The sequence below is a fragment of the Carassius auratus genome, chromosome 33, assembly GCF_003368295.1.
Source record: "Carassius auratus strain Wakin chromosome 33, ASM336829v1, whole genome shotgun sequence".
In the NCBI taxonomy this organism is placed as follows: Eukaryota; Metazoa; Chordata; class Actinopteri; order Cypriniformes; family Cyprinidae; genus Carassius; species Carassius auratus.
Genome location: NC_039275.1, coordinates 3570933 through 3643021, shown reverse-complemented (window position 1 = coordinate 3643021; position 72089 = coordinate 3570933). Strand labels below are relative to the sequence as shown.

Sequence of the window (72089 nt, the reverse complement as noted above, 5' to 3'; positions counted from 1 at the left end):
CGTTTTGGTGGCGGACAGAACAAGAGCGTTGCAGTCGTCTACTCCTTTAAGCATGACTCCATCTGCACACAATCACGTTACACAATAACACACACACTTAAACTGCTGATAACAACACACACGTGTGAAAGAGTGCGGACATCCTTACACAAAACAAGCTCTCCAGCGGTTATCTGATACTTCTACAGTATTGTACCATAAAAAACCTTCATCTAGATGATTCAGTGGACATTAGAATAATTAATGATGCATCTAATAGAAAAATCGAAGCCTTAAAATTCAACTGAAATTAGTTTGCAATTAGTTTACATTACACTCATGGGCAGAAAAAAAGGAGCAAGCCAAAAAAAAAGGCCTAAACTCTAAACTTCTAATGGTCTTAACCATTAAATTATTGGTAAGGAAATAACTAAGAATTAAGCAAATGCACTCCTGTTTTAGAAAATGTGCACAATTAAAAGCTAAATATTTAGCCATTTGTTGGCTTGGCCCCCTTTTTTTTTAATTGGCCTACAAGTGTATATATTAATATTATAGTATTTTTTTTAAATATCACATTTGCTCTTGCATCTATATTTCTGTTAATATATAATAATAATAATAATAATAACAATAATAGAATTATGCTTTGTTTTGTGGCCATTTGAAATTAATTAAACATATATGTTTTTAACGAATCGTAAGAAATAAAAAGAAACTGCCATATAAATGAATAACAAAAAACAAACATACACGTTCACCTGGGAATATATGCTCAAAATAAATTAATGTCATTCATTGTGAGCAGTGGACTAAGACTTTACAAAATAGGGTAATTTTACAGGGACAAGTACAAAATAATTTTACCGATCCTCAGGGTAATTTACAGTAAATACAACATTTGCCTTAATTAACTGTGTTGCATTTAAGTAATTTTACATGCACAATATTTTTTCCCAATGCTTTTTATTGACTTTTAAAAATGAATGGTTTCTGCTTCTTATTGCATCCCTAATGACAACGACTTGTATTGCAGAGGTTATAATGATCTTGCATCTTACCTTGTATCTCCACCTGCACATCTGTCTTTCTGTCTGCAGCAGCTGTCTGTTCAGATGTGCTCTGCTGTCTGCCTTTCCAGTTGTGTTTCTTTCTCAATCTGCCCATGGCAGGAGTTTACAGCTCCAAACACAAACCCTCAGAGATGTGAAGCCCTGCTGAGAACGTGATGAGAATCTGTCAAGAGCACAAGAAAATCACAGTGCAAAAATATTAAATATGCTCTATTCATGCGAATATTTCACCCGTTTTTACTTTTGGGTTGAAATGTGACATTTATATATGGCTGGACATATTTTGGTGATTTTCTCCCCTGCTACTGCTGACCAACATATCTTTTACCACTCGTTTTGGCAAATTGGAGTATGTTCAATGTTATAATGTGAGATCTACACATCATCTTATAATTCAACCACTAAATCACTGACGCTGGAAAGCTTCTATGCATCAAACATTGACTACAAAAATAAATAGCAACCGATTCATCTAAACGTCGCATAAAGTAAGATATTCGAAAAGACTCACGTGTTGATCCTGTGCGGTGATGTTATGCAACCTCTAAATGAGACCGATGCGCTACAGCAGCGATAAAAGGTTCCGGGCTTGATGTTTCCACCCGGTCAAAACATGCATAAAACAGCTTTTACAATCCCACCGCATATGTTTTATTGAAAGTATAATACAGTAAATGCAATTAAAATAATCAAATACCATTAAATGTGAAGTGTTTGTATAATATGTTTTCAGTGATTATTCATTTGCAGGGCTTATTTGTTTTAAGGAGAGCTTGTCTAAACCGGAATAAATGTCTCTTAAAAATGTCTAAAAATGTATCAAACTGATCCGAGATCAGGTAAAAACCACAAACACAATATCGCGAATTATAAATTTCAAATGTATTAATATTAATATTAATAAATGCATGTTATATATTATATTATATTATATTATATTATTTAAAAAAACATTTGTAAAGTATAACAAAAACAATCATAATCATACTAATAATAGGCATAATAATGATGATGGTGATGATGAAATATGTGCTTTGTTTTTGCAACCCTAAAAAAAAAAAATAATAAAAAGAAATAAAAAAAGGTTATTGAAGCTACAGTATAAAAAAAAGGATATAATAGTGAATAACAAACTTTTACAAAGAAACCATTTCAAATGTATTATTAATATTAATATATGCCTTTTATATTATATTATGCTGTTTTATGTTTTATATTATCTGAAACAAACATAATTTGCAAAGCATAACAACGATAATAATAATGAAATATTGCATTTTGTTTTTGCAACCTTAAATTATTTCATTGAAAAAAAGGATATAATAGTGAATAACACGTACACAGCATATACACACCTGTAAATATATTTATGCACCGAAATTGCCTAATTTTATTGTGACCAATGGATCAAGTTTACAAAAGAAAGTACAAAAGAAATGTCACTGTCAATTTTATTTATATAGCACTTATAAAACAACACGTTGACCAATTTGCTTTACACAATCTCAGTATAAAACCAGAATAAGAAATAATTTAAAAAACATCACCTATGATTTTTATTATCAACAAGAAGAATACACAATGACAAACAAGTGTGTCTTAATCTGTATTTTAAAAACATGGAGTCATGTAATAAGCTATTACAACGTTTTTGGTGCAACTTGGATCTTGGAATTTTAAGTAAATTTTGAGTTGTTGATCTCAATTTTCTTCCAATCTGCTTCTCAATTAGCAGATCTGATAATAAGCCATGCAAAGATTTATACACTATACAATGATCTTAAAATCAGTCATATACTGTACAGGAAGCCAGTGTAGAGAGACCAAGGACCAGTGCAACACAGTACTTTTTAATGTACAAGAGAATATCTGAGTTACTTTTTCAAAAAAATAACGCCAGTTACTTTGTTTTCCTGTTTATTGACTGTCCCCATATTAGGAGAAATCAATGTATATGGTGTAGTTCTAGACTAAATGTGAATGTGCATGAATTCATCCCTTGCAAAAAAAAAAAAAAAAAAAAATGTTTTTAGTATTTATCAAAATGAATTAAAACTTAGAATATGATGCAAACCTGCAACAATTAAATATGTTAAATAACACAAATGTATCTAATCCCATTTTGCAAACTAATGTCTTTGCTACTGACATTTGTAATCCAGTTCAACCAAACTAATAGCTAAGCAAAAATAATTTTAGATGAACTAACAATTTTTTTGCTGAAGAGTTAAACGTTCTTCTCCAGCTTTTTTACTGTACAGACGTGAATTTACTTTTCCTTCAGTCTGAGGTTTATTCATTACACGTTTTGGTGTGAAAGGGCTCTTACATTTGCTATCAATAGAGCTTCTTATATTAAAAAAATCTATATTTTTATATTTTTATATAAAAAATATCAAGCCCTGCTCATATTTAGAAAGTAACGCAAAAGTAACGTAACGCATTACTTTACATAAAAAGTAACTAAGTAACTACTTTTTTAGGGAGTAATGCAATATTGTAATACATTACTTTTAAAAGTAGCCTAACTTTCCCCAACACTGCCAAGGACAGAGTGACGTGATCACGTTTTTTAATATATATATATATTTTTTCATTTATTTATTTATTTTTTATACAGTAAATAGCTATTTGTTTGTATAAACTAAATTCAGCTGGGTTTTTTTTTTTTTTTTGCCTGATTGTATGCAAATAAAATATATATTTTTAAAGCAATACAAAGAAATTCTTATATGACAAATAAAAATTAACTGTGCAAAATTATTACAATGAAATGAACACAGTCGTTCGTTTTGGTCTGGTTTAAGACCGTCTCGTCCTACAATCTCCTGTCTTTTAATATCGCGTATTCATCGCTGCGCGTCGCGTCATCCTCCGCCGTGAAGCTCTCCGCGGCCGTGCGTCGCGCCTCCTGCGTGAGCAGCTCAAACCTCCGGAGGAAGAGGATGACAGAGGCCAGCAGGAGCACCTGCACCGCGATGAAGATGAAGAGGCTGATCTGAGAGGCCAGAGCCAGGTTACACAGCCAGTAACGACAGGACTCCAGCAGCTCGTGCTCGGACAGATAGGCGAGCACGCGCCCCCGCAGGTGAGCAGGAGAACTGCAGCTGACGTTCCTGAAAAACAAGTGTCAATTCTGTTTATGATGTTTCTCCTGAAGCTCTGAGCTCAGAATAAACACATGAGAAGCAGGAGACTTTGATTGTATTGCTGTCTAGAAATTGAGATATTAAGGCAGGTGAAACAAATACCTATTGTACCTTCTGATGTCATGACTGAGCAATTATATCGATATTGTGAACATACTCCAATTTACAACTGTGAAAAATCATTAATAACTAACAGATATCACCACATTTCACCAGTTAATTAGTCAAAGTACATTGAGACATTCAATTTTTTTTAATTACGATTTGTGTTTGCATATTTCCATTTAAGTTGAAGTTTTGGTCATTCCAGTTTAGGTTTATTTTATTTCAAGTAACATTTTTTAATCGTTTAAATTTTAGTTTTAATTAATTAATAACCCAGGCCGACAAATGAGAGTTAAATGTTAAATTAAATAACAAAGGGGATTTTGTATATCTATTTTTATCAGTCCATAAGCCAGAAATAACATTTATTTTATTTTATTTTATTTTAAATAAAAGGCATTTATATATATTTTTAACATTTGACAACTGGTAGAAACCAGCTTATGAACGTGGTCTTATTTTATTTTAACCAACAGGGGGGAAAAATGAATTATTTTATAAATATTAAACAATTAAGGGTAACACTTTAGAATAAGGTTCCATTAGTTAATGTTAGTTAACTACTTTCGTTAACATGAACTAAGCAAGAACAATCCTTCTACAGCATTTATAAGTCTTAGTTCATGTTAATTTCAACATTTACTAATGCATTATTTAAATCAAAAGTTGTGCTTGTTAACATTAGTTAATGCACTGTGAATATGTATTATTCATTGTTTGTTCATGTTAATTAATACATTAACTAACATTAACTAATGGAACCTTATTCTAAAGTGTTACCCAATTAATAATATAGATAGGAATAAAGATGGAAAGATTGAAAGATCATGAAGAGATTTCTGGGTCATGCAGGGAAAAAAATAATCTAATTTTGAGAAAACATCCTTCAAAATAGGATGTGTGTTCTATTTACAATCTAAAGATGCAAATAGATAAAAGATAATAAAATAAATAACTTTTAATTGTTGATGTATTTCCTCTAATCTGAAAAAAGACCTGTTATGGAAGCAAAATAAACCATAATCTCAAAACTGCCTAGTGCATGAATGAATAACAACAGAAAGGACTTTGATAACAATAATAATAAGAAGAAAAATCAATGTTTAGTATTTCATCTAGACACTCACCGTATGGAGTTGTTGTCTCTCTGTTTGAGCAGCCAGCCTCTCAGATAAAGGATGCCGCAGTCACATGACCATGGGTTCCCGTGGAGGGCGGCCAGGCGCAGGGCGGGCAGTGAGTCCAGCAGGCCGTTGGGCAGAGCTGTCAGATGGTTGTCGTTCAGGTGGAGTTCGGTGGTGTATGGAGGGAAGGAGGAGGGCAGGCTGGCCGTGGTGAGGCCGCGTTTACTGCAGTCCACCACACCGGCCGCACAGGAGCACACCTCAGGACACGAGAGCTGAGCCACGGTCATCTCACTGCCCAGCAATGACAGCACCACCTTCAACACGAGCGCAAAACACCACATGCCAGCACACACACACTGCACAGAGACACAGAACCACCGTCACAATCCTGATACATGTTCCTGCTCTTACCGTGTGATCGATTCATCAGTGTGTGCAAAATAAATTGCAGTGACATCCAGATATTTTTAGTGTTCAAATATTGGTTGGTTTCCATGTATGGAGTGCTAAACTGAATAGACAACGATGTTTAAGCTTATCTGGAAATTTAGGAGGAAGCAAAGGAAGCAGGGAAGACAAAGATAAAGGACCAGGATGATACAAACATTTCATGGTCTCAATGTAGAGGACAAATCCAATCCACATTTTAAGCTTGAAATAGAATTAGAAAATTACAGCAACATTTGAATTAATAAAAATATGAATTTATTATTAAATATAATTAAATAATGCTGACAAACAAGTACTAAAATGTTACTGGATATTGCAAAACCAATGCAATATCATGTTTTTGGCATCTACAGTGGTGTTGTCATGGTGTTTTTAAACATTATATATTATATAAATGCAATTGTACATAAAAATATAAATGCCATAAATATAATGTCACAGTCAAAGTGTCAGAGCATTCTATTTATTTTCTTATATTTCTATTATTTATAAATCTTATATTTCATTATTTTATTTTGCTGTTTATTCACACAAAAGTACACATCACATCTCATCGGCACACTGCATTATTAGCATTCTGTTTTATTTATTTATTATAGTAGTAGTTTATTGACTCTTAACCTATGGTGAATTTATACAATTGTATATTTTTTTTATTTTATTATTATGCTTCTTCTTGTTGTATTTGAATATGTAGACTGGTAGCTATATTTACAAAGGAAAATTCCTTGTGTGTGTAAGCAGACTTTGCATTAAAGATTTATTTTATTTTATATATAGCTCTATTTTTCATATACTTTATGTTATTTTATTAAACATAAAAAAAGTTATAAATTACTCAACATTTGACACTTGGTACAAAACAGCTTATGGACCTTGTCTTCTGTTCTTATTTTATTTAAATATCAAATTTTAACCAAAAACATATTATTCATTAAATACAAGTATGCGTTTACCAGCCCTTTAGTTCATTAAGGTTCCCAATACAATGGGTGGTGAGCAGAACAAATTAACAATATTGTTGAATAATATTACATTTCCAGCTAAATAAATCAAGAATAAGTCATATTTAAGCTACAGAACTAATGCATATATTGAGTAAATTATTTTAAAGTGAAGTTCTTACCAGCGTCACCAGCGTGTCTGTGTGTCAGTATCAGTCTGAAGAAGTGTGAAGACTGCACCATCAAACCCAGCTGGGTCACACTGATAAAACCTCCTTAAAGCCGCCCCCTCAGAGGAATATGTGACAGGAAGTGGGCCGCACTTTCACTCTCTGATGCTGCAGGGACACCATAACCGCTTTTCCTTTGAGCTCAGTTAAATTCCCAGTATTGGCCAGTGAATAAAGAGCGCAGGAATCATCCAGCATCTGAAACAGACTGGACAGCTACAACACAGTTCACATTCAGTCAAAAAAGCCTAATATTACTGTCACAGCCAGGACTGTTTGTTGTGTTTTCATTCCTCATGTGCGCTGTGTGACCCAGTTTTCCATCTATATGTATGATTGTCATTTGGCAGGTGTTTTTTGTTAATTATCCTTGTGTTCAGTTGTGTTCCCTTGTGCTGTCTACTACATCCCTCATGTGTGCTCCTGCCTGTTCTATCCTTGATTTACCCTTGTGTGGATTTATTAAAGACTATTTGCATTTATCTTCTTCGTGGGTTTATGTCACCGTAGAATGACGATAACCTAATTTGATAATGATAAAACCTTACAAATGTCAAAACGGGATATTCAAAATGCATAATTTAACTTACAATCAGGAAAGGAGTGGGGGAAAAAATGGCAATTAGGATTAGGCATAAAATAATGCTTTAGAATCATTCATACATGTGCAAATCAGCTGAGAACTGAACAAACACTTGCACCCATATTGAACTGAATTGAATTGAACGCCTTCATTGTCATGTTATTTTCTGCATACAACGAAATTAGGAGCACTGCATGCTCCTGATTGGTGTTAGAGAAACAAACATATAACCACAGACAATAAATAAGACTATAAGACTGTACAGTACAATTTTTACAAGTCCTGATATTCACACTGAGTGATCTGAGTAAAGTGACTATTTATAGTAATGCATGTTAGGCTCCACATTGATATTCCCATATGTTTATACAAAAGTACAATTTAAATGGCATGAGTAGCTGTGTTGATTAAGTGACTAGAGATGGCATTGCACATTGACATATAGTGTATATTATTGCACATGTATTATTATACATATATATAGTGTTCACATTTTGTAACCAGATATAGTATTTAACCCTGACATACTATTTAGTGACATACTGTTCAATATCAAGAGTGATTCTTCCTTAAAGATATATGTTAGGCAATATATATTTTTCACAAATGTACATTTTAAGTTCATAACATAAATAAAATCCCCATAGTAAAATTTGTATATGTACATAAAATATCTACATGATCATTTTTTTAGATGTTATTATATGTAGCGATCATGTGTGTCAACAATAAATATTTTATATAAATGCAAGTTTATGTGTTTTCTAGTTTAAATATGTCTATCTTTTATATTTTCTTAATATCAACACGTACTGACAGGTTTCATGATGGACATATATATTCCCAAAAATGTATTACACATACATAAACGTTCATATTTAGGTATGTAAATATATGTGCACATATATCAAACTGTTCTGATTTCAGATTGGGTTTATGTTTTTACTTCATATGACAATATTTCATATATGGATATTTAATATCTGTACATGTATTTGCATATGGCTAATCAGAAGGAGATGCGAGTCATATCTTAGTGGCAGATTTTCAGCTGATTAAAGGATACTATAAAACTTCTTCACCTTAAAAATGTTTGATGAAAGCAAAAATACCATATTTCATGAGAAAGTGGGACATACTCGAGCAGAACAGCCACTATTTTTGGAATCAGCACCTCAAAACTAGTAAGAAACAAGTGTTCGATTTCATTCAGCAAATATGATGCAAGGTGGTGTTACATTTAAAATATTTTTATAAATTATATATATTCTGACATTAGTCATATGGATATGAAACTAGTAAACACACAACAGCAAATGTTAAACTATTCAAATTTATTAGCAAGCTTTACTTCGAGATTTACATAAACAATTGACATTATAATATAAATTATTAAATTATCGAAGGCCATTAACATTCATAATAACACAAGGATTTATTCTGATTATTATTGTTATAAAACAAGCAAAATCCAGCCATCTGTAAGTTTGTTTTTTGGTAACAGTTATTGGAGTCGTACTCTATGTTCACATTCACTGAGTTCAAGCACTATAAAAAAATCAAACCCAACAAATTCATAGCAAAGGGACGTCACTGTCTCTCCGAACACACACACACACACACACACACACATGCATGCATGAACCCCTGCATGCATGCATGTTTCAGAAAACAACTCACACACAAAAAGTCAATATAAATGAGATACCTTCAGAAGTGAATTGAAGTCAGACTGGTTTATGTCCGTTCATGACATGACACACTGTATTTGATGCAAGCAGACAGAAGCACAGAGCAGATGGACAGAGTGGATCTGAGGGTCATGCTTGTAAATATGACATTTGTACAGTATCATTTAAATGCATTCACATCTGAGGGCTGCTGTGAGGGCTGTAGTGTGTGTGTGTGTGTGTGTGTGTGTGTGTGTGTCAGCATCACTGGTCTTTCTCATGCATCTGTTGTTGCATCTTTTCCAGCATCTCCTGCATTCTCTTCAGCTGCACAGACAAAACAACACACAGTCAGGAACATGTCATTGAAACTTTCCTGTAGTTTACATTGGTGAAAAAACTGAAATGAACAATAACAATATCAGCATGCTTTTTTATTATCCCAATATCTCATTTTCTCTGGCTAAAATAAATCATTTTTCTATTCAAGTTGTCTGTCTTTTCTACTGTACGTTATAGTTTTATAGCAAGATTTTACATAAAATATACTACTGTTCCAAAGTTTGGGGTCAAATATTATATATACTGTATACTGTATATATTCTTTTTTATTTTTAAAGAAATGAATAGTTTTAGTCAGCAAGAATTTTTATAAACTGATCAAATGTGATATTAAAGCCATTTAAAATGTTCCAAAAGATTCCATTACAAAAAATATTCTATTTTTTTTAAACTTTCTATTCATCAAAGAATCCTGAAAAATAAAATGTGTCATAGTTTCCACAAAAATACTGTATAAAGCAGGACAACTGTTTTCAACATTGATAATAACCAGAAATGTTTCTTGAGCAGCAAATTAGTATATTATAATAATTTCTGAAAGATCATGTGACACTGAAGACTGGAGGAATGATGCTGAAAAAACAGCTGAATAAATTAAATTTTAACACTGACAGAAAATAAAGTAAATTGCAATAATATTTCACAATGTTCACAGTATTGTTTTTATATTTTTCTAACCACACATGTTTTAACAGTTTAGTAATTTCATCTAAATTTGACGTAGCAGCATGTCTTCTTTCCAATAAAATGCTTGTGTATATGAAGCAAAAATTATATATATATATATATTAAAAAAATTACAAGAACAAACAACCACTAAAAGTTGAACAAATTTAAATAGAAAACAGAAAATATCAAAATAAACACTAATTCAAACTATGAAGAAAAGCTATAATAGTATCTCAATAACACCAGTGTCGTAATAACTGCAGCACATTTCTCAGTGCTGGTTTAATATCAGTGATGATTGTTCTGTACCTCTTCATCCTTCATCTTGATGAGTTTCTCTGTCTCCACGTCTGGTGTTGGCAGAGGCAGGATGGGTAGTGGACTGTCTGTACGGTTATCCTGCGCAAGTTTACTGAAACACACAAACACAAACATGCATTTTATGCACATCTATGCAGGACAGTTCAATAAACAAGCGTTAATCACTCTGTGCGTGTCCCACACCTGGTCATCTCCTGGATGCAGTTGGCTCTGTAGTTTTCATAGTGCACGTCACACGTCACGTCCTTCAGGTCGTGCATGTGAGAGCGAATCAGCATGTTCCTCAGTTTCACAAAGTCACAGTGAGACTGATTCTCCACTGAACAACACACACATAGAAATGCAATAGAGTTCACTGTCACTAACACACAAACAGCTTTTCCTCTACATTTACACTGCGGTGGATGAAGTACACAAATCTTGAGTAAAAGTACAAAAGTATATACTTAAGAATTAAAAGTACAAATATGATCGTTAAACCATGTTAATTATTTATTCTAGCCAGCACTCGACAGACTAGTCATAGTCAGCACTAACATAAAAGATTAGTGCACACATTTAATATGCATTGATTTGCAAATAAGCAACTTTTGAATTTTTTTTGTACACTATCAACATTTTAAGTTAATACCAATACTAATATTTCAGTTTAAGATATTGATTATTCAAGTCTACTAAAAAGGGAAATAGTATAGCATTTAAAAAAATAGCAAATACATAGATAACAAATTGTATAAAAACAAAATGTACAGATAACATGTGTTAACATTTTAATAGGAATGGTATGCAAATATACTAGTTTTCAAATTACAGCTCGCAGATTTAGTTGACAAATTCCTGACAGTCATGGCTTAAAAATTATTTTCATTTACAATAATCAATATTAAAATGTGATATTAGTAACTCACTTTTTTTTTTTTTTTTTACTTAATCAGTCCCACTTGCATTCATTGAGCAGGTTCTTGGCTCATTTAGACTTGATCTTTGAATCAGTGAGTAGCTGACCTGCTAACATTATGCTGTTCTTTGAGCTGAACTACTATATACTACATTTGATCAAGTACTGTATGCACTGTGTTAATGATGATTAAGTGCATTCTTCTGAGTTTGTAGTGGTATTACGCTAATAATGTCTAGTGTGTTAGTATAGGGACAAACTACATCATAATACTGAAACAGTGTACCAGTGAAAAGCTTGTGAAATGAACTATCAGAGTGAAAATGTCCATGCATGATATTGTTTATCACCCAGCCTTATCATCATGACACCTTTGACTTTCTGTAGTAATTTCAACATACTAAAAGTATGCATAAATGTGTGTGTGTATGTGCAAAGACCTCTAACTAGCTTGCTCTATTATTTTTTTATTATTTCTTTTTATTCTATCTGTTTTCTTTTTATTTATTATATGATTTAAAATCCCATGCTACGTGTACTGTGTTAACTTAACTGAGACTTGTTATAGCACTTATATATCATTGCTTTTTGTTGTTGTTTTTGATTGCTTCCACTGTCTTCATCTGTAAGTCGCTTTGGATAAAAGCGTCTGCTAAATGTATAAATGTAATGTAACGTAAATGCATAAATCCATTTGCCAAGTGTTAATGTCTGTTTAGAGCGCTTCTGGCTTGAGGATACTGACCTTCCACGATGCCCCAGGGGTAGAGACGACCTCTGACTCTCTGACCTCTGGCCTCCACCACTGTATTACTGCCAATGACCGCGAACGGAGTGCACTCCTACAGTACACACACACATAAGACACATAAATCATTCAGTATTCAATATACACACCGCCTCCTCATCATATTTATGAACAGTAACACATCTGCACCATAACAACAGTTTATCAGCTTCACTCATCCAGCTCCTCCAAAAAGTTATATTCATTCAAATTCATTGGGATATTTAGAAGAGTTCAACCTTCAGCTCTTTGTCCATCTGTTTGAACTCCTCCTCTTCATCAGAGTCACACTCAGGGAACTGATAAACTTTAATCCCGAAGTGTTCGATTTCATCTCGCACCTGCAGGAAAACAGACCCAAGCTTTAACAAGACAATCATGCTGCACAGCCTGCAAAAGAGCAGCAAACCACCGGCTTGAATCGGATGCATTTGGCCTGGTATACAATAAAGAGCACCACTTTTATAAAAGAATCAGATTAACTGTTGATATGCGATCAGATAGTGTCCACTCACCCTTCCCTTGAGCTTTTTAACCTCACTAGGAGTGAGACAGTCTGCTTTAGAGATCAGAGGAATGATGTTCACTTTCTCATGCAGCGCTTTCATGAACTCCACATCTACCGGCCGCAATCTGCACAGAAGAAATTTCAGTCTGAACATCTGATGCTTATGATATTCATATGAAGATCATGGACCTTTCACCACCAACCATCTCTACATTCCATTTCTATCGACTTCTTTTGTATTTATGAAAACTGTATAATTTTTATTAGGAAGACAAAGTATTCGTCCAGGATGAGAAAGTCAAATATATTTACTTTTAACACATTCATACTAGAGAATTATATGAAGTCATGAATTCACAGCTGAGAGTCAGTGTCTGGTTTTCTAAAGGAATAAATCTGCTGAAAATGTACACATCCTCAGGTCATCCAAGATGTAGATGAGTTTCTTCATCAGATTTGGAGAAATGTAGCATTACATCACCTTGCTCAGTCACCAATGAGTGCTCTGCAGTGAATGGGTGCCGTCAGATTGAGAGTCCAAACAGTTGATAAAAACATCACAATAATCCACAGCCCTCCAGTCCATCAGTTAACATCTGGAGAAGTGAAATTCTGCGTGTTTTTATTAACAAATCCGTCATTAAGACTTTTTTTTACTTCAAACCCTTGCTTCTTGCCATTTATGACATGAACCCATAATCAATAATAACACTTCCTCCAGTGAAAAAGTCAATCCTCTGCTGTTCTCTCACATCAAAATCCATTTACATATGAGTTTTCTGGCTTCTAAACTGTGCTTGATCTGTGCAGATTTCACTCCTGAATCAGACAAGACCAACTTTTAACTTGATAGACCAATATTATGGATCATGGATTCGGAAACAACTAGCAGCAACAGTTTGAAGTTAAAAACATGGATCTGATTCTTACCAACATGCAGCTTTTCTTCACAAGATGTTAATTGATGGACTGGAGTGCTGTGGATTACATGTGTGGATTATTGTGACCTTTATTCTGACGGCACCCATTCACCGCAGAGCATCCATTGGTGACTGAGTAAGTGATGTAATGCTACATTTCTCCAAATCTGATGAAGAAACAAACTCATCAACATTTGGATGGCCTGAGGCTGATTATGCAAATATGAAGATGATGCATATGAACCTGACCTATGCAAGATAGACCTGTTAACCCTTCATACCCGTGTCCAAACGGTGGAATGAAGTACAGACAGCAGTGCACTCTGTTGTCTAATATGTTCTTTCTGTTCAGTCCACTCTCGTCTCTGAAGTACTGCTCAAACTGCTGGTCAATGTAGTCTGTGATGGGCTTCCAACTGCAAACACACACAAACACACACTCTTCAGAGTAACAGAATCATGCATAATAACACACTAAGGCTTTTTTTTGTCAGCTAATCTACTTTGTCTTAAAAATAATTACTATAGTCAACCTGAGAACTTAACACATTTGCTCGTGCACAACTGTCTTATTGATTAATAATGGTCACATGTCATTCAGGCAATGTTTTTTTTTTTTTTTTTATGATTTATTTATTTATTAGATTTGCATCAACTCATGAAACCCCAGTCTGGGAAACCACTCTACTATATTATGAATACAGATATGACTAAAGGGCTTTCTGCTTTCATAAAATGCTGTATTGAGCATTCAGCATCTACGACCGTAAGCATCTGTTTCCTAATTGTGCTCATGGGATGCTAGGAGCAGCTGAGTTCTCACCATTCGTTGTTATTGACCGCGTCTCCAAACCCCGGTGTGTCCACAATGGTGAGTTTGAGTTTGACTCCTTTCTCCTCGATGTCGACCGTGTGTTTGGTGATCTCAACCGTCTGATTAATACGCTCTGTTACAGAAAAACGCACAATATAGCATTCAAACTAACAAACCTGTTGAAGAGATGTAAACTAATGTGTATGCTACACTACTGGTAGAAAGCTTTGGGTTGGTAAGACATTTGAATGTTTTGTTGTTGTTGTTTTGTCTCTTCTTCTCATCAACTCATAATATTGTGAAATATTATGACAATTTATAATAACTGTTTTCTATTTGAATATATCTTAAAATGTAATTTATTGCTGTGATCAAAACTGTATTTTCAGCATCTTTACTCCGGTCTTCAGTGTCACATGATCTTAACAAATCATCTAATATGATGATTTGCTGCTCAATATACATTTATGATTATTATTAATGTTGAATACAGTTGTGCCACTTCATATTTTTGTAGATGCAATGATACATTTTAGTTTTTTTAATGATTCTTTGATGAATAGAATTTATTTGATATAGAAATATTTAGTAACGTTAGAAATGGTTTTACTCTAACCTTTGATCAATTTAATGAATTCTTGCTGAATAAAATAATTATTTTCTTTAAGAAAAAAAAAACAAGTAGCAGTATATCCTATATTCATATAAAATAAAAATAAAATTTTTGGTGTACTGTTCCTTTAAGACAATTCTTACCTTCTGCATTTAGCAATTTTCTGTCCTTATAGAGATCTGTGAGGAAGAGGCTGTTAACTATAGTAGACTTTCCCAATCCAGATTCACCTAAAACACATACAGTGAAATTGTTCTTGACAAAGATGGACATGAAGTCAGCGTCACATGTTATTGATTGGGATCTCATCCGTACCTGCCACCATCAGAGTGAAGTCAAAGCCCTTCTTCACTGACTTCCTGTGGACCTGATTAGGAAGTGTAGCAAAGCCAACATACTGTTTGTCCTGAAAGACACAAATCAAACCATTTACATTCTGTATCATTTATTATTTTGCATTATATGAAAGAAAGACAGTAAGTTATATATGTTTTGAAGGATTATTGGGTGCACTGTCCCTTTAAGACCAAACTTCTGTGAATGGTCAGACTGGCGCAAAAATAGCACAGAATAAAAAGCTCAGTAGTGTTGAGCCTCCTGCAGATCTACCAACTGTGCCGGAAACCGCTCAGCAGTCATAACCGCTCAAACTGACACAGAGAACACAGAAATTACTGACGGGAAGCAACATCACCATTAAACCAGACAGCAGAACCAGCTCAGTGTGCAGGCCAAACTGACTGACCACAGACACACAGACAGAAGCCATATTTACATGAGCTGAAAAGGCCTTTTTATCACACTCAAACTTGGGCCAAACTCAACTCATCTGACTGCCAGAGCATCTCACAACCCGTCATGTGTGTTTCCCCTGTCCATCATCCTAGAAAAGAGAAACCCTGCCTTATCTCAACCCACAAGTACAGTCTGTGTGAGAGAGGAGGAATACAGATGCATGTGTGCTCAACTGGATTTTTACATTTTATGAAGAAAAAGCGGTAACACTTGTAACCTTTATGAGCAATGCATTATAAAGGTATTTACAGTATAATGCACATTGTAATGCATTATATGGTTTTATTAATCAAATATAAAAAATATTACAGTGCATTTTAGTTTATTAAGTTTATTTAGTTTATTTTAGTAAGTAAAAATGCATTAGAATATTTTCAGATTCCTTGTTTCAATTGCTTTATCATGCAGAAGAAAAAATAAATAAAAAAAGAAATTGCCTCTAAAATCTAGAGTATACATCACACAATTCTGTTTACATTTTGCAATTCTGTGTTTATATCTCACAATTTTGAGATTATATCTCGCAATTTAAAAAAAAATGCTCCAAATAGTAAGAAAAAAAATTGTGATATAAAAAATTACCTTTATTTATTTATTTTTTATTCTGTGGTGGAAACAGCCTTCCACGCACCATGCATAATATTCTAAAGGTGTACAAATTTAATTATTACACATAATCATGGTTACAATTACAATGAGATCATGCAATGCATTAAATGGTGCAGTGCAAGACATCAATAATGCATTAAAAATACTTTCATAATATATATTATTTAAAGGCTTCATGTGGTTGCTAATGTATACTGAATGATTTAATCATGTTGCTATGAGGCTGCAAGGGTGTTGCTAAGCAGTTGCTATAGATATATATATTACAAGACATAAACAGCGAACCTTCTGTCGTGTGGTTCTGGTTCGGGGACACAGAAGTTTCTCCACCAGTTTCTCCTGTAGCATCATGGTGTCCATCCTAAACGAGACGTCTCAGAAATGTGTGCCGTCCCTCTTTATACCTTCGTTACCCTCAGTCTATCACTCTCTGTCTCTATAAACTCTCTCTGGTTTCCTTCTCCCTGTTTTCTGTCTGTCTCTGGCCCACAGCACATCTCAGCGCAAAGAGGAATCCCCACATGACTGAATGAAAGACTGACAAAAGAAGGTAATGGCTGAAAGAGAGAGAGAGAGAGAGAGAGAGAGAGAGAGAGAAACGTAAAGACGTAAAGAAAAAAAAAGAAGCATGGAAGCAATTTTAGACAGGGAGGGGGTGGGGCAACTGAAAACAGGAATAAAAACTGTCAGAAATAAAAACACTCATTCATTTAGTCATTCATTCCTCCCCCACTTTTTTCCACAGATGGCTCTGAGGTGCAGGGATTTCTGTGTGTGTGTATTTTTAGGGAGCAACATTCAGTAAGACGGCAGCCACACCCTTCCCAACAGACCTTGTCAGACTGGCCCAGCTTTTCTACAGACTTCAGCACAGCAGCCTGACCTTTACAAGAGCATTATCTGCAAATGCTGTGATGATGCATGGGATCAGTAAGATTTTTTTAAATTAAATGAATAATTTTATTTAGCATGGATGGAATAAATTCATCAAAAGTAACAGTAAGACATCTATAATGTTACAAATATTTCTACTGAGCTTTCAATTAATCAAAAAATCCTGAAAGAAAAAAGTGAAGTAGCAGAACTGTTTTCAACTTTAATACTATTTAGAAATATTTTTTAGCAGAAAATCAGCATATTAAAATGATATCTGAAGAATCATGTGCTTAAAAAAAAGAAGAAAAAAATATTTCAGACTCTGAACATACATATATTGAAACATTCCACCAGGGGGCGCTAGTTTAATGAAAGACAAACACTCGAGGATTTTCTCTCCATGCACAGCATCAGTAAAATCATTCACATATACACAGATTCATAATGTAATTGTTTCATCCTGACTCCTGATATCACAGGTAATGACACAATTCAGTGACTCACTTATATAGCATAAAAAAGGAATCAACTGATATTAAGAGATAATCAGACTGTAACGAACCACAAAAATTAATGGATGTAAGCTTAAATGCATTAAAAGCCGAATTACTTAATGTTTCATAAAATTCCCGCCTATTGTGTAATTGTTGTATTGCGCAAATGCCACCCTATAAGAAAGCCTTGCCACCCCAGTTGGCAGCAACGAATTAAAGGTTATGGCCAATTTGAAAATTTACGAGCGCCAATCTTTCATGATTCGTGATCCCGCTCCGAACTCCCGAACTGACTCAAATGATTCGCGATCCCCAAACTGACTCAAATGATTCGCGATCCCGCTCCGAACCATAGACAGTAAAAGAAAGCTCCGAACTCCCGAACTGACTCAAATGATTCGCGATCCCCATAACTTACTCAAATGATTCTCGATTCCGCTACGAACTCCCGAAATGATTCAAATGATTCGCGATCCACGAACTGACTCAAATGATTCGCGATCCCGCTCCGAACTCCCTAACTGACTCAAATTATTCGCGAACCCGCAACGAACTCTGACATATATTCAGATATAAATGTAATTTAAAAAATAAATTAATAATTTTCGATTTTCAAGTATTACACCCGTCAAACATAGTCTATTTTGCTGTCAATACTGTTGACGGTGTCCTTCAGTAGGCTTTATATTTATGCTCAAAATGAAGTATAGATTTTGTTGTCATGCAGACAAGACCCTGGTCTGTCGGCGGCCTCCTTCTATTTCACCTACTACAGCAGCAGCAGCGCACGATTCTGGTGTGTAAAGACCATAGACTGTATAAAAACACAGCAGCAGAACCGCCACGCTCACGACACTCAGCCAGTGTGTCACCGGCCTGAGACTCAGGAGGAAAAGTTGGGTAAAAATCGATTATCTATCAATAAATGAAGCTTTAATGAAAGCACAGACTTTAAGATGATAAATAACTAACGTTACAGTGGGGATCGCAAATCATTTGAAGCAGTTTGGGAGTTGGAGCGGGATCGCGAATCATTTGAGTCAGTTCGGGAGTTCGTAGCGGGATCGTGAATCATTTGAGGATCGCGAATCATTTGAATCAGTTTGGGGTTCACGAATCATAGCAGTATATGGAAAGGCATTTTTAACTAATTTAGTAGCTAGTTATAATTACGTTTTCCACGATTGTTTAGGTGTGAAATGTGAACTCGTATTTTTTTTATTTAATGATGTGCCTTTTAACAGTAGGCTATCAAGTATATTCAAAAACTAAACAAATCAGTCTGTGTCTGTGTGTGTCCTAAAGACTTTGCTGCGCAACCCTTAACTGTTAGATGTTCAAAATGTAACGTTAAATCAGACACAATTTAAAACCGAAAAAGAAATATAATACTATGATTAAAAGTTACAGATACCTGAAGCTGTTGTATCTTGGCGTTCAAGTGTTTTGGCTGGGAGGGGGGTTTACTTCCTTTTTTTTTTTTTTTTTTTTTTTTTTAAGAAGAAGAAGAAGAATTTTGAAATATCCATTTTAATTTTCAAATAAAATGATCTAGTAAAATACTACATGCCAACAAACCGCCTGCCTCCAAAAGATCTCATTTCATTGGCTGGATCTTACAGACGCTCATCGAGGTTGGCCAGTTTACATGTCAGTCAGAAGCACTAGACTCAGACCTATACTTGGGTAAATTTACAGACACTGTGGGCGTAAGAGTCGAACGATATTTATTTATTTAAATTCTAATATAAATTACTTTATTGGGCATGAAAACCCATTGATGGCATGGTGGTAATAAAAACATTTGGGGCTTTACTGAAAACATTCGGGGCCAGTCCCCTTAGCCCACCCCTAACGCCGCCCCTGGTGTTCAGTACCGTCGCTGCCTAAACGCAGATTCCCTATCATAGGTCACTTCGATGCTGCGGTGACGTCACCACGTATGGGAACACCTCCGGTGTGACGAATGTCTGAAGCCCTATACCATCCCGCCAATCCTATTGGCCAAATGGCGCATAGCACCACCCTACGCATGCGCACGCATGATATACCTGGGTGCAGCGCGCCATTTCGCTCAGATTTCATTCCTTCAGGAATAGCGAATCTTCTGTGCCCTATCATCTCGCGTTCTCCAGCGATTTTCTTCGAGCAGTGTTAACTCCTCTTTCGCGGACGCGATGAGTCAACGAAAGGTAAGAGCCGTATTGGGTTTATCACAGGGAGGCACTCATGAGAGATTCGTTTGCAGCCTCTCTCATGTTCTCTCTGTGATAGCCTACGGCTATGGTAAAATAAGAAAAGTATCCGCGCTCTGGAGTCTATTTCTTCAGTCGCCTCGCGTCTAACCCCCACCGTTCGCTTCTGCGGTCGCCGAGGCCCCGCACGAGGTGTTGGTTAGGGGCGATATGTGCGGCTTGACTATGAGTACAGTGATGCACTGGAGTTTTCCACTTGCTCGCTCTCCCCTACTCGAGCGCGTTGATCAGAGCAGTTTTGCTTTATACTATGTTGTCTAACCGCAGCTTCTACTCAGAGTAGGCTCTGACCTGCATAAGCGGTTCTCTCCCTCCGAGCGGACAGGAGAAACGCGCTTCCCCTTCCTCAGTGTGCTACATGGCGGACTGCTATTATATAGCGATACCGTTTGACTACCTCTCTAGCCGAACGGATCGCGCCAAACTCCGCCGCGACCTAGTCTCGTCTAGACGTATCGAGTCGTGTCTATTTCGGCAAATTTTATTCTCTTATTACGGTTCTTTACGAGAAGCCTCTCGTTCTTTCCCCACACTCTAACATTGACCGTTTCGCAGCACAAGCACTTCGAGCGTCACTGAACTGAGCTGTTATTTGAGCGCCCCTCAGACACTGCACAATTCAGTCTTCAGAGTTTGAGGAACGGCATAGAGACTGGCGAATTTGGCCAGTTTATGACGGCTCACACAGCTGCCGCGTTCTCGCTAGCGGCGTGGCCCTATGTTTATCTTGTTGGATTAAATCCTGCCGTGGACACGCTTCAGGATTATACACAACGAAACACAGCGAGTTTGACGCATGCATTTCCTTCTATGTTTGCTGGGGTCTGTGCCCTCCACTGAAGAGTGCTGTTGGACTGCTAATGCACATCCAACCCTCTCACTGCAGTCCCCACGCTCTAACATTGACTGTCTCGCAGCACAAGCACTTCGAGCGTCACTGAACTGAGCTGTTATTTGAGCGCCCCCTCAGACACTCTGCACTATTCAGCCTTCAGAGTCTGAGGGACGCCACAAGAGGCTGGCAAATATGGCCAGTTTATGACGGCTCACACGGCTGCCGCGTTCGCGCTAGCGGCATGGCCTAATGTTTTCTTGTTGGATTAAATCCTGCCGTGAACACGCTTCAGGATTATATACAACGAAACGCAGCGAGTTTGACGCATGCGCTTTACTTCATGTTTGCCAGGGTCTGTGCCCTCCACTAGAGAGTGCTGTTGGACTGCTAATGCACATCCAACCCTTTCACTGCAGTCCCCACGCTCTAACATTGACTGTCTCGCAGCAAAGGCACCTCGAGCATCATTGGATTGAGCTATCATTTGAGCGCCCCCTCAGACACTCTGCACAATCCAGCCTTCAGAGTCTGAGGGACGCCACGAGAGACTGGCGAATATGGCCAGTTATGACGGCTCACACAGCTGCCGCGTTCTCGCCAGCGGCGTGGCCTAATGTTATCTTGTTGGATTAAATCCTGCCGTGAACACGCTTCAGGATTATACACAACGAAACGCGGCGAGTTTGACGCTTGCGCTTTCCTTCTATGTTTGCCAGGGTCTGTGCCCTCCACTAGAGAGTGCTGTTGGACTGCTAATGCACATCCAACCCTCTCACTGCAGTCCCCACGCTCTAACATTGACTGTCTCGCAGCAAAGCCACCTCGAGCATCATTGGATTGAGCTATCATTTGAGCGCCCCCTCAGACACTCTGCACAATCCAGCCTTCAGAGTTTGAGGGACGGCACAAAAGGCTGGCAGAGATGGCCAGTTTATGACTGCTCATACAGCCGCCACGTTCTCGCAATGGCGACGTGGCCCGATTTTTATCTTGGTGAATTTAATCCTGCCGTGGATACGCTTCAGGATTATACACAACGAAACGCAGCGAGTTTACGCATGCGCTTTACTTCATGTTCGCCAGGGACTGTGCCCTCCACTAGAGAGTGCTGTTGGACCGCTAATGCGCATCCAACACTCTCACTGCAGTCCCTACGCTCTCACATTGACTGTCTCGCAGCAAACAGCGCTTCGAGCAGCATTGGATCGGGCTGTAACGCCAGGCGTAAATAATAAATAATAATCCCTCAGACACTGCGCAATCCAGCTTTCAGATCTTGAGGGGCGATTCAAGGGTCTTACACAGACGACCCGTTTATGACGACTCGCACAGCCGCCGTTTAGTTAGCGGCAGAGCCTGATGTTCAATTCGTTGGTCTAATTCCTGCCGTGGACACGTTCAGGAATATACACAACGGGACGCAATAGCTCTTATGCATACACTTCCCCTGTGCACGAATGCCGCAGGCTTTTCCGTGCACGGACATTATGTGTATGACAGCGTTGCAGAAAGCGGAAATTTGAGACTGCTAGTATCGTTTTGGGTCGCGTGGAACGCTTGCCCGGCATTTCTCAATGGGTGTTACGCACAATTGTCACGGATACACCAATTCGTTTTTTAGAGGCCCGCCTCTTTCCGCTGAATTCTTTCCACGGTGGTAGACTGATGGTAATAGCAGTGTTGTGACAGGAGATGTCAACTCTGCTGAGCAAAGGGGCTATAGAAGTCGTAGACCCCGTACTTCTCAATGCATGGATGTAGCTCTGGCCCCGTTGCGGCTCCAGGGCGTCCGTCTGTTAACCACTTGGACGATTGGCAGCGGCATTCCCCGTAATTTGTCTGGGGTTACTTCACATGCGCCCTTTTCAGTGGAAAAGTGGGCGGAAAGACGAAATATTCCACCCCGTTGTCTTCCGCATCCGACGATTTCGGTGACACGGAGTTGTGTGATGTCATTAAAGCTATGGATGCCAACCGAGTTTCTCCTACCGGGGTTCGGCTGGGGATTTGAGCTTTCCCAGAGACCGTCACGACGGATGCGTCTTTGACCGGTTTGGGAGCTGTTTGTCAAGGGCTACCAGCCCATGGAGTGTGGACAGCTGCACAACGCAGTTGGTATATAAACCGGTTGGAATTACTGGCAGTTTTCTGGCTCTCCAGTAATTCGCGAATCTGCTGATCGGCCGTCTTGTGCTGCTCAGATCAGACAACACAGCGTTTGTCTCATACCTGAATCATTAGGAAGGATTACGCTCTCGCCCCCTGTGCAGGCTGGCGAGACATGTTCTTCTCTGGTCTCAGAGAAAATTTCTGTCGATCCGAGTTGTTCATGTCCCCGGACGTTTGAACTTCGGAGCAGATATGCTATCCAGACGGGCTCTGGAACAGGGAGAATGGAGATTACACCTCTAGACGGTGAATCTTTTATGGCGGATATTCAGCAAGCGAAAGTGGATTTATTCGCGTCAAACATGACTACGCATTGCCCGCTATGGTTCTCCCTATGCCCCCATCGCCCCTGGGCGTGGATGCATTAGCTCACAGCTGGCCCACGACCAGTCTGTATGCTTTTCCTCCGATTCGTTTGATCCCAGCGGTATTATGCAGAATACGGTGGGACAGAGTGGATCAGCTGCTGCTGGTGGCTCCGCGATGGCACACGCAGCCGTGGTTTGCGGATCTGATCAGTCTGCTAGCGGGCTCTCCTTGGAGATTCCCCTCAGACAGGATTTATTATCACAAGCACAGGGGCTGATTTGGCACCCGAGGCCGGATCTGTGGAAACTGTGGGCGTGGCCACTGAGCGGAGTGCATTAGTATGTCCCAGTCTTTCTGTTGAAACCACTGAGACTATATTGAATTCTAGAGCAGCTTCTACGAGACGCTTATATGCTTTCAAGTGGAGACTGATTACAGCCTAGTGTGGCAATCGTAATGTGGATCCAGTTTACTGCCCAGTGGCTTCAGTGCTGGAGTTCCTCCAGGATTGTTTTTCGAATGGCATAACACCAGCCACTTTTAGGTTTACGTGGCAGCCATTTCAGCTTACCACGAATACATAGGCGGTGCCTCTATGAGGCGTCATCCACTAGTTTCTCGTTTCGTACAGCGTGCGCGACGGCTGAGGCCTTTCCGCCCTGTGCGAGTTCCTTCATGGGGTTTATCCATTGTGTTGCTAGGTTTATCAGGGCATCCGTTTGAGCCCTTGGAGACCGTATCGGATAAATTCTTGACACTGAAGACACTTCTTCTCATGGCTTTATCCTCCCTCAAGAGAGTTGGGGATTTACAGGCTCTTTCTGTTTCACCCTCATGCATGGATTTTGCACCGGGCTCTGTGAAGGTGCTGCTGCGGCCCAGGCCTAACTATGTTCCTAGGTCGCATCTAACCTCTTTCGCTTTCAGCAAGTGTTCCTGGAAGCTTTTTCACCTGCTGAGGCTGGGTCAGGAGATCTAAGTCTTTGCCCTGTGAGAGCTTTAAAGACTTATGTGGATCGTACAGCCCCTTGGCGTGAATCTGACCAGCTGTTGTCTGTCTTGGACATAAAAGTAAGGGCCATGCGGTTCCAAAACAGCGCATGTCCCATTGGCTGGTGGAGGCAATTTCTTTGGCCTATGAGGCGCGCGGACTCGCTTCGCCCTTAGGAATTAAGGCTCATTCCACTTGAGCTGTGGCTTCTTCTCAAGCTTTTCTCAGTGGATCTTCTATGGATGATATCTGTGCTGCGGCAGGATGGTCCTCACCGAGCACTTTTATCAAGTCCTACAGTCTGGATGTGAGGATGGCTCCTGGCTCCCGGGTTCTCTCCGCTTGAGCAGATGCTTCCTCGGATCTCAGTTATCAGGTACGTCAGGCGTTTTGGTATATCGTTCCCATACGTGGTGACGTCACCGCAGCATCGAAGTGACCTATGATAGGGAACATCTCGGTTACGTATGTAACCTTGGTTCCCTGAATAGGGAACGAGATGCTGCGGTTCTGGCCGTTCCGTACCTTGATAACTTCTTCATCTTCAGTCATGAAATCTGAGCGAAATGGCGCGCTGCACCCAGGTATATCATGCGTGCGCATGCGTAGGGTGGTGCTATGCGCCATTTGGCCAATAGGATTGGCGGGATGGTATAGGGCTTCAGACATTCGTCACACCGGAGGTGTTCCCATACGTGGTGACGTCACCGCAGCATCTCGTTCCCTATTCAGGGAACCAAGGTTACATACGTAACCGAGATGGTAGGCAGTCTGCGTAGAGCACCAACTCCCAGAGGGCACACCATCTAATGTCTATGGGCACCATCCCAGTTGCTCCAAAAAAAAAAAAAAAAAAAAAACTTCCTCCCTTCTCCTATCCGCGATCGCGACCGCTCGCACCTCATGTTTGCGGCTGAATCTTCAGAACTGATGGATGAACATCTATGCCCGGGTAGAGTACATCAGCAAACCAGCGATGAGAAAAAAAAAAAAACCCGCATAAAGTTGGCTTTACGTTGGATGTTGGACGAGTCTCAAATTTAGGGACCGTAAATGTAAAGTTACATGCGATATTGGTATACACTTTTTCTAACGGGACTCAAAAATTCCTGCACCCTTCTCGCCACCCCATGAATATTTTTCTAGATCCGCCCCTGCATGCATCTGCTCATACTGATGACATTCAAAGCCTGCCGGACAAGATTCTGTGAATATATGTGACTGAACGTCTTCAAACCAGATTTTCACATTTTCTGAATGAATTGCTTGCCTATGCAATTCTGTTAGGGTTAGAGTTTAAGTTTCAGGGGTTAATTTAGATCACTAACCCTTACATGAGCAATAGAAATAGTGATGTCTGAGCAAACAGCACTAATAAAAATCTTAGTATGAAGCATGATTCGACCCATTATGGGGGTCTGGACATGCATTTAGATGATGAATGTGCTGGTGGGGGGTAGGGGGGGTCTAGAGGGGGTCTGTTGAATGGAGAAGAACAGATGTCCTTCAGTGTTACAATAGTCCTGATCCCCAGCTAACAGAAGATAAAAAAAAAAACTCTCAAGGTCCAGCTGCCATCCATGATTGCTCACCAGACACAGACCAATTTCTGAATTGTGTTTAATCAGGACTGTTTGAGGAACTCTAATACGATCAGTGTATTAAAGAAACACATCTTTGAACGTGTCAAAAGAGATAGAAGAAACAGCTTTTATGTAACTCAGTTTGATCACAAACTCAAAACACTTCTGCAACTGCAAAACAACACTCTGACAACCACCCAGAACACCCAAGCAATCATATAGCAAAGCAAAAAAAGTCATTCAGAATATCTTAGCCACTGCATAAGCAGAACCCTTGTTGTGTACGAGAAAATTTTTCTTTGTATTTTCAGAAATGTACCTATCCATTATTTAACCAGAAAGGTACACTGAAATAAAACAATCTCTCCGTCCAGCAAATCTTGGTCAGATAATCTCAGACAGTGGTCTTCTTTCAGTGAGGTGGGACCAATGATGTCATCCATTAATGCCCCATGTGTGTCTCACATTACACCGAGCGAGTGACCATGGGCGGGGACACCCTGATGATGTCATGATGATGGACGGGTGGATAGACGTCTGACGATGAGAAGTGAATGAATGTGCCCACTAAACATCCTCAGGCCTCTATGGCAGTACAAACAGTGCAGGCATGTGTTTGCATGGTTCGCTGTACCTGTACTGAGTACAGAGTAACTTGCAATACACTTATTACAGGGCCAGTTTTCTCTGGAGTTACATGAGGTTAAGAGCTCAGGGACCATCTCTGGTGGGGTTTAAACTGACAACCTGTCACAGCACTTCACAATTCAGGAATAATATCTAAAGAAAACTGTATTGTATATATGCTACAAGTCTCTTCTGCTCATCAAGGCTGTGTTTATTTGACCAAAAATACTTTTAAAAAATACAATTGTGAAATGTTGTTACAATTTAAAATAGCTGTTGTGAATGTATTTTAAGATGTAATTTATTCCTGCGATGCAAAGCTGAAAGTCCAGCATCGTTACTCCAGTCTTCAGTGTCACATGATCCTTCAGCAATCAATCTCATTTGAAACATTTTTATGTTGAAAACCATTGTGGCACTTCATATTTCGTGGAAACTGTGATGCACGATGAATAGAAAGAACAGCATTTATTCGAAATAGAAATATGTTGTAAATGTTTTACTGACACTTTTGATCAATTTTATGTGTGCTTGCTGAATAAAAATAATAATTTCTTTCCAAAAGAAAAAAATCAATCATGCTGACCCAAGCAAAACAGGCTCACATGTAAAGGGAAAGTTCGACCAAATATAACATTTCTGTCTAGAGCAATTACAGCACACTCTCTCAGACTGTAGATACTGAGATGGATGTTTATTGCTGTGGCATTTGAGCAACTGCACAGGCTATTTGACTTCACGATCAAAAGTCATGCTGTATGCAGCTGCGCACTAAGCTGACAGCACACTGCAGACAGATAAACACACACACACAAACACACACACAGTCTTATTTCAATGCATCGACCTTTTCAGAGATAAATAAGACATGTCTGAAATGGCAGCCAGAATTCCACACCATTGAGTTATTAAGCCTCAATGCAGAGAGACAGAATGAGAACAGAAAATGACAAAGGGAGAAGGAAGGAACACGACAATGAGTGTGTGTGTATGTATGAGAGAGAAAGAGCTTGTAACACTGCCAGTGTGTTTGTGTCTGTGTGTGGGTGTGAACTGTTGCATTTCTGCTTTTGCGTAGGATGATGAGCTTTTTAGTTACTACATGTCTGTGTGTGTGTGTGTGTGTGGGTCAAGTGCTGGAAGATGTGTAAAAACCTTCTGAACAGCTTCAGTCTGTATGTTCATGTCGCATTAAAGCATTTCTGTATCATTTAGCAGATTATTTTATGGTGTTAAAAAAAGATTTTTTAAAAGTTGTAAATAAAACAAAGATTATTGGAGTATGTTTTATAACAAAATACTTCAGTTTTTCTATTACAAAGTTTAAAAGTTTTGTTTAATTCCAATGTGTTTATTGCCATTTCTTTGTAATTGTTTGTAAAACTGAATTAGCCATTTATATTTGCATACATGCATTTATACTTCTGAATGATGAAAAACCTTTAGCAGATAAACATTGTTGCTCAAAAGCTTGAGGTCTGTAAGTTTTCAATGCATGTTTTTTTAAATAAGTCTTCTGCTCACTAAGGCTGCATTTATTTGATAAAAAAATACAGTAAAAACAGTACAATTGTGAAATATTGTTACAATTAAAAACAACTGTTTTCTATTTTTTATATATTTTAAACTGTAATTTATATCTGTGATGCACAGCTGTATTCTCAGCATCATCGGTGTCACATGATCTTCAGAAATCATTTTTAATAGACTGATTTGCTGCTCAAGAAACATTGATTTCCAAATGTGTATATGACAATACCACATATACTGGATTGTAAAATGAACTAAAGTCTTCTAGCTAGAAAAATGCATCAAAACACACATAAATAAAAATGATTGCCAGACCATTTTACGAGTGATACTAGAATGTGTGAAACAACATTTAGGTGCAAACCACCAACACATCTGATTGCTTGAAGAGTTAACACTCAAATATTCACCAGATACTATAGACATGTATTTGCACACACACACACACACACACACACACACACACAGCTCAGGGTTCACACTTCAGGCATCTGCGCTGGTCTCTTGCCTCTCACACACTCCTGTAACCATGACAACACCTCCAGAGAGAAACAGCACTATCATCATCTGCCAGAGCTCAGAACCTCATCAGATTTCCTCAAGGCTAGACTGAGTGACAGCGCACATTATAACCATGACGGCTGAGATGATGAGAAATAACAATCTGCCGAAACGATTTCAAACCTCGTAAACACCGAGCACGAACGCACAAAAATGATTTGCAATCACAAAATGCTTAAAACGCCCTGTCAGACTTAAAACAGAGGGTCGTGAAATTTTATGTCGCGCGGTTTATCTGTGTGGAAATGGTGGTTTGTCAACCGAATTCGAGGAAGCTCTATAACTGAAGTTTAACTGCGAAATGTGGAGAAGTTTGTCGTTCCTCACCTCACTGTCCTCTGAATGCGGGCATCGACAGCAGCATCAGCAGCGGAGGGTCGGATGCGGGAAGCAGGTGCGGGATGCGGGAGGAAGAGAGAAATCATCAGCATTTCATCCAGTCAAACAGATTAAACAGTTACAGCGTTTGTGTCATTACCGGATTTCATCGTTCTGCTCTTATATCGGATGTTGGTTGTCATGTTTCAGGCCGTCTCTGCTCTTCTCGGGTTCCGTCTGTCTCACGCTCAGCCCCGCTGGGAACCCCAGGCGTAGAGGGGCGGGGCCATCGCAGACGAAACCACGCCCAACGATACGTCATTCATTGAAACCGCAACACTGCTGCTTAATGTTATTTTAGTAAATAAAAACGTGTTAATTGTGAATAGATAAAATAGATTCGAATAGATACAATAATCATTACAAACAAATATACATAAGTGTAATGTAAACAAATATGCATAAATGGCTGCCCACTGCTCCGGGTGTGTGTGTCTGTGTGTGTGTGCACTTTGGATGGGTTAAATGCAGAGCATGAATTCTGAGTATGGGTCACACATATATATATATATATATATACATACATACATACATACATACATACATATATATATATATATATATATATATATATATAGAAAAAGAAGAAGAAAGAAATAACAAATAAAAATAACATGAATCTCACGTCACTTTTCTTTCTTCTTCTTTTTCTATATATATATATATATATATATATATATCCAGCTGTATTTACTCAATGCAACTTATAACATCCAAGTGAAAGATGAAAGCAATATATCTGAAAAACAAAAAAACAAAACAAAACAGAATCAGTGAGTTGGAAAAAGGCTCTCCCTTGTGTCTGTATTTACATTAAACTCCCTTTTACTTTAATTCCAGCCTTTAGTCTGTCGGGATTTGTCTCCACTAACTTTGTACATCTAGACTTTGCAATAATTATCTACTCTTCTGTGCAGAGCTGCTCAAGTTCAGCTTTCTGGCAGAGGGCAGCAGATTTTCCTCAAGAATTTGATGATATTTTGCCCCATCCATTTTTCCTTCTATCCTGACAAATGCTCCATTCGCTGCTGCAGATAATAACAGGACATCTCCACCTCCATGCTTTACTGCAGGAACACTGTTATTTGGATGCTGAGCTGTAGTGGATTTATGCCAGACATGTTTGGTGTCGAGGCCAAATAATTCATCTGTCTCAGAATCTACACTGTGAATTTGTTCAAAGTGCAGTCAGTCTGACTGCATGTGGCCTTTCTAGTGGAGTGGCTTTTTTCTTGCAACCACATTTGTTGATACTTGTGATATTATGATCACATGCACACAATGACCACTCTTCGTCATGCATTCCTGCAGCTGCTTTAGAGTTGCTGTCAGCCTCTCGGTCGCCTCTCTGACCAGTTTCCTCCACACTTTCATCCAGTTTGGAGCCACATCCTGATCCAAGGATGGTCCCTTTCTTTTCTACACACACTGTATTAAATCTATTGTGTTATAGTACTTATAGTACTTGAATTATATTAAAGGCTTTTATTAAAGAATTTAAAGAAGTATCATATTTATCTAAAATGTTTTTAATTTCTAAATCTAAAATTACATAAAAAAATAAAACACATCTAATAATAAAAAAAGCTGTTATTTGGTGTTCATTACGCATTATTTAATAAAAAATGTAGTAAAAAAAAAAAATTTTTATTTATTTAATGGCAATTAATTTGAGTCTTTAATAAAACACACATTTTAAATTCACCTAATTTTAAAATGTTCTAAAAATGCAGCCTTATTAACAAAAGTTTACATTAAGTAAAGACAACTGGAAAAAAGCTACATTTGATGTCAATCAGTTTTACAGTCTTTGATTCCAGGATCAATTAAACAAGTCAAAAGTGATTTATCAAAAAAGCATAATAAAATTTCACCGTTGAGCAAAATATTATTTATGGTGTACAAACAGAAATGGATGATATTTACACAAATCCACAAACTATTTCAGAGACTTAATGCTTGCAGGAAACTAAAGCGTACAAAACAAGTGATTCAGAAAGTTATTTATTTCTCAACATGAGCAAATACAAAAAGGACCATGTGAAACAGGGAAGTAAGCATTAATACTGTACCGCACAACGACTTAAAAAAAGGCCTAAACAGGAGATAACCGAGACAAAATAACTGGGCTGTACCACAAATACAACAAAACAAAATCAGTGTGTTTACAGCAGACATTAAAAATGAGCAAATAACTCATTATAATGCTGTAAAAGGTCTCGGACATTGATGTGCAGGCAGTGATGGTGCGTTTCAGTCCATTTCTTAGACCTTGTACCGTTTAGATTAACTTCTAAAACATACAGTTATAAAGACTCCAGCTATTATAAAGATCACTGCGGTAGAAGTAAATTGTTAAGTAGTAAATAAAGTGAAATTAATGCAATAAAAATTACAGAAAAAAAAAAACATAATAAGTATAAAAAGGAGAAAATGTGTGCATTGTCTCTTAAAGGCATTTTTAAGGCATTTCTGTGAATCAAAAAAATGAACTTACATACATTTGCTGAGTCGCTCTATTAACCGAATCCTTTTTCAAAAAGATATTGTATTATTGACAAAATGCAAACATGATGTCACTAGATTGTCCAATTGTGGTCTTAGTTTTTTCATGATGCAGGCAAATTGTCACTTTATGTGCCTTCTATTGTACTTCAGGTTGTTTTTCTGTAGTCCACCAGAGGGAAGTGCTGCCCAGTGCAGCTCAAATCAACACTATGCATTTCAAACGCATTTCAAAGAAATATGATCAGAGCATCTGTTTTGATTTGTATGGGCTAAACACAATGCTTTTTCAAACACACTTACATAAACCAGTCCATCAAACTGATATTAATCCACGTCTGTGAATGCATGACGATTATGAACCCGTGCATTTGATAAAACTGTAAACTTGACCGGGTTCATTTACCAGTGAAAGTGAAAGTGAAGTGACATTCAGCCAAGTATGGTGACCCATACTCAGAATTTGTGCTCTGCATTTAACCCATCCGAAATGCACACACACAGAGCAGTGAACACACACACTGTGAGCACACACCCGGAGCAGTGGGCAGCCATTTATGCTGCGGCGCCCGGGGAGCAGTTGGGGGTTCAATGCCTTGCTCAAGGGCACCTAAGTCATGGTATTGAAGGTGGAGAGAGAGCTGTTCATGCACTCCCCCCACCCACAATTCCGTCCGGCCCGAGACTAGAACTCACAACCCTTCGATTGGGAGTCCAACCCTCTAACCATTAGGCCACGACTTCCCCTTCCCCACGACTTCCCCCAGTGCATTGTCCTCTAATTTTAACCCATGTATCTACAGTCAAAGGAATATATATATACTGTATATGCTTAATAAAGTACTGACAAGGAGATCTGATAAACATATGCCAGCCTGATGCATGACTGGTTCAATCCCAGCATCTTAAAAAGAGTGTTTGGCACAGAAAAACATCTAGTCTCCGGTGGACCACAAACCCTAATCAATCTACAGATGAACATAAGCTGAACATTGTCGATGAAACCATGACTGACTACAGGTTATATAAATTATTAACAGTGTTTAACCCAATTGATTAAATGTCATGATAATGGACTGTTTGTTTCAGTGTTGCAGTTATTCGTATGGGCGGAGCTGTGATCATGAGTGATTGGTTACATCAATTAGACGACATTAACATTACGTTCCGTTAATCTGATAAACATGAGGGATTCAACAAGCAAATAGTGTTTAGAAATGGGTAGGATAAAGTAACCTCCAGTCAGATGGCACTTCCTGTTCCCACAACACACACACACACACACACACTTAGTCGTCTCCTGGTTTCATCTTCATCTGAGCTTGCATCTGAGCGATCATCTGCTGCATGCGTCTCAGCTGCGAGAGAGGAAAAACAGATCGACTGTGTCTCTATGTTTCAAGACATTTATAATGTTACAAAATATTTCTATTACAGATAAATGCTGTTCTTTTGAACTCTCTATTCATCAAAGAATCCTAAAAAAGTAACATGGTTTCCACAAAAAATATGAAGCAGCAACACTGAGAACAATTATTGATTGTTTGAACACCATTAATCATTTATAACATTTATAACTTAGCATCAAATCAGCATATTAGAATGATTTCTGAAGATCATGTGAGACTGTATATTGGAGGAATGATGCTGGAAATACAGCTGTGCTTCACAGGAATAAATTAATACATTGCAAGTGCAACCATATTTCACAATATCACTGTTCTTTCTGTATTTTTACAACAATGATGATAATTAGAGTACATATTGTATACAATTTCTCCTCTGAATACATCACTGATGATGATGACAATGTTGCTTATGTTTGTTAGTGTATATTTGTGACCCTGGAGCACAAAACCAGTCTTAAGTCACTGCAGTATATTTGTAGCAATAGCCAAAAAACATTGCATGGGTCAAAATTATCGATTTTTCTTTTATGTAAAAAATCATTAGGATATTAAGTAAAGTTCATGTTCCATGAAGATATTTTGTAAATTTCCTACAATAAATATAACAAAACTTCATTTTTGATTAGTAATATGCATTGCTAAGAATTCATTTGGACAAATTCAAAGGTGATTTTTTTTTTGCACCCTCAGATTCCAGATTTTCAAACAGTTGTATCTCGGCCAAATATTGTCAGAAAATTGAAACTTAAGACTGGTTTTGTGGTCCAGGGTCACATTTTTGGTCTTATGATATTGTATATCCCCTAAATACCCTTAAACCTAAACCCCTCCCCTTTTGCAATTTTAAATATTAAGAGATTGTTTATTGTTTATATTAACACCCTGTATGTTGTGTGTCATTTCCTGCGCAGACATGGATGTTTACAAACTGCTCTGATTGCGTCCACACCTGACTGCGATATACGTTCCCATAGGCCAGAATACCACTCTAATTAAACACAATATATTCATAAAGATAGGTAGAACAGAAGGAAACTTCTAGTCGACTGTCAAAAACACAAATTCAACTGCATATATGTAAGTGACCAACCTCAGCTTCCTTCTCCAGGAGGATCTGGTCTTTGTCCATCACATCTTCTTCAGCCGCCCTGTGGGAACACAGAGTTTCAGTACAGATACACAGCGAACAGATATACAGTTCATGCACAGGCTGATGATCTGAGGCTGTGCTCGTTGATTTGTCTTACCTGCCAGTTCGCTTTAGTCTCTCTGAACGGAAGTTCTCATAGTGGAGATCTTGAGTGACTTCCTGCAGGTCCTGCATGTGAGTTCTACACACACACACACACACACACACACACACATGTCAGCAGAGGACACTAAGAAACAAACGAACACTTAAGATCGATATATAGTTAATATATGAAATCAAGTTCATTTCAAGCCAAAATATTTTTTTTTTTAGATTTTTGCATAAAGAAATTAAAGCATATTTTACCACAGTTACAGTTTTTTCTTCGATACATTATATTCATGATAAATTAAGCACATTTCCTTTACTTGATCTGTAAAGTATTCCCAAAAAACCCTACACTAATTCATATTATTTCAAATATGAAAATTTTACATTTATATAAAATAAATTATTAAAGCCTATTTACCACCAATAGAGTTTTATTTTAATTGAAACAATATATTCATTAAAATGTAAAATGAATGTTAAAAGTACATTTTATTAAATATATCATTAAAGTAGCACAAAAACATTTATTTAAATATATAAATAAATATAAAATAAGAAATCATATTTTTGAATAAAGAAATTAAAGCCTATTTTACATTATACATAAAACATTATATTCATTATAAATCAAGCACATTTTACTCAAATTTCTCAATGTTGTGCAAAACAAAAAAACTTACAATAATTCATTATTTAAATGCATGCTAAATAAGAAATTATATTTTTGAATAAATAAATTAAAAAGCTATTTTACCACCAATAGAGTTTTTTCTTTGAGACATCACATTCATGATAATTAAGAACATTTACTTAAATTTCTCAATGTCGTGCAAAAAAACCTAAACTAATTCATTGGGCTTTCAAATAAACATTACATGATTTAAAACATTATTATGAAAGTATTTACACACCATGGTGGTCTGTTGTAAAATATTTAACATTTTTATGCTGATTTAAATGTATTTCACTTTTCACTGAAATACACCACAGAGACTCTCGACTTATGAGAAACACCAAATAAATCATAGATTTTCATTAAATTAATAAGAATTTGGGGTGAAAATGTGCATCAAAAATGCATAAGTTTTTATGGTCATATTATTATTTTGGAACTGAATATTTTTGTACAATTTACAAACGGTTTTTGCAAACCGACAATTGTTAGGTCAGCCTTGCTACTCGTTTCACATATCAGGTTATTTCTATCTAATAGTCTTGAATGTACAGCAGCCAAATCATCGTGTTGACCTCTAAGGGTCAGAGGGGGGAAAAGGTCATTTAAAGAGTTTAACTTTTTCTGCCTTTGCTCTCACATCTCTCATATTCAGGAGGTTAAGACACCTCAACATGTGTGTGTGTGTGTGTGTGTGTGTACTCACACTAGCATAGTGCGCAGTTTGAGGAAGTCGTTGTGCTCGGGGTTTTCCACCTCCACTACGCCCCAGGGGTACAGCCGTCCACGAATCTTCTTCCCCTTCACCTCTATCAGCTGGTTGGAGCCGATCACGGCGAACGGGATGCTGGCCTGCTCACAAACACACTCCAACTTCAGTCAAAGCCTTCAGGAGGTCAGCCAGTGCTACAGGACCGATAATGAACAAACACTTTGACCTCTGACCTTTAGGACACGCGTCTGTTCCTTGAATTCTTCATCCTCGTCCGAATCAGCGTCTGGAAGCTGGTAGATCCGGATCCCGTGTTCACTGATCTCATCCAAAATCTGACGAAAGAAAAACCTTTTTTAAAAACCATAAACCTTAACATATAGAGTTGTGTGGTCCTGGTGTGACTGAATTAGAATTACGAATGCAAAAATATATGAATTAAACTCAAATTTAAATTCATATAATTATACATTATATTACTTACACTTAAAAATTAAAATATTAATGAATATATATATATATATATATATATATATATATATATATATATATATATATATATATATATATATATATATATATATATATATATTATTAATATTAAATCATGATGAATACATTTATGGCTTGGCTTATTCATATAAATGTGTGTATTAATAAAAAAAAAGTATATAATAGGTTAATGAAGTCAATTATACAAAACAATTTTTTTATTATTATTGAAATACAACATTAAAAACTTTAAATTACTATTAATTCAAATAAATGAATTGAACAAATATTCTAACAATATGTGTGTGTGTGTTTGGTGTATGTTTACACACACACTGCTCTAATTTAAAAAAAAAAAAAAAAAAACAAGGCAATTGTAGAATATTTTATGATGCCAGTACCATTTCACAGTTTTGAAATTGCACTAAATGTTCTTCCAAAACATTCCTGTTCAAACAGTTTATGTTTTGAACTTCCGAAGCTCTCTCAGCACGCTGTCATTTGGAACGTTCTCAGAGAGCTCTGAGGAAACTCTTTGATGCTAACAGGAATCGTATGAATCACGCAATGTAAACCATCTACTGGATCCACACTTGGTTTGTTTGGTGTCAGTCAGCGGCAGATAACAGATTCGATCAGGCCCGAGACAGATCTTGAGCAGAGAGCTGAAAAACTCATCCCACTTACCCCACGTGATTTCCAGCAAACACTGAACTCAACCTCAACCTGTGCAGACCGTGATGCAAAGCGGTGTGGGAGATATTTCCAGTTCAGTGTGTCAAAACAAACTGATTAAGTGAATATGAGGTTGAAAAGTAGCATTGTTTCTGTCAAACTAGATAAGAAAAACACATTTCCCAAGCACCTGTGGCGGATCAGACATTAGGATTTATTTTTCTAACTTCAAAGCTGTTTTTTTAAGAAGCACCTTCACAATGCCATTACATAGTGACGCCCAGAACGCCACCAGCAACCTCTTCCTGACATTCTCAGCGCTTTCATGTAATCTCAGCGGGGAAGCGTTGCTTTACAGAAACCCCCTCCTGTTATGACTAGCCCTGTTTTCATAGCAAGACTGGGCCGCACAGGACAGTGTGTGTGTTATTGTTTGTGTGGGTGTCATTGTTGGGTGTTCTGAGTACAAATAAACATGTACAGTTGGTGCATGACCGTAAACGTGCATCACCTGATCAAACCTAACTGAAGAAATGAAGAAGGGAATAAAAGTGCAAGATTTATGAGGGTCCATCTTTCCCATTCATGCCAGATATGGATGCAGAAATTTCTGAAATTTTGTATGACTTGATGTCCAAATGGGAAAATAAACACATTGCTTCACAATAAACCAAGAAAAATGGCACAATAGAGACTTGGAATGGGAAAGGGAGTTAAGATATAACTGTACATGAAAATCGAAACAAGAAAAGCAGATTAGGAATATGCAACATGTGGATTCGCAGCACAGACGCAACACAAAAGCCGAATTGCATGCGAACATCAGGGTTGTTAACGTAAACTAAAACTATTACAAAAAAACACTTCTGTTAACTTAAAAAAAAAAAAAGCTGCAATACAACTTAAATATAAATATTACCTGAAATAATTAATATTAAATAAAAATGCCTTGGCAGCCAACTGAAATATGTTTAAATTGTAAAAATTATTTATAGTATTTGAAGTACTAAAATAAAAATAAAATAATATAATAAAAATAAAACTGAAATAAAATATAACTATCAAACACATCAAATAAGTAGATTGGTAATGGAAATATAAAAGTAAAAGCTAATTCAATAAATTGATAAACAGATAAAAACTATCATCATAATGCAAAAAGCAATAGTCAGTAAATTGTTAATGGTAACTAAAACTATTTTTGTTTAGTTAACTGAAATAAAGCTGCAATAAAATGTATTATAAATATTAAATAAAAAATATTATTCATGCAACCAAATTGTAAAAAAGTTTCTATTACTAAATTAAAAAACTAAAATTAGAAAAGAAAGAATCATACATTAATAAAATGATGACAAAAGGCATATAAAATTACTAAATATGAAACTAAAATGACATTAAATCTGAAAATAATTATATATATATATATATATATATATATATATATATATATATATATATATATATATATATATATATATATATATATATATATTATAGTGTAAATTGACCAACATTGCAAAAGCAATGCTGTTCTTAAATTTTTTTTATAAATTTATAGATTCAACTCTGCTGACCGTTAATATTAGCATGTAAAAGCACAGCATCAAGAACCTTTCACACAGTTGCACGCTGATAATAGTGTACAGAAACAAGGAATTTCCACAGTTTTATTGCCAGCACTGAGAATCTTGATGTGACTTATCAGTGCAGGCCTCAACACAGTCATTACTCTGCCTGTCTTTCTCTGAGGCTCAATGTGTTTGGATTGGCAGCGTGTTCACGTGGTCAGCAGAGGCACCTGGAGTCTGAAACAATGGTACAGGGGTTTCTCCATGGCTCTGAACTTAAAAGGGAAGTGGGTTTCACCTATTAGGCTTGTAATTTGTTTGTCATAGGATGCATTATGAGTCGTGACCATGTGTTTGAAAAAGCAAGACTATTTGAGGTACGAGTAGGGCTGGATGTTGGAGTCTTTTCATCCAAGTCCTCTATCTATCAAGCTGCACTTGCACTCTTGACCAAATCTGGTGGAATGCATGTAAAAAGAAAGATTTATTGTCTACATTAAAACAAAATGAACCCGATTACAGTTTTAAGTAAAAATTCTAAAATGACTAAATACTGTAACATCTGCACGACTAGAGAGGCTTGTAAACATTTGGTCACATGCATAAAAATAGGAGCCACAAACTTGACAGGCACTATATTTAAGTACATAACACATCAAAATAAATTAAATATAGTTTCCCTATCTATAGACCAATTATTATGAGCTTATACTTCAGGGAGCAAAACAGTAGTTTCACACGGTCAGGTTTCAGCATGAATACGCAACTTTTTACCCAACCACTCCCTACAGACTTTACACCGAGTATTTCAACACAATAACATTTTGTTTTTAGTGAAGATGTTGTTTGAGGCTTATGGAACCAGCATTATTACAGCTCAGCGCAGCATGTACAATTATTAAATAGTGAAAAAGTTCCCATTCAGCAGAAAAGTGTGTCGAACCACAAAGTAGTGAAGTTCTTAACTGTGATCCCTTGTCTCTGGATAAAACCACTGGCTACCTGCGGCTCGAGAAGCCCTTTCATTCACACAAAAACACACACAGGGGTGTTATAGATTTCTAAAAGAAACTCAACAGGACTGACCAATTACTCGGACCTGTGTGTGTGTGTGTGTGTGTGTGTGTGTGTGTGTCGGTACCAGGGCTAATGTTAATCCGGCATCTCTGAAACAGCAGGACGTGAGGAGTCGCTCATTTCAGCAAATTCCTGTCAGGGATGAGTGTGTGTGTGTGTGTGTGTGTGTGTGTGTGTTGAGGCCTTCAGCAATGCTACAATATAAGTATGAACAATTCTATGAGAACTGTCAGAATTTAATTGTAGCTGATATTCTGGCTGAAAGCATCGAGGAAATGTTCTTTAAAGAGACAGTTCACCTAAAAATTAACATGCATGTTATGGACGGTCATTATTTAATTATCTTCATGTCTTTCCCAAAGCTGTATGTCAATAAAGAAGGAAATAAAAAAAGAGTTCAATTTCTGATGCGATTTCATGTTTTCATGCTAGTGTTAAAAGCTATTTCTGCATACAGAAGATAGGTAAAGTTGCAAAGATTAAAGTCTCAAATCCAAAGAGATATTCTTTATAAAAGTGAAGACTCATTCAAATCGACTCGTTTCAGAAAGGCGGGGCATAGAGGAGTAACAATAATGTACAGTATGTGGAAAATTTGTTGTTTTAACCTTAAACTGCCTAAACACATTGCATAACACCAAATACACTAAATAATGTTCTTTTTAGCAACATCATATGACCCTTTTAAGACATTTTAAGAGCCAGTACAGGGAATTTAGAGATCGAAAGTAAATTGAACTGTTAACTGTAAATGTCTAAAAATAACAGAAAATTAGTTGTAGAAGCAACCGTTCGGAAATATAACTTAAAAAAAATTAAAGGATTAATTCACCTGATTCTTTAAACAACATCCAAAATGCTTAACCAAAATTTGTAATATTTTTTTTTACTGTATGTTCTGATCACACTCAAAAGGCTAAAAAAATCAATTTAATTTAAAGATTCACATTAAGAAGCATTCCCATTCACATAAGATTCACATTTTAAGCATAAACGTACCTAATTTTGTTTAATTTCTCAGAAAACAGGACTTCGACATTTTGCATTTCAATTAAATGTAACTTGATTTAAGGTTATTTAGACATGTATTGGTAAACCAGGCAAAGTTACTGTGAGAGATATTCATGCCATGACTTTATGAATTTAAAACTTTTTGCTCCTATTTAAGACCTTAATTTGTGGAAGACCCAAAGAAACTGGTCATTGAGGCTTTGAGATTTAGGAGGACACATAACAGTACGTTCAAATGATTTTTGAAGTCGTATGATAGCTTTGTGTGAGCAACAGATGGAAATTAGCAATTTTATTAATGGTTTACATTATTCAGTTATTCATTGTTTAATCATTATTCGACTCTAGACCACTTTCACTGTGCTTTTTTGTCCTTTGTGAGGTCTGAAATACTTCACAAGTGCAACATTCATTGTGTATTCTATAAAAGCAATTCACTTTGAAACAAATAAGGAACAACATGGAATAAAATATTTTTGTGTGAATTTTAAATTAAAAACCTTAAATACGCTTCTATGAGAGCTGGTTTATTCAACAGGAACTGGATTTGATTGTGCCATTCTTAGTGAAGGTTGTACTAAAAGCTTGTCCCTGTTTTATGGCCACTCTATTCTTAAAAAGAAAACATACTGTACCAACTGGAGTGTTAAACAAAGGTCAAGCCATGGTAACTGAATGCTTATGTGACCAGTACTGGACAGTGTGAGCTGCAACTCCAGGATGCAATCATTCTGCCTGAGAACACAAATAAATAACCCCACCCTCATTTAGGGGAGGAATGTGCTCATAGTCATACCCACACCATGAGATATCCACCCTTTTAAGTTCTGCAGTTGAGGGTGACATGATAACAATATCAGATGAATGTCAAATGAAGAGCTGGCCTTGAAAACAAAGTGACCTCACTGCTCTGTGGAGAAGAGTTTCATACACTGTACAGTAAACGGCATGTTTAACACCAGAGCCCTGTGTTTAGACAATGACTGTATGACCACAAAATCATAAATGGAGACCGTGAGGTCAGGAACTCTGAGACAACATTGAAAACTTGTTTCCATAAATATATATAAAGCTTAAATAGTAAAAAGCTAAAATTACAAAATATTCAGTTATAATTAATTTGTATATGTAATTCCATAAATATAAATTATATCATATATAGTCACACACAGAGAAAATGTGAGAATGTAAAAAAATGTAAAGCAAAGCTGAAAAAAAAATGATTTAAATAATAATGAAAAAATATTCAGATATGTATTTATGTAATGTAAATTATATTAGTGGTGGGCTGTTATCGGCGTTAACGTGCTGCGTTAATGTGCTGCGTTAACGTGAGACTCTTATCGGGCGATAAAAAAAAAATATCGCCGTTAATCTCTTCTCAAAGTTGGTTGGGAGTTGGGTCTATACTAAGCAAGCTATGATGACTTTCACCTTGATATTTTATATAACTGACTCGCTGAGGACCGCCTAAAAAGATGCCCAGGACAGTTGACGGGTAACTGCTGCGCATCGTCACGAAAGCTTATCTTTCTCACGTTTTTAAGCCTTATCGCTTGTCGATTTAAACATTAAAGCATCCAAACACAAGACGCAGAAAAGATGAACAGAGTAACTGGTTACTCGCGCGCTGTGTTCGGTGCGGAGAGAGAGATCGAGAGCCACGTATCACGGACAGCGACACTGAACCGAGCTCTCTTCTGCGAAGTTCTCCTCGAAGTCCCTCCTGCACCTGAACGAACAAATACAAATCGCAGTTTGAACAAACAAAAAGATGTTAAAGAGCCCAATTCAGTACTTGCGGTGTTCTGGTGTTCAGGGCTCACGCAGAGAAAGGCGTATCAAAACACTTGAACATCGAATCTGCTTATTTTTGCTCTTGTGCCGACAAATACATTAAAAATATGTCAAAATATCCACCTTGGAAATTATGCTCGAAAATCTGTCAGTTATTTCTTAAGTGAAAGTAAACAGTTGAGGAAAAAAATGGGATGTGTATTATATTGGATGCGTTCATCGTCTCTTAAACCGCGCCTAATTTAGCGACTGGCTGCTGTAATGACAATCCAAGAAAATGAAAATGAAAATCACTCACTGCTCTTGACTGAATTACTTTGTAGTTTTAACAGTCAAACCAAAAATTATTCAGACACCAGATATATTTTTTTATATATATAGCAAAACTGTAATAATGTGAGAAATGTTGAAGGTGTCTGTATAAATGTAGGTTTGCTTGTATATTTCATTTTTACATTAAAGACTATCCAGTGCTATTTTACATTTAATTATTTGGTTTCTGTACCTTGACACCTACAAACTTGAAAAAAAAAAACGTAAACGTTGTGTAAATAGCACAAAGAAATAAAAATAATCAAACATACAAATTAAACAATTTCAAACAGGTCCCACTGGTACAACCTCCACCAGGTCCCCGCGGACCCCAACTACGGCTCACGCCTGTTTCACACATACTCCGTCTGCAGTGCGTATGCAGTCCGTGTGCGTTACGTATGTGGAGCAGCACGGACTCGATGTGCTTTCACACAGGACGCGTTTGCAGTTCACTACTCGGTACGTAAACAATCGCTGCACTGCTGCAGACGCAACGCTCCTGGAACGCAACTGGAATCCATTAACATGGGTGCGTGAAAAAAATATGCAATGCATACGCACTGCAGATGGAGTAAGTGTGAAACAGGTGTACGGTTGTTTGCACCTTGTGCACTGTGGAATTGGTTTACAGCTTTTTCAAGCACATTGTGATGCATTTTGGAAACAGGAGATGAGCCCCTTTTCTAATGCACCATCTAGCTTGATAAACCCCTTCTCAAAGACATACTGTTTGTCAATTTTATTTGGGTAACACACATATTCTGAATTCCTTCTGCAGAATTCGAATGAGCCATTTTAATCTAGATTAATCTAGATTAATTTCAAGATCACAGTGAGATTAATCTATGCCCACCTCTAATATATATATATATAGACACACACACACACATACATATATATATATATATATATATATATATATATATATATATATATATATATATATATATATATATAGACACACACACATATATATAGTAGCTAATTTTTTATTTAAATTATATTTATTTATATTAGTAACTGAATGTCATTGATCATATTTTCTTGCTTCTATTGAATGATCAGAAATATCAGGGCTGAAGATGTTATTAATTTAAGCAAAAGTGTAAACAGATTCTCAAATACATCTTTTTTCACACAAAGTGCTATGCTGACGGTATAATTTGTAATAAAATCATCTCTGTTAATAAAAAAAAATAAAAAATTAGATGCATTTTCACAAGTGCTCTCAGACTTTTCGTCCCCACTGTGTTTTTATAAACAACAAGGCTGGTAACGGTTGGCAAAGGAAAGGTTTCTCACACTCATACAGCGCGAGCTGGTGCTTTGGTACATTTCTCCCATTAAGCCAACCGAAGGGACAAAGAGAGGAAAGCTTTGATAGTTTGGAGACTGAGATATGAGCGTGATGGGGATTGCAGCATAGCAAACATCAACAATAACATTCAAATTCACACAAACACAACAATGCACCTACAATCTGGCTTGTGGGAATCACATTGAACTCTACTAGAGAATACGCGCCCCAGATGTGCGTCAGTTCGGCTTTCCTTCTCATATTGACCAGATCTGCTGCTCTTCGGTATACATTACTCCTTCGTCAGGAAGTGAGAGCCTCCTAAACGTCCCTCGAGTACATTTTACATATTTCATGGTTTTATGACCTCACTCTGGTCTCAGATAAGCAGAAAACACTCCTGCACACCGCTGACCCGCTTTCCCTGCCAATCTGTCTGACACATTACAGGAAGGCCATATTGTTCTACACAAGCTGCTTCCCCTTTCATGATGGTGCGAGAAAGAGCGCAGATCTCTCCTGTGAGAGAATGAGAGCAAAGCAATCACGGTGAGAAAGTGAGGGTGAAAATCGAACATAAATATCAGTCAGGCCGCGAGGAAACAATGGGTTATTTGTCATTCTTATGGCAGGATTATGGGAAATAGAGTGGGAAATATTAAACCTCTGACTTGCATTTCCACTTAAATCAGAGTCGATGATTGGAAGTTGTGTCCAAGAGTTTACCTCAGTCTTCTTTGGAAAAGATAAGGTAGAGAAAAATTTGAAGGGTGTGTTCCTCCTTTTCTGACAACAAAAACAAAAAAGGATTCAAGCATTTGTGGAGGTACCAATGAAAAGAACAAGCGTTAAACTTCCTCCAATTCATTCACACTGACATTCAGGTTTGATGGAGCAATTTCCTACATTCAGGTTCTAAACAATCAACGTTTCAAGTAGTTGTGTGATTCTCAGCAATAGGAACATGTAGTTTGTTCACAAAAAGCTAAAGGGAAAAGTTCGGCCATAAACATGCATGTTCTGTTATTAACTAATGAGAATGAGATTTGACAGCCAAAGATTAATAACGACCTACATTTGGGGCTGTTTCACAAAGAACGATAATTTACAGTTCTGTAAGAGTCAGTAGGAATTTTTATATTTTCAAAAGATGTCTCTTTTGCTCATCAAGGCTGTATTTTTTAAATCAAAAATACAGTAAAATTTGTCTGGACACAGCACTTTTCACATGCACGAGTATGAGTAAAGGAGTGCATGATCGGTATTGGTGCACCCATAATTATGTCTTTACTGTTATTTTGATCAATTTAATGTGTATTTGCGGAGTTAAACTATTCATTTCTTTCAAAAAATGGTAGTGTATGTATGACCTTAAAAGACTTGTGATGCATAAGCTGTATGGACTAATTTTATAGTATTTCAGTTCCTTTTTTGAGCTTAATAGCATCTGTATAATTTCATCATATGAGCAATAAACAGCATGAAAATGTGTTTTGAAATTACCTGCAGGAATAGAAAAGGAGTAGGCGAATAAAGGGAACTACTAAAAACACAAGCATTCAGTATCCAAAGCCCTGTTTAAAAATGGACCAAGCAATGAAGCCCTGTGACTTTCTGTGTGTTATGAGCCATCGAGGAAGTGCATTGGATCAAGAGTGACAGAAACCCCACATTTGTACAGCAAAGAACACACACACTGACTTAGGTCATGACTTAGGTCATTTAGCTCGAAACGGCTGACGGTGGAGACGGTTTAACTGGTATTTCCTTGAGAATTAGATGCACGTTCATGCAATGATTGCAGGATGTGGACTAGATTCCATCAGTCTTATCTAAAACAGACCGTTTTCAGTAATGAGGCGATGGTTACATGCACGGACACACACGTATAAGATGCTGACAGAGGTCAATTGGCACGTCTAATCAGAATGGCCTAACCTCAAGACATAAATGAGAAGAGTTGGGTAGCTACTTGGTTTTTATCTGGTGTAAGTCACTGATCAGCAGGTGTCTCAGGGTTTAGCAGGGGTTTAGGTTAGTGAATGTGGGGGACGGAGGACAAATTGCTACACTATTGTCTCGTTAAGGCTCTTTTGTCATGTAAAATCTAATGACTTGCAACACGCTGAGCTACAGGAAAAGACAGAAGACTTCACATTATATAAACAACACAATGACACAATGAAAGCACATTTTTGTTCTGTAAAAAGACACAAACCTAAGATGAAAACAGCTAGTGTTAAGGCAACTACTATAGTTGACCAAGTTGCTCACTTAAATTACAGCCATGTTATTTATAAGTTAAAGTATAAAGTTTGGGGTCAGTAAGACTTTTTGTGTTGTGCTTTTTTTAAATAAACTAATAGTTTTAATCAGCGAGGGCAGATTTAGTTCAAAAGTAATAGTAAAGACATTCATAATGTTACAGTTTCGTATCTAATTACAAACAGAACTGAAATTCAAATTATAGATAAGAATCCTGAAAATTTAAATGTATCTTTTTTTTTTCTTTTTTTAACATTGATAATAATAAGAAGTGTTTCTTGAGCAGCTAATCAGCATATTAAAATGATTTCTGAAGGATCGTATTATACTGAAGACTGGAGGAATGATGCTAAAAATTCAGCTTTGATCTCAAGAATAAAATACATTTTACAATATATTCACATAGAAAACAGCTATTTTAAATTGTATTAATGATTCAGAGAATTACTGATTTTACTGTATGTTTGATTGAATAAATGCAGCCTCGAGAGCAGAACAGGTGTCTTTCAAAAACCTTTAAAAAATCTTACCAACCCCAAACTGTGTGTATATAATTTATGCACCTAAATGTTGCTTCTATGCAACACATTTGTGTTTTTAAACTTTCTAAAAGTCTTTTTTTACAATCGGAGGGATGAGTAATAAAGCAATAATGAAACCAAAACCAAAACTCAAACAGGGGCGGTGTATGATTTTAAACAAAATGGCAAAATAACCATCCACCATTAGCAGTCATTAACATAATTGTGCTAAAAGCAGAAGCAGAAACACTGAAAAAACTCCAGCGCTCGTGTTGATCTGTGCATGCTTCCTGTGGGATAACAGATAACGTCCAAAAGAAGTGGAGCCAGAAAAATGCCACATAATCAGTGTCCAACTTACCCTGCAGAGCATGCAGGTTGACACACATCTGACCCTGCTTCAGACACAGTCCATAGTGTGTGTGAATGCATGTACACACCCCACGCTACAGTTACACACTGTCTGTTCACCAAACACTCAATGCACTAGTCAAAAGTGTGTTTCTAATGGTCTTAAAAAGCTCAATGTTGGAATCAACACCAAAGAAGATCAAATATATAACATCTGTTGTTAGTTTTGTGGCTTGTTGTCAACTAGTAATGCGGTCAGATGATCAGTTGTGCTTGTTGTAGACCGAGAGAGTCAGATCCTCACCCTTCTCTTGAGACGGTCTCTCTCTCTCAGCGTGAGCGTATCAGCTTTGGCGATCACAGGGACGATGTTGACTTTGCTGTGGATTGCCTTCATAAATTCAACATCCAGAGGCTTCAAGCTGGGAAAACAAGCACAAATGGAAGCACAAATCAAAAAGTGGGTCAGTAAGATCTGAATGAATCTGAATGAAACAAGATGTATACTGTAACACAGTATTAAGAACCAAGGGTTCCCAAACTTTTGAGTGGGGTTATTTTAATAATTTCAGCATTTTTGTCTTGTGGACTTAATGTTAATATCTTTACAATATCGTACTCAGGACAGTACTAAATAAAATATAACATGCATTTAGTATGATCTCTCTTATTTTTTGAAAATGACTCGCATTTTCACAGATTCTGCAAGGGGTGCCCAAACTTTCGAGCCCTATTGTATATGTCCACCAAATTTGACCCTGGAATCATGTGACTGTTTGGTTGCATTTTTTTGCTGCCAATTCAAGGCCAATGAACATTTTAATCATCACGCTCAGTGTGAACAGTTAACGTGATTTTTTCGGCTTTTCATTTCTCAGAGGCTTGTAAAAAAATTGGCTGTAATTTTTGATGGAAGATTAATGTCACTTTGTGTATAACATATCTTTATTGAATTTTAAAGTATTTTTGAAGTATTTAAAAAAAATTGTAAAAAAATATGATCAAATAAATGCCACACATTCCCCAAAACATACAGGTAAAAAACACTTCTTACTTTCCATAACTTCTTCATGTCACTTTTGAACTTTAAAGTGCAAATTTTTTATGAAATTTTCGCCTGTGGTTTTTGTTGGTGATTGATGTTGCTTTAATGCATACCTTCACTGTAAACTGGCCTTAATTGAAGGCTAAAGCCACTTTTTGCAAGAACAAAATGTTTTATTGACTGATGATGATGAAAGGTAGAAAATGTGCATTTTACCCGTGTCCAAATGGAGAGATGAAGTAAAAGCAGCAGTGCACTCTGTTGTCAACGATGTGTCTGCGGTTCAGTCCGCTCTCATCATGCAGGTATCGCTCAAACTGATTATCAATATAGTGGATGATCGTCTTAAAGCTGTTGAACAGAAAAAAAAATATCAGAGAACAAGCTGAAAGGAAATACTAAGACATAAAAGCTTGTGATTGTATTAAACAAGCATAGGATGCGAATATGAAAAAAAGAAGAAAAAACTATCTAATCATGAAATATCTGAACACACTTAGAAATGATGACAAAAAACACTGTCCAAATAAAGCTTATATAAACGCTCCACAACATCATGTTTACAGGCTCCTGTCCAGCATAGACTGACCACATGCACCAGTGTTAACTTATTTTTTTTAATGTAAATGTTAATAATTTAGTTGTTTTCAGAATTGTTTTTAGTTTTAACATATTTAATCAGTTTTTAATAATTTTTATTTCTGTTTTTATTTAGTTTTTTAGTACACAAGGTTAAATAACCAAAACATTTATTTATTATTATTTAATTTTTTTAACTTTTAGTTTTTAAAACATCAAGTTAAAACTAAAATGAGAAATGCTGGCTTGCCTGGAATAATTTTTTACAAATGTTTTTCCATTTTAATTTGTTTCAGCTGACGTTTATTTTAATTCACCACCAACAACAAAAAAGACTATTTAGCCTTACTATAACTGCATCAACTCTTAGTTATTTAAAGCCTCGCCACCAGCTTCCCTTTTGCTCTTCAGTCTCCAGACTAATCTAAACAACATATTGCAAACTAAACTAAACCCCTAAACAGAACTAAGCGACTTGTGTGTCTTTTGATAGAACTCATGCGTGAATTTTAAATTGTATTAATATTTCAGAAAATTACTGGTTGTACTGTATCTTTGATTGAATAAATGCAGCCTCAGTGATCAGAACAGGTGTATTTCAAAAACATTTAAAAAAATCCCAAACTTTTGAATGTTAGTGTGTATATAATTTATGCACCTAAATGTTGCTTCCAAGCATCACATTTGTGTTTTTAAACTCTCTAAAAGTCTTTTATACAAACGGAGGGATGAGTAATACAGCAATAATGAAACTAAAACCAAAACTAAAAAAGAGGCGTTGAATGATTTAAAAAAAAGGCAAAATAAACATCCACTTTTTGCAGTCATTAACATAATTGTGCCCAAAGCAGCAGAAACACTGAAAAAACTCCAGTGCTCGTGTTGATCTGTGCGTGCTTCCTGTGGGATAACAGATAACGTCCCAAAGAAAAATTTACACACTGTCTGATCACACTCAATACAAAACACTCAATGAACTAGTCAAAAGTGTGCTTCTCATGGTCTTAAAAAACACAATGCTGGAATCAACACCAAAGGAGATGACATCTGATGTTAGTTTTGTTGCTTGTTGTCAACTTGTCATGTGGTCAGATGATCAGTTGTGCTTGCTGTAGACAGAAAGAGTCAGATCAGATTTTACCGTTAAGTTATTTTTAACTATAATTAGCCTCACTATAACTGTTGAATACATCAACTCTTAGTTATTTAAAGTCTCGCCACCAGCTTCCCTTTTGCTCTACAGTCACCAGACTTATCTAAACAAAATACTGCAAACGCAACTAAACCCCTAACCAGAACTAAGCCTCTTCTGCGTCTTCTGATAGACCTCATGCATGAATTGGCACTGAGACCGCAGCCTTATCAAGAGGCTGAAGGAGAAGAAGACATGGCATGAGGAAATGACATGACAGTAGGTAGGTAACATGGATGGCACATTTTCATCATCAGCTTGAGAAGTGTGTGGGTAAGAGATGGGGAGGATATTGCTCTTTCAAACAGGACTTTCTAAGCATTCCTCCGCAGGGCTCAATGACCAATAGACCAACAAGAGACAACAGCTGCCTTCAGTCTACAGTCAAGTGCAATTGTGTAAATAATCTCTGTTATGCAGATACACAAACGCAAAACATTGGGTATTAAATTAATAACCAGTCCAGTCTACCATTCAAGAGGTCATAATTAAATGCAAGGTCTAATTTAATGGTAGATATCTGTGATAATAAACAGCTAGTTCATCTATCTCAGAGACACGACATCAGCACTGATGCAAGTGCATTCAATAGTAAACACACATTATGTTTAGGGGAAATGAAAAGTTGGAATGGGCCAAGATGGCATCTGGTCGAGATCTACTGCTTTATTTTAAGCAACAGATCTTTAATTTGCATGCTGTGATTTTGCTGTTAGACAGTTTGCATGGTTGAAAACGTAACATCTCTAAATGTTTCAGCTTTAAAGAAACATCCAAACATATCAAGATGCATTCATACATTCAAATTATTATCCTTTTTTTTTGGAGAACTTTTTTTTGGAGAATGGCCCGATGAAAACCTTAGGCCAACGTGGGCCAGCTGGGGTTAGTGGAGTTATTATGAACAAAGGTGGAGTTTCTCTGCATCTGAAGAGCGTCTGCACCGCGGATCATTTCAGAAAGATAACAGCTTTAACAACAGCATTAAAAACTTTTTCAAATAAGTTGAGCTCAAAACTCAATTCTGTCAGCAGTGGGTGTTTGAAATAACTTGATCTGATGTGGATTATTATCACCATAGAACGCAGAAATATTCATAAGCGATGCAAAAGACTGTGCACGCTAGGCATTAAAGTTAACATAGTAAATATGCTAAATGCAACCACTTCGAAATCAGACGTCAGCTTCTTAATTTCTATAATGATCGTTTATTTATTTAGTAGCATATTTTATCTGTCACAAACCTTGTCTCGAGAGATAAGCTCCTCGTACCCTATGTCAGAAAAACATAATGATGTTTTTTGTTCTGGAGCTTTTGTAAAAATAAAGAAATTATAATTCTTTCTAAATGTGATGTATATAGGCTACTGTAAATACAAATCAACAGAAACAGACTCGACTGAATAAGCAGGCTATGTTCATAACGCTTTATTTCTGTGAGATTAATTTTCAATCCTGATAAATTAATTAATTATGATCAATGTATCACTTATTATAGTAAAACATAAATGCTTTTGGATTTAAATATTTAACAAATCATGCAAACAAACAGCCGCTTTTATCGTTATGGCTTATTGCTGTTATTTATTTCTTATTCGTTTTCTGATAACTTCTCTTATATATTCTACTGAGATTGTCAGTCAGTTATTGATCTCCACAGACCACAGGAATGGTGTCCTGATGTTACTCAGGTCAGTCCATACTGATGCCGCGTCGTTGATGAAAACTGTTTTTATAGCTTTTCAGAGTAGTTTTCTTAGCCACTCTGATATCTTTTGTTAGTCTGATTCTGGCCTGGTTATACAATATTTTATCCCTACTTCTGTAAGGATCCTCCTTGGCACGACGAAGCTGTTTTGAGTTTCCCAGTAAACCACGCTTTATCATTATTGAATGATAGGAATGTCGTGGTGTTGATGCACATATCCTCACTAGCTGATATATGAAGTTACAGTCTCTGTGAGCTCATCCTGATCTGTGGCTCTGCTTCATTAGTCCATCATTTAACAGTCTTTATTACAGGTTTAGCTGATTTCAGCTTCTGCCTGTAGGTTGTATAAGATGAACTAGACAGTGATCAGAGAGCCTCCCCGTGGGACAAAGTGATATGCATCTTTGATTGTGGTGTAACTGATCCAATATATTACTGTCTCTGATGTGATTTGTGATGTGCTATTTGTATTTTGGGAGATCGCGGGAAAGATTTGCTTTGCTAAAATCTCCAAGAACAATTAAAACTGTATATATGTTATTAAAATACATATATTTTAAGTATGAATCATTCTTCTAATTGAAGACGTCTCCAGATGTCTCCAAAGGGAGGTTTGATCTGATTTAGCTCACTCCTCAGGACAAGTTTAGCTAATGGCACTTTTCCTCTGCATGGTACGGCACAGCACTACTACAGAGATTCACCATACGGAGAGAATCACTACTACATACGTTATTGAACTTGTAACACGAGACCCTAGACTCTCTAGAGGACCGAACGTGACTTTTTTTCATTGAAAACACAACAGTTTCGAATAGGGGTGCTCCGATCATGCACCTGATGGAATTAACCGCTGATTAGAGAACCGGCTTTACTGAGGAGATGCGCATTAACGATCGGCCGATCGTGATCGGAGCACCCCTAGATTCGAACGAGCGCACATTTTTAAACAACAAAATAAAGCGGCTTTAGTGGTCTGTAGAGGAAGTACAGATGTTCCTCTCGTTGATAGCCAAGGTGTGGATCCAGTGAGAGCTTGATGGGACGACACGGAATGAAAAGTTTTTCGGGAGATCGAGGCAGTAGAGGTGGCACAACTATAACAACGTCTATGATCCCGCGGTACTAAACTGCAGTGCAAACACGAACTGACCCGATCCGAGCCGTACCATTCAGTGCAAAACCACCACAAGTAAACACATACTGACCAGTCCTGGCTGTTTATGGCGTCTCCGTATCCAGGCGTGTCCACCACAGTAAGGCGGAGCTTCACTCCCCTCTCCTCGATTTCCACCGTGGACGCTTCAATCTGGACCGTGCGCTCAATCTTCTCTGCAAGTACAAAACAAAAAACCATCAGAACAAAACACTCAAGCTCAGAGAAACACTTGAGGAGGCACATCAAGACAAATCAAATAAAAAATTTGCACCATGAAACAGATAAATGAGCATGTTCTGAGATCCTCTGGGAGGAAGCCCTGGGCTTAAGATGGGATTGCTTTCTTGATAACAACCTTTTACTCTAGAGAGCTTTAATAGACAAAACGCTCAACAGATAGATTTAAAAGGTATTGAATAGACATTGAGCATTTAAATCAGAAATGTTCTGCATTCCACCGGGAGCAGCATCTTGCTGAAGAAAATATTACTTTACACGAAAAAGCATTTGGACACACATAAAAAAAGTTCTTAATTCATTGCATTAGGCGTAATACACAATAAATAGAATAGAACAGAATGTCGTTTAAATTATAATTTAAAACAAAACACCTCTATTTGTGAAATGTTTTATTGAAAAATGCTTGTCTGTTTTACAATTAAAGGGTATCTGTAGATTTTATGATGGTAAATTTAAGACTTAAAGTAAAGGAAATTTAAGGTATAAATGGAAGGGAACATATACGTCAATATGATCTCTAAATGTAATGTCTATTGTCTAGGGAGCATAAAATACATTTTAATTAGAAAACTTAGTTTTAAAACACCGCCTATTACTTTTCAATCAATTTTACATGAAATATAAAATAAATATATAAATGCGGGGACAGGAACACTTTTTGTAAGCAAAGAAAAAATCCTATTTCATCCTTGTGGCACGAATGACACAGAAGAGCATATGCAGCATACGGTGATATGGAGTGACACAGAGGAAGCCGTTGACAAAGGAATTATTTAATAAAGTCGTTATTTTTGTTTTCTTCGCTTACAAAAAGTGTTTCTGTCGCTTCATATAACCCAGATTGCACGTCTGACGCCAGATGGAGTATTCTGATGATGACTCCTCATACCTGGACCTTGACTTTGTTATTTACATGACAGTCTATGGGACAGTCTCAAGCTCCAGGTTTTCATCCTTAAATTTTTATACAAAGACGAACAGAGCTTTTACGGGTTTGGAACGACATGGGGGTAACCGATAAATGACAACATTTTAATTTCAAATGAGTATCCCTTTAAGGTTTTCATTTGTTTGAAGCTGAATTACAACTTTCAAGACCCACAGAAATACTGCAATTTAAATATTCTAAGATATTTCATTATCTAAGAAATATATTTACGTGCGTTTTGAGTGTTCACATACTTTTCAGGTCAAAAAAAAGTTAATCTACAGAGGCTTTTCTCATGACCGCAAGGGATCATTTCAGTCTTGGACACAATGAAGACCTCAGGAGAGCCGTGTGTGTGTGTGTGTGTGTTTTACCTGCTGCTCCAGGTATATAGCGCTCTGGGTAAAGGTCAGTCAGGAAGAGGCTGTTGATCAGGGTTGATTTGCCAAGACCAGACTCTCCTGAAATGACAAATAACAGACAATTAAAAGCACAGTGTGTGTCTGTCTGGATCCATGTGTGTGTTTATATGTTCCTCACCGACTACCATCAGTGTAAACTCGAAGCCTTTCTTCACAGACTTCCTGTGCACCTGATTGGGCAGGTTGGCAAATCCCACATATCCTGCAGCATCAGGCAACTAGAAACACATCAGAACGATTACACTGAGACAAATAAAGTTTAATATGTACATGTTTAAGAGTTAAATGTGAAGTATGTTATTCTGAATGCAAAAGCATAATAACTAGATAAAAGCATTATCTCCCAAACGCTTCCTTCAACTTCTATTGGTTGAGCAAACTGATAGTCCCACCCACAAACTCACTCCATTGGTTTAATCAGAACTTGACATGCCATGTCATGCTAAAATACATATTAATGACATATTTATTATTTACAAAGACTATGAACATTAAACATTTTAATATGCAAAACAATTACACACTTCACCTTTAAACTGAATCTTACCTTTCCTTTTTCTCCATGTGACATGATGCTCCCACTTGATGATACAACTAAATGAAGAAAAATAGATAGATAGATAGATAGATATAATTTAATAAATACATTTAAGACTTTTAGAATAGGTTTAACTTTAATATATTTTAATAATATCTATTGAATACTTAGTTTATAGCCATTCCTCCTCAGTGTCACATGATCCTTAAGAAATAATTCTAATATGCTGATTAAATGCACAAGAAACATTTCTGATTATTAACAGGTATAAAATATATTGTGCTCAGTGCTGCTTCATATTTTTCTGGAAACCTTAATAGGCCAACGTTTTCTAGCAATAGAGAATTCACAAAAACAGAATTTATTTGAAAAAATTTTGTAATATTAATAATGTCACTTTTGCTCTATTTAATGCATCCTTGCTGAATGTAAGTATTAATTTTTGGGGTCATTAAGAATTTAAAAAAAGACTTAATGACCCCAAACTTTTGAATAGTAGTGTATGTTGTTTAAACACATAATGACAGAATATTTCATTTACACAATCTAAATAAATTCATTCTAAAAACTAAAACTAAAAATACTGATGAGGAACAAACTGTTGTGTGTGAGTGTGTTTGACATCAAGAGGAGAGCGAGGGTCTCGACAGGGAGGGAACAATGCTGTTTATCTTTCATTTTCCTGGAAATGCTTTCCTCCATTTTCACCATTGCTAATAAATGAGAGATCTCACACACACACACACAACCACCCAGAAACACTCTGAAAGTGAAAGTGTGTTTGATTCAGAGACAGCGGGCTGAAAGTCGTCACAGTGAAAGCATGTTGTCAGATGTAATACTGACAGATTTTTATGATCACAAGTGTTTCTACTCCCAAGACAAGAAAATTCTGCTTCACCATCATAAGAATCAATTACATTTTAAGATATATTACAGCAGAAAACACTAAAATATTGCATAATATTACAGTTTTTATAGTTGTTCAAATAAATGGTGAGCAGAAGACACAAAAAAAAAAAAGTTGACTCCTAACATTTAAACTGTATTATATATGTGCTATTCTAAAATGTAAAATGAATATTCTATATGTATAATCATTCAATATAGTGATTATTTGAACATTTTGCATGCTGTTTGTTAGGTTTTGTTTCCATTTTATTAATGCATAACATTTTAAAATATATTAAACAATGGACCAGTTATTTTAAATTATAATATCTCACAATATTACTTATTTAACTATTTTTAAACTAATAAATGCAGCCTTGCGGGGCGGAAGAGAAGAGACTTCATTAATGTACATGTACAAATTCTACAAAAAGTCATCATGCTGTGAAAACTGTGAATATTTGCCCAGAGTTCTTAATTTTTATGATCATACATGTTTCTATTCCAGAGGCAGGAAAAATGTGCTTGGCATCACAGGAATAAATTAAATTTTTAAATAAATTACATTTATATTATAATAATATTTCACAACTTTGCTGTTTTAACTGTATTTTTAATCAAATAAATGTAGCCCTGGTGAGCAGAAGAGTGCATGTGTTCAGTTTAATCCAGCAATTTTGTTCTATGCTAAAAAGTCATAATGCATTGAAATTTTGTGAATATATGATGATTTTACACAATGTTTAATCCGACTTAGGTTGCGTTTCTATTTGACTCTAACTTTACTTAAACAAAATAAGTACAAAACAAGAAAGAAGGTTGAATTTGAGCTATTCATTTTTATGAGCATTAGTGATTCTGCTCCCAAGACAGAAAAAAATCAAATCAGGAAAGCACGGAAATTAATTCATGATGTACGTCAGATTGTGGGCATCGCAGTGTTGCTTTTATAATACAGGACAATCATGCAATCCGTATTTTATCATACACACACACATACACACTCTGGGAGGTCTTGTTATTGCTGGCTGGCAATTATTGCAAAGATAATCTAGCTGCAGATTAATCAAGTGGCCTCATTATCGGCACAGCAGTCACACATTTTTGCATGAACACACATTAAACTTCAAAACCAAGAGAAGTTTGAACAAGAACACCAGCTTTCAACTTTTCATCACCTTTTTGTAGGTTGTAACCTGACTTTTGAGATTTACTGGTTTTATGATAAAGGGGAAAAATGGATTTGAGATTCTTAACAGAATCCCTGATGGAGCTTAGTGGATTGTAAGCTCATGAGACATGTGACTGGAAAGCCACATATACAGTCAGTCGGATCCGAAAGCTTGGTTTACTGATGGCCGGCGCTGATTTTTCACAACCGAACTACCGTTCAAAGCAGCACTAGAGTTTATGAGTGAAACGTGTGCCTCATGACCTCGGGCCAAATTCGCTTCACCTTTGAAGAGCGGCTCAGCTGTGGCATATTGATGAATGAATTTCAAGACAAAGGGCGGAAATAACACATCTTTGTTATGTAAGAGCGGGATGAGACGTGAGAAAAAAGAGAGGTGAGAGGTTAAAGGTGTGAATAAAGAGGATAGACAGAAAGAAAGACTTTTGATAGAGCCAAGATGGCGGAGACAATCTTCAGTTTCCAGTGTCTATCCGAGTTAGACACGTTAGTTTAAACTAGGGAGATTTGTCTGCCACCGCCTAGTCATTGCGTTTTCAGCTTTCAAAGGGTAAATTATTGAGCAAAAAGCACAAAAGTGAGAGTAAAGACATTTATAATGCTACAAAGATTTCTATTACGAATAATTGCTGTACTTTCTATTCATCAATGAATCCTCACAAATAAAATGCATTGCCGTTTCCACAAAAATATGATGCAGCACAACTGTTTTCAATATTGATAATAATCAGAAATGTTTCTTGAGCAGCAGATCAGTATATTTTCATGATTTCTGAAGATCATGTGACACTGAAGACTGGAGGAATGATGCAGAAAATTCAGCTTTGATCACAGGAATAAATTACATCTTAAAGTATATTTCAAAAGCCAAATAGTTATTTGAAATTGTAATACTTTTACTTTTTTCTGAATAAATAAATGCAGCCTCGGTGAACATAAAAGACTTATTTTAAAAACATAAAAAAAAAATAATAATAAATGACTAGCACCAAATTTATGAATGGCAGCATTTGTGTTTACTTAATTTTGTGCTACTCTGAAGACATCATGAAATATCATGTTATATTTGAACATATCACATTTAATCAGATTTAAGTTTTGTTTCCGTTTTGTTTCAACTTCAAACAGTTTCTATTTACACAAAATAATCACAAAAAATATAACATTTTCATTCTTCCTCATTCTTCCTCTGCTCTGAATTCTAAAATGTGATATAAAACCCCCAAAATGTCATGCTACAAAGCAAACCTTTCCAGGACTGCTAAAGGAAGCAAAAGACTCTTATTTACAAAGCACATTTGCGATAAACGGCTAACAGTCCTTGGTCAACTCTTCTTGACCACTTCTATTCAGGTTCAGGGTTATTTAAACATAACACGAGTCAAAAGATATAATTTTGATGAATACAATACTTTTTCAGCTTGAAATAAAAATAAATAAATATTGCATTATAAATACCCAGCCAACAGTAAAACAATCTGAGAACTCTGGCTAACATAGAAAAAAAACTAAGTAACATTCACATGATGTTTGCAAACTGATAAAAATGGAATGTTGCTTATTTTCTTTATCTTTGACATAACCAATCTTTTTTTTTTTTTAAACAAAGGTTGTTTCGAACATTCAATGATCATTCAGAAATAACCTTATCATAAAGGGGAAACATTCTTATAACATATTTTACCCCCTGAGACCCAGCAGAAAGTGTTTTGGGCTAGTTTTTAATTTTGCATTTATTTTTAGGGCATCATCACTATAGGCCTAGTTCTAAATGCATGGTAAATATTCCTTTGTTATGCTGTAGTTTGCTCATTTAATCACCACGTTAAATTATTTGACTGTTATTGTATAGTACTACTACAAAGCATTTGGAAAATAAATGTAATTATATAATAGTAATATTCATATGTAAGCAATAATCACATCTATATCACTATTATATTTTCAGCACCAACTACTGTCTTTCACATTCTAACTTAAACACAGAGAAAGGTCCATGATATCTTACATATGACAGTGCTTTAAAAACAGGTATGATTTTCTCATGAATGACAAAAGACTGAATCATACACTGAGCTGCTGGCTGCATGTTAAAGTGTGGAGGCTGCTTCCAGGCAGAGATTGGCAACCCCCTTTCTGAGGAATACGTCTTAATTCACATGATGCCAAATTCCAATGTAATTTATAAATGAAACAACAGATAACCTTGGATACATTTTAAAACACTTCGTTTTAAGTGGAAACACCTACTTCTCGTCCACACCCGGACTGATAAAATGTTTTTATTTCAGTGCACACAACACATCTAAAAACTGACACTAACAGAAAACACGAGTTATCTTACAGTTTCAAACAGGGAAACCAAGTATCGAGTGATACAACGATGTTATTTAATGCAACTTCTTTCCAGATTAACTTTGTATCAACTTTGACATGTAGCAGTTACTCGAGCCACACAGGGATTTGATACAAAGTGATTCATCACTTCCGGATACAAGCGCGAAGAAACTTTGACTAACTTTTCAGCCGCCAGAAGCCCTTACCTGTTATAAATGCGTGATAAAACTCAAAAACCAGGAGTTTTTTTTACCCTCCTCCCAAGTTTTCTTTCTTCTCAGCAGCCCAATCCAGGGAATCCGGAAACCGCTACAATTCCGCCCTTATCCCATAATGCCTGCGAGAATATGGTGCAACTGAAGCCATTATGGCTCACGTTCCCAATGCGGAGGACGGGCGATAGAATGGAGATTTAGAGCCGAGATGGCGGAGACGGGTCACAGTTTCTTGGAGTTGTCTTAACATGTCTAAACACGCGTCGGAATTTGTGACAATTTTTTATTTATTATTATTTATTTTTAACTTATTGTTTGCATTTTCTTATTATATTTACATATTTGTATTTAAGGGCTGACATAATGTACTATACATCTAAAGAAGGGAATTTTATTTGTATAATATTTTACAGATTTTATTCTTATTATTTTAAGTAAAACTTGTATTTATTGATAGACCTCCTCAAACTCAAACGCACAGCTTTTCTGCATCCCCATTGGCGAGCAACAAATGCTCCGTCCTGCGATTGGATAAAAGTTTCACTTCAGTCTTGAACACACACACACACACACACACACACACACACACACACACACAAACCCCTCCTCTTGGCGAAACGCATATTATTCCACTCCACTTATTCCCAGTCCAGGGAAAGTCCGTTAGTCAAAGCACAGAAGAGACGTAGAGAAGAGATGCTTTTCCACCTGATCATAGCGCTTCAGTGTTTTTCATCAATTTGAGAAAAACTTTTTAATCTGGAGACGCAAAGTTAGAAGAGAAGATATTGGAAAGTAAAACTTTGTATATATAGGCCTATATATATATATATATATATATATATATATATATTAATATAAAAACAAGAGGCGAAAATTTTGTTTAGACGAAAGGAAAACCAAAGGCTGAAGTCAGTGGAGAGGAACGCAGCCTTTCCAAACATCCCTCAACAGGTGCACGGATCTATCTAAGGAAGAAGAGAGATGGCTTCCGCGGCTCTGGAGCTCCTGGGTCTGATGCTGTGCGTCTTCGGCACACTCTTGGAGATGACCGCCTGCGGGCTGCCCACCTGGAAGGTGACCGCCTTCATTGAAGCCAACATCGTGGTGGCGCAGAACATCTGGGAAGGTCTGTGGATGACGTGCGCCGTGCAGAGCACCGGTCAGATGCAGTGCAAGATTCACGACTCCATGCTCGCGCTCAACCACGACCTCCAAGCCGCGCGCGCTCTCATGGTCATCTCGTCCGTCTTGTGCGTCATCGGGCTGATGGTGGTGATCGCCGGCGCGCAGTGCACCAACTGCATCAAGACGGAGAGCGTGAAGGCGCGCGTGGTGAACGTCGGAGGCGTCATCTACATCATCAGTGGCATATTCGTGCTCGTGCCCCTGTGCTGGATGGCCAACAACATCATCTCCGACTTCTACAACCCTCAGATTCTGGCGTCCCAGAAGCGGGAGATCGGCTCGGCGCTCTACATCGGCTGGGCGGCCACCGCGCTGCTTCTTCTCGGGGGAAGCATGCTCTGCTGCTCGTGTCCGTCCTCTGGAAGCACAGGCTACTCGGTCAAATACGCACCCACCAACAGACCAACATCTAACGGGGAGTATGACAAGAGGAATTACGTTTAGACGCTGTTTGGACTGGTTTCACTTACATGCTCTTTGGTTTTGTGTGTTGCACCTGCAGACGTTTCTGTTCTCAGTTGGCTGATTTTCCCTTTTAAGCATCTTGGACAAATGATTGGAAGTTTTTCTTTCTTTCTTTTTTTAATGTAACACGAAACTTTTGAGGATAAGCGTTTCTGAAAGGTGTAAGTTTTATAATAACTTTCAACAATATTAACAAACATTCAATGCTTAACAGATCGTTTCAACACTTTGAACTGAGAAGACATTCAATCATACTATATTCATATTTTAATGTGCATTAACTACTGATCTGATCATTTTTTATAATACCTGATTGTTTTTTATTTTGTAAAGCACTTTGGACTGATTGGCTGAAATGTATTTAATAAATCCTTTAATAATAACTTTAAGTCGATGATATGCTGTAACAATGATTTTTCTAAGTAAATAAAACATTATTGAATATTAAAAAGAAAATACTATTTCAGTCTGTCTTCACTTTTCACTTCACTTTTAAATCAATGTTAATTGCTTTGTAATTAATTGCAATATTTACTATCAGTTTCTGAGTGAAAATTGCTTATACTCCATATAACGTCATGTAGAAATGTGCACAAACTACTGATCTGTTAAGCATCTTTGATGTCTGTTTTCATAATGAAAGTTACTATAAAGTGTTTCCTCTTTTGCTAAAAATGCTTTTCCAAAACTGTCAAGGACATTCATGGGTGAAAGAGAAGCTCTAATCTGACAACAGATCTCTTTTTAGGTACCTGGAGAAGTTTGTAAGCTTGTAAAAGTTTGTCAAAGTCTAACGTTAGTAGCTGTAGCTGTTGTGATGTTTACCTTTGAGTGTGTGTGTGTGTGTACGTCTAGAGGAATCTGCTTCGGCACATTTGCAGAGACTCTTAAACACTTGGATTGTCAGCCAAGAGAACTGAAGCCATTCCAGACTGATCGGTCTCTCATAACTCACCCGTCCACACTGAAGCTCATCAGAGCTGAAAAAGGAACAGGAGGTCTAATTTTGGGAATATTCTGCCAGTCAGTGCTTTACGGATGGACATCTTCATGTTTCTTGAACTCAAGACCTTTACGTCCAGTTTATTCAGCTCATCTGAAATGTTTATTTTTTGTAACTTTTTTTAATTGTCTTTGAATTCTTGAATGAATGTTGTTTGGAATAAACATTTACAGTTTTGACACAAATACGAATGCTTGGGTTTTTTAATACCTCTGTACGTTTAAGAATAAATTACGGTTATAGTCTTTCATATAAACTGTGGTTTCAAGCTTTTTTAACACTTTTTGATGCTAAACAAAGTCATGATGGCTTAGATTTAGAAAGTCACCACAAAGGTTCTGACTAATTCATTAAAGTGAGCTGGAAGTATCCGGTTCTGGGTGGTTATTAAATGAAAAGCGAGTACAGTCAGATATGAAGTGTAACTGTTGTTGCCTGGGTTTCCAAACCCGTGTTTCTTAAGGCTTAGCCGGTCATATGGCCACTCGCCACAGCAAAAACATGTCAGTCACACTGGAGAACAGCATGACCTGATTTTACTGGTCAGCTCCAGTAGAAGTGAACAGGTCACACACTGGAATGTAAAACCACGTTTTACTTATTATATTCTAAATACAAGATACAACTCTGGATTCAACAATAAGTTATTTTTCCCTTGGCAGAGTCAAGCCAGTGGACTTTTATATGCAAAAAAAAAATTCAGATGCATATTTAGAAAATTGTACATAAAATCCACAAGGTTTCCTACCACACAATAAATAGTAAAAAAAAAAAAAAGATCATTCATTTATAAATAATTTATCAGATTTTTTTTAGTTCGCAATAATGTTCTAAATTCCCCAAAAATAGATAAAATAACATAAATGCATATAAAAAAATCCATGTTTTCTTTACAAAAATTTGTATAATAAACAATTATTATTAATATTATATTAGGTCTTTCCTTTGAAAAAAATATATAATTATATTATACAAGAATCAATATTAAAAAAACTGACAAGAATAGATTATATATATATATATATATATATATATATATATATATATATATATATATATATATATATATATATATATATATCATCTATAATAATAAATCAGTTTTGGTCAGATTTTTTTTTCAGTTATTGTTAAATTTACATGATACAACTATGTTATAAAGTTAGTTCTTAGGCTTTTACTGAAAAACAATATCATACATTGCAAAATATGAATGATCAGTTTGCACATTTTTTTGCACATTTACACAAAACATTTGATCTATTAAAGCCAAATGTATAACTTTACGTTAGTAGTCATTCACAATTTGCAAAACAGTGATGTTCAACAAATCACGCCAAGCAGATGTTCAAGTTTACATAAAAACACAGGATCAATAGATGGAATCTACCATATCAGTCTAAATTATAAATGCATTTATTTAAAAAGTATATGCACATTAAAATTATATTTTTTTCTACTAATCTGACTATGAAATTGTATTTAATTTATTTCACATAGAAAAAACTTAAATCTAATTAATTGAATCTAATTGTTGCCAACTTAAGTAATTTTTTGAGGTTATTTGACTGAACTTTTTCTAGCACAAACTCTTGTGGTCCTGTGTGTCTGTAGTTTATGGGTTTGTTAACAGCACTGCTTCCCCCGACCCTCCTCTCTCAGTCTCCAACACAATAGAGTCTGTATGAATATCCACACCAGCTCTTTCAGCAACCATTGTGGGATTGTTAGTTCCAGTCACCCTTTGGAAGCTAAGAAGGTTACGAGTCTGAGTAACAAGTGTGTGTGTGTGTGTGTGTGTGTGTTTTGGGTGGGTACTCGGGGGAGGTGCCAGACTTTTTAAAAAGCCCTACCATCCATAATGAAGAGAGGCACATGGGGGCAGCGACGACGTCATTGTAGAATCTTCGTCATGGCAACCGCTAAAGAACCTGCAGTTGCCTGGAGACAGGACCCCATAATGTGGCCATATGGATGAGGACAATGGAAGATCCGTCGGCAGACATTCCAAGACACGGATGAGAGAGAGAGAGAGAGAGAGAGAGAGAGAGATTAGTAACAATAATCTGAAGAAAGAGCAATCTCAACACATACTGAAATAAACAAACAACTCTCACATACAGAAATCATGTTATCTTTAACAAATACACAGTGATTTGAACATTAGTTTACACCACAGTGTTATTTACGACTGAAATACACTTAGTTTTTATTCATATTTATAATTTACAAATAGTTCTCTTTTTAGTTAAAGTTTTAGTAATTTTGTTGTGTTTTTGTAATTTTAGTAGTTTTTTATACGTCTATATAGTTTTTATCATTTGCATTTTAGTATTTTTAGTAAAACTCATTATTTACACACACACACACACACACACACACACACACACACACACACACACACACACGCACACATACACACACACATATATTTATATTTCAAGTAATGAAAAAATATGAAGAAAAAAAAAATATATATTATATATATATATTACAATAATATATAATAAACAATAACCTGAAGTTTCCTAATAATACAAAGTCAAATAATGGATACATATAGTTTTCTAAAAAAAAAAAAAAGCTACAAAAATGGATGGTGTTGTGTTAGAAAATTAGCATTTATGTGAAATTTAACATTAAGCTTTTAAAGCTTCATTTCATCATTTAACTTCTACGTATAGAATGAGAATCATGCCAAAATCTCACACACACACAAAACGTGTTTTACTCACACCCAACGATTCACAAACAAACTCAGTGTGGTTTGCAAATCTACGTCTCACTAAACGCAGTCAATTGCAGAGGTCGATGTTTTCAAACAATTTTAATATTCCATTGGTTGGGCAATAGAAAGTCCCACCCCCGAATTAAAAACATTGGTTGAGCCAACATTGCCTTGTCAGAAGCAGATTTTTTATATTCTTAATTTCACTTTTTATTTCGGAGAATGTTGGTAAACAGACATACAGTTGTTAGCCCTCATTGACTTCCATCTAAATTTTTCCATACTATGGAAGTCATTGGGGTCTAGCAAGTGTTTCTATCAAAATATCAGAAGATAGAATCACATACAGGTTTGGAACAACATTAGTGTAAGTTTATGATGTCAGAATAAACATTTTGGGGTGAACTATCCCTTTAAGATATGTGTTACCTGTAATATTCCTTTAATGCATCTGCCACATGATGGTTTAAACACACACACTCATCTTCAAGTGTTTCTTTCTGTCACACACACAAACACACACAGAGGCACGACAGGTTCTCATGACGCCTGCACTGACCTCTGCTCTTCAAAGGTCAAGTGTCATTTACAGCTTCCCATAACTGAGCGGTTGTGATGACATCAGCCTCACCATCGCCACAGTAACGGTCCGTCGTGAACAACCTCTCACCCTGATTCACACTCTCTAAAACAGATTAGTCACCGTCCACACTCCTGCTGTCAGTCAAATGATCTGCTGACCATCTATGCTGACTAGTTGGAAAGATTTTTGAAAGTCTCTTTTTCTCAGCAAGGCTGCTATACGATCAAAAATATTGTAAGAAGAGTCATTTTGTGAAATGTTGTTATATGTTATCATTGTCTGTAATTATGTGCATTGTGCCCTTATCTTAATATCTTTCTCACTGAGCACAAACTGATCTTTAATGTGGTAAAAAATGACATTGTGCGTCTTTTAAAGCTTGTGATTCTACCAAACACTGCACAAGAACATGCTCAAGAGTGTTTGTGTGGTCTATGATGATGCCAAGCTACAGACCAACATAATCATCAGACTTCCTGTTCAAGGGTCAGCTGGACAGGAAACAGGAAGGAAGTTAATGAGGAGGAGCATGATGATGTGTGTTTGAGTGCTTAATTATGCGTTAAACACAGCAGTGTCATTATAATCAAAAAAAATTGATGCACGGAAATGTGCAAAGTCATTAGGTCCTCTGCAAGAATCTTTTATTTTCACAAAGGTTGTTCAGTTTTGGCTTACGTAATTATTAATGGTGTCTCAGATCCTGTTTACTTCTGCTATTATTAATAACATGCACCTCAGTTTATGCTTATGTCATTATATGTTGATAAAGTGCAGAAAAGTACAATTTGGCATTTCAATTTCTTAATATATATATATATATATATATATATATATATATATATATATATATATATATATATATATATATATATATATATATAAACACAGATGATTCAATATGTCAGTGTTGTTATTGTTAACTAAAACTATTAATTGTTTTCAGTAATTTAAATAAAGCTGATATAAAACAAACTATAAATATTAATTTCAAATTTAACATTAAAAAGTAAGTAACTTTTAAGTTAACTTAAGCTCATATTTTTTCTTCATAATTCTGGAAAAAGTCAAGATATAAATTTGCAGTTCTGTGAAAAATGTCAGAATTGTGAAATGTAAACTTGATGCAAATTTATATTAAATTTGTGAGGAAAAAAAACTTAATTGTGTGGTAGTTCGCAAATTAAACATTAAAAAAAAATAATAATAAAAAAAAATATCCCATGGCGGAAACAATCTTATAGAAATTAGTTTAAATACTAAAAAAAAAAAAAAAAAAAAAAAAAAAAAAAAAGGAGAGAGAGATCTATATATATAATAATAAAAAAATTATAATAAAAATTACAAAACCACAACAAAATGACAAAAACTTAATTTCAAATTCCACAGCACAGTTTGAGACACTGCTGGGATCTCCTCTGAAACTCCAGAGGACACAGATGGGATAGTGTTGCAGTCTTTTTCTAAGGAGAAATATCTTTTAATAGCAATATTAATAGCAACAACAGAGATATTTAATCTCATTTGTGCTTTATGTCTCCTGTGGGAAAACTGAGGGGCATTGGTGACTGAACCCTGCAGGTTCTGGAATGTCTGGGAATGATTCTGGAATGTTCTTAATGAAATATGGAATGTGTACAGGTTTAAAGTAAATTGGACTGGACAAGGGTTTGATCTCCTGCTGCGACACCAGCTTACGGACACAGTCTCAGTTATGAGAGACGGCTTTATTCTGCTTTAGATGTCTGATTCTCCTCTTTAACAGAGATTTTTGATTTCCAGCTTTTCATTACAACAAAAGGAACAACATTCCCCTAATGTAAGAGAGCATGGACACACACACACACACACACACACACTCTGACTCACCCAGAGGAATTGGTTTTCTCAGTTGGGCATCATTTTAATTGGCTGCTGTGGGATTCTTCATGGATGTTCGACAGTCTTTTCTCATATTCTTAAGATCATGTTCAATCATACACACCTGCAAGAAAAAGACATCTTGAAGACAGCTGTAAAATTAAAATGAGGGCATATGGAAGATTTAGCTGATTTCTCATGCATCTTACTCTCAAAAATAAAAAGGTTCCAAAGGGGGGTTATCATGTCATAGAAGAACGATTTAAGGTTTTTAGTAAACAGATCTTTAAATAATTATTTTTCTTAACATTATAAAAAGTTCCATGGATTTTTAAGGTTGTTTATTAAACCATATCCGAAATCCAAAGTCAGAGATCTCAACATGAACTCAAACATGTCTCATCAAATGAACTGAACTGCTCTCCACATTCATTTTATAGCTCTATATACTAAGCGTTTGACAAGTATTCATTTATTTGTGTCTGTCTGAAACAATAGAAAAAACTGATGCTTAAAGAACACAACTTTGAAGTCAACTATGCCACTGGGCTGTAAGATTAGTATTTAAAATGTGTATTTGATAAAAAATAACAGCTACAGAAACACTAATATTGTTAAATATCATTACAATTTCAAATAACTGTTTTCTATGTGACTATATTGTCAAATGTAATTGATTCCTGTGATCAAAGCTGTATTTTCAGCATCATTCCTCCAGTCTTCAGTGTCACATGATCTTCAGAAATCACTCACTGTTGAAAACAGTTCTTCCATTATCATATTTTTTTGTGGAAACTGTGATGCATTTTTTTCTTTAATGAACATAGTTCAATTTAAGAGCATTTAGTTAAAATATAAATCTTTTGTAACATCATAAACATCTTCACTGTCTCTTTGGATTTAATTTCTTTTATAAAAGCAAACATCTTTTGAATAGAAACATATGAAAGTCTGAACGGATGAAGCCCACCCAAAAGTGATGGAGAATCTCTCTCTCTCTCTCTCTCTCACACACACACACACACACACGACTTCTATTGTTCATGGTTATCCAGAGCAGCTAATCCTCATGGGATCAAACCTTTCAAGAACACAGTGAGAGAGAAGAAAACAACTGCACAGCTACATGCCAAAAAAAACTATTGTTAATAATAACAGAAATGTTCAGCATAAATCAATTCTTGCAAATGTCATCTTTAAAAAAGAAAAGAGCATGTGCATCTAACCAGTGCATTACACTCCAACAGAGCAGTTTAGTAAGAAGAACAAAAAAACTAAACAAAACAAAACAGTGACTTTGAAGCCAGCATTACTATTTTTACTGCTCATAACTATGGATATAAAATTGTGCAGATGTACAGAAAGAATCAAGTAAATGTAGTACTACAGGAATGTGAGCGAGAAAAAAGAAAATGGGGCAAAGATAAACGGTGAATCATACTTTGATAATAACCCATGACATAAACACATCCACCCATTCATTAGAGGATTTTCCACAGCTCACTGATGGAGGCTACTGCTGTCCTTAGCGCCAGGAAGGAAAACTTCAAGTGATAGTTCAGCCAAAAATCAGGCAGTCATCATTTACTCACCCTCATGTTTGTCCAAACCTTACTTTATTACTTTGATTTGATTTCTAGCAGAATGTGTTTAAAACAGCAGCACTGGACACTTATTTATACTCTCAAGCTCAGAGAGTGACATAAAAGTAGCTTTTCATTAGTTTTAATCAATATTAATTGGTCAAAGGGAATCTAAGTTTTGATTTTCTTTCTGCAATAGTTTGCAAATCCAAATTGTGCATAAATTGTGGCCCGTTTGTTGCACAAACTGTGTAACTAGTCAAAGTCATTAAAGGAATAATTCACCAAAAATGAAAATCAGCTTAAAATGTTCTCTCAGTGATGTGGAGTTTGTGTCTTCATGGGAACAGATTTGGAGAAGTGTAGCATTGCATCAGTGTCTCATCAATGGATGCTCAGAAGTGAATGGGTGCCATCAGTGCAGTCTTCAAGCGAAAAGCTGTGTTTGTAAGAAACAAATCCAATAAAAAGTAATCAATTTAATAAGCTCAAATGTTTCTTTTTGATTCATTATACACCACTGGGCCTTTTAATTTTTTAAAACATTTTCAAGACACGATTCTTCAATTAACTATGTACAAAAATTTAATGTTTCACACACAATCATCACATATGGAAGTAAAATGTGGCAAACTTTCTGAATAATAATAAAAGTGACAACTGATCATCTTACAGTTGTTAAAATTTACAAATAAAAACTAATAAGAAACCATAATTGAATTGCAAGTCAAGCTGAATACTAGATGTTCAAAAGATGATAGAAATCATTTATTTAAATCCACATATAACACACACAAGTACATACTAAGTGACACGACACAAAACACAGTTAAATCAGGCCTGTACAATGTTTGAAAGCACATGACCAAAACACCAGCTGATCGCTGAGGTTAAGCTGAAGTCTTCAGACGATAGAAAGGTCAAGGTGAAGGTCAGTGAACCACACTGACTGAGAACACCGTTAACCTCATGTTTACTCGAGGGCTGTGTAATTTCACTTGTGGAGCAACAGTGACGTGTGGAAGGGAGTCTCTTTGCAGACTCAAAACACACACATATACATGTCCAGAGTTTCTGTGGGTAGTTTGATAGTCATTCCCAGCATGCAGTAGGCCTTTATGACAACAGGGTGATGAGGGCATCCAGAAACTTCCCTCTGTCCTCCATCTTTAGCTCAATAACTGCAGAGAGTGTGACAGAGAAAGAGAGAGAGATCTTCACATCACCTGTTGCGGCATGTTGATAAATGCACATGAGTGCATCGATGAGTGAGACGATGTAAAAATCTACGAGACTCTGGCAGAACGAGTGAATGTGCATGTTAAATACCTTAAGTGGTAGTATTCACAATTATTGCAAACTGTTCGGTCACAATACCTCAGCTTAACAAGTAGAATTGCTTAAATTTGGCTTTGAAATTAAGTGTGGCACTGGTGTCCAGTAGTGTGACACGCTGTAATAAACCACATCTGGTGAGCATTAAAGCCATACAACTATCAAATGTGAATTTTATAAATAGTTTTTAGTGCTGCCAGTTGATTTAAAAACAAAAAAAAACATTCCTGAAATTAATCGTGATTAATCACACCTAACAATGAAGTTTTTAAATATACCTTTATATTGCAATAATTTCACATTCAATCTTCAAATTAATGTAGAAACAACAAAGAACACTATATTTTTTATATTTAATAGCATCTTTTATATTACTGAAGGCGAGTATCACTAATAACAATACTAATGTTGTCTCTAGGAAACTGTCATTCAACATTACAGTATAATAACTTACAATTTCAGTGAACTTAAAACAATCTGCACATAAACCCATTATAATAAATGTCATACTTAGCTACCTTTGCCCTTCAGCAAATAGGAAATATACAGAAATTAAATAAAGTTATCATATACTAAATTCTAAATTAAATATAGATGGAACTTTAAAGCTACAACAGTTACTCATTTGCTCTTTTCTTTTGTTCTTTGATGAAAATACATTACAGCAGCTGTTATTAGTTTATTTTGGCTGCTTTAAGAGCTGGTGCTGCTGCTAAACTATTTTTGTCAGCACTAATAGTTCTTTTATATGGCTATCCATAACCCGAGGGTCAAGTTGAAATCATTATAGTTTGAGCGGAAGTTAATGTAATTGTAATTGCTTCCTACTTATTCCTTTTCTTAATCTCTTCAGAAATATTTACTACTCACTGCAAATTGATATCCAAACTCTAGACACACACACACACAGACACAGCAGTGGTCAGAGCAGACAGATGTTACAGAAGCTCTGATCCGCTCTGTCCTCTAGTGGTTGATTTGTGCTGTGCTCGATCACAGCCCATGATGCTGTGCTGCAGTGACGTACCTGAAGTGTCGAAATGATCGTGTAGAGTTCTGGAGCTGGTGCTCTCAGCTGCCTTTTCAAAAGCCCGGCCAAAGAAACTTGAAGGAAATTAAAAATTGTCGTTTTAACATGATCCAACTGGCGAACTTAACATCTCTGCATGAAACAAACTCACTTTTTCTTGTCTGAGGTTTCCGATTCTGGTGGAATTCCCAGGACGATCACAGTTCCCTTCTCCACATCCAGAGGAGCCGCCATGATCAATGGAAGAATCTTACAGCGCCTGTTCCTCGTCTAACAAAAACATACACAGGAGAACTGCCATGTGCTTACCGTTCTTAATGTGACTGCTGACAAACTCCACAGACACATCACAACAAATGACTGCTTTCATTCAGGGTTGTACTTACGGAGCAGACGAATGCTTTGAGCAGATATTTGCAGAGAAGGGTCAGAGCCAGAGGTTTAGAAAACAGCTTCACATCTGGTGTTCCCTACAAACAGGACAAAAATAAATCAATTGGATACACAATAACGCAATAAAAGGAATTACAGACAACGGTCATTATTAATTCACCCTCATACCATTACACAATTTTATTTTGTTTTGTGTAACACGAGAAGTGGGCCGAGTTAAAGATTAATTGGTAATAATTTTCTATAATTATAAATAATTAACTAATTCATATATTTTAGTATAATTAATTTTGTGTGTGTGTGTGTAATGTATCTTTAAGATCTATTATTAATAGGGCTGTGCAAAAAATCGAATGCGATTTTC

The 72089-nt window shown here is 36.4% G+C and overlaps 5 protein-coding genes and 1 pseudogene across 6 annotated transcripts in view; 1 reads left to right on the top strand and 5 right to left on the bottom strand.

The window, feature by feature from the left end:
• The window catches only part of LOC113052764 (probable ATP-dependent RNA helicase DHX37), a 14871-nt pseudogene extending 13213 nt beyond the window's left edge, over positions 1 to 1658 (bottom strand).
• A 1603-nt stretch (positions 1659 to 3261) lies between these two features.
• LOC113052763 (platelet glycoprotein Ib beta chain) lies at positions 3262 to 7166 on the bottom strand. The gene is made up of 3 exons (XM_026217193.1): positions 7010 to 7166; positions 5434 to 5789; positions 3262 to 4168 (listed from the first exon to the last, which is right to left on the bottom strand). The coding sequence occupies exons 2-3, from the start codon at positions 5772 to 5774 to the stop codon at positions 3871 to 3873; spliced, it is 639 nt and encodes a 212-aa protein (XP_026072978.1). The 5' UTR covers positions 5775 to 5789; positions 7010 to 7166; the 3' UTR covers positions 3262 to 3870.
• A 1847-nt stretch (positions 7167 to 9013) lies between these two features.
• On the bottom strand, positions 9014 to 29569 carry LOC113052760 (septin-5-like). 2 transcript variants are annotated; one of them, XM_026217191.1, is made up of 12 exons: positions 29295 to 29569; positions 29144 to 29154; positions 15498 to 15588; positions 15326 to 15412; positions 14579 to 14702; positions 14037 to 14171; positions 12843 to 12960; positions 12567 to 12668; positions 12286 to 12382; positions 10826 to 10961; positions 10631 to 10733; positions 9017 to 9637 (listed from the first exon to the last, which is right to left on the bottom strand). In XM_026217191.1, exons 1-12 carry the CDS (start codon positions 29335 to 29337, stop codon positions 9575 to 9577), a joined length of 1110 nt encoding a protein of 369 aa, XP_026072976.1. In that variant the 5' UTR covers positions 29338 to 29569; the 3' UTR covers positions 9017 to 9574. The 2 variants fall into 2 exon arrangements, with proteins under 2 accessions (XP_026072975.1, XP_026072976.1); XM_026217190.1 differs by lacking the exons at positions 29144 to 29154; positions 29295 to 29569 and adding an exon at positions 16872 to 17125 and having other exon boundaries at positions 9014 to 9637.
• Positions 29570 to 32414: 2845 nt separating this feature from the next.
• Positions 32415 to 59704, bottom strand: LOC113052762 (septin-2-like). Its single transcript, XM_026217192.1, has 12 exons — positions 59549 to 59704; positions 54932 to 54978; positions 54503 to 54602; positions 54337 to 54423; positions 52844 to 52967; positions 48370 to 48504; positions 47413 to 47530; positions 35970 to 36071; positions 35731 to 35876; positions 34356 to 34439; positions 34199 to 34256; positions 32415 to 33057 (listed from the first exon to the last, which is right to left on the bottom strand). Exons 2-12 carry the CDS (start codon positions 54953 to 54955, stop codon positions 32989 to 32991), a joined length of 1047 nt encoding a protein of 348 aa, XP_026072977.1. The 5' UTR covers positions 54956 to 54978; positions 59549 to 59704; the 3' UTR covers positions 32415 to 32988.
• A 702-nt stretch (positions 59705 to 60406) lies between these two features.
• Positions 60407 to 62398, top strand: LOC113052759 (claudin-4-like). Its single transcript, XM_026217189.1, has one exon. It carries the CDS (start codon positions 60542 to 60544, stop codon positions 61187 to 61189), a length of 648 nt encoding a protein of 215 aa, XP_026072974.1. The 5' UTR covers positions 60407 to 60541; the 3' UTR covers positions 61190 to 62398.
• A 7259-nt stretch (positions 62399 to 69657) lies between these two features.
• Positions 69658 to 72089, bottom strand: part of LOC113052758 (cell division control protein 45 homolog) — a 9914-nt gene continuing 7482 nt past the window's right edge. Inside the window, exons 15-18 of the mRNA XM_026217188.1 lie at positions 71719 to 71802; positions 71484 to 71602; positions 71330 to 71406; positions 69658 to 70148 (exon numbers count right to left, since the gene is read on the bottom strand). Coding sequence (XP_026072973.1) covers positions 70084 to 70148; positions 71330 to 71406; positions 71484 to 71602; positions 71719 to 71802 — 345 coding nt within the window. The 3' untranslated portion in view covers positions 69658 to 70083. The remainder of the gene's footprint in view (positions 70149 to 71329; positions 71407 to 71483; positions 71603 to 71718; positions 71803 to 72089) is intronic.

Coding starts and splice junctions, on each gene's coding strand:
- LOC113052763 (XM_026217193.1), bottom strand. CDS start 5,774: ATGTGGTGTTTTGCGCTCGTGTTGAAGGTGGTGCTGTCATTGCTGGGC. Junction 4,169..5,433: donor AGAGACAACAACTCCATACG/GTGAGTGTCTAG, acceptor CTTGTTTTTCAG/GAACGTCAGCTGCAGTTCTC.
- LOC113052760 (XM_026217190.1), bottom strand. CDS start 16,946: ATGGACACCATGATGCTACAGGAGAAACTGGTGGAGAAACTTCTGTGT. Junction 15,413..15,497: donor CTTCACTCTGATGGTGGCAG/GTACGGATGAGA, acceptor TATGTGTTTTAG/GTGAATCTGGATTGGGAAAG. Junction 14,172..14,578: donor GCGGTCAATAACAACGAATG/GTGAGAACTCAG, acceptor GTGTGTTTGCAG/TTGGAAGCCCATCACAGACT.
- LOC113052762 (XM_026217192.1), bottom strand. CDS start 54,955: ATGTCACATGGAGAAAAAGGAAAG. Junction 52,968..54,336: donor CTATATACCTGGAGCAGCAG/GTAAAACACACA, acceptor TTGTACTTGCAG/AGAAGATTGAGCGCACGGTC. Junction 34,440..35,730: donor AAACTGCGCACTATGCTAGT/GTGAGTACACAC, acceptor GTGTGTGTGTAG/AACTCACATGCAGGACCTGC.
- LOC113052759 (XM_026217189.1), top strand. CDS start 60,542: ATGGCTTCCGCGGCTCTGGAGCTCCTGGGTCTGATGCTGTGCGTCTTC.